The sequence below is a fragment of the Magnolia sinica genome, chromosome 13 (assembly GCF_029962835.1).
Source record: "Magnolia sinica isolate HGM2019 chromosome 13, MsV1, whole genome shotgun sequence".
NCBI lineage: Eukaryota > Viridiplantae > Streptophyta > Magnoliopsida > Magnoliales > Magnoliaceae > Magnolia > Magnolia sinica.
In genome coordinates this window covers 18,020,849-18,092,937 of record NC_080585.1, presented here as the reverse complement: position 1 = coordinate 18,092,937, position 72,089 = coordinate 18,020,849, and the positions used below count along the sequence as shown (strand labels likewise).

Below are 72,089 nucleotides of genomic sequence, written 5' to 3'. Positions count from 1 at the left end.
TCCGAAAAATGTTGCCAGCCATGCACACTTCTACAAGATTTAATCCCAAGTGGATTGGGTGTGCTGTGGGGCCCACCTTGATGCGTGTGTTTTATCCATATTGTCTTTTTTGTTTTGCTAGCTCATTTTATGTAATGAGCAAAAAAATGAAGCATATCAAAATCTCAAGTGGACCATACCACAAAAAAAGTGGTGATTGAAAGCCCACCTTTAAAAATTTGTTGGGGGCCACAAAAGTCTCTCCATCGAAGTCTTTGTGACCTTATCAATGGATTGGATGGAAAATAAACATCACGATAGGCCATAGGAAGGTTTCAACGGTTGGTGCCATTATCCCTACTATTTTCCGTGGCATGGCCCACTTAAGTTTCACATCTGCTTACTTTTGGGTTCATAACATAAAATGAGCTGGCAAAATAAATGTACAGAATGGATGCATCATGGTGTGCCCTACAATGCCCAACATCACCTAGCTCGGTGGTGTTGGGGTCACCAGCCATTCCACGTCAGATTTAACCATCCATTAGGTGGGCCCCACCATGCAAATGTGCACGTGTAAACACCATGGTTGTACTCTCATAGGTCGATCTCAAATTTTCAAAACAAACTGACAGGGTTTTTTCGAGCCCAACATGTGTCTCCAATAACTCGGTCTGTCTGATGAGTGGACCACCTGATTTTTGGGACTGAGCATCTACAAAGTATCTGTTGAATGGACAACATAAATTTTACACTCGTGTTTGCCGTTGTCACGTGTGATGGAGTTCAATGCTAAAAGCGAAACAATGTGTATACGGAGATCTTCCCATCTAGACCGCTCATAAGGTCACATACTCTTCTTCAGGACACTGCACAGAAATCATAGCAATCGGACGGCTCTAAACATCCATGAATGGACCTATCTTCTTTTAATGATCACAAACTCTATTTTTTAATGCCACTAAATGGATGGTGTAGACCATCCTATCAGTATGATTATTTCAAGGAAGCCCCTAAATAATGGTTTGAGCCAAATACACAGCCTGGATTACATGATTATTTCAAGGAAGACACTAAATAATGGTTTGAGCCAAATGGACGGTCCAGATTGATTATATGATTACCAACATGTCCAAATACAACTAAGTGCACGAAAAGCTTTTCATACGGTAGTTCAAAAACGGACATCGAGATGAAAGGAAAATTTTTAATATTCTGCAGGAGTATGATGATCCATACACTTTCACATCGGAGTTTGCACATCTATGAGCTAATCTAAACCTTTCAAATTGTGGGCCTACTTAAGGTAGGTCATTTTCCAAGTAAAATAAAAAATTAAAAAATACTGACGTTATGATCCTAATTAGGCAATTGGTGGATATCTAATGAATGGTTAAAATAAAAAGGACAAGTGTCAATTAATTATAAGTTGAGATTGGGTCATTAATCTTATTTATTTTTAGAGTCCAATTAATCGGAATGCTTAGATTTAGGTAAGTGCATGCCAACTGTACGAAGCTGTGTTTCGTACAATCAGAAACAAATTTCATATTTTTAGACGTTCAATCCCCTACTGCTTTTTTCAGTGTGGTCCATTTGATGGTTAGATTTAACATGAAAATCTTTTATTTTTCGTATCAAGCATTAAGACAAGCTCAAAAAATGGATGAACGGTTTGGATATAACACATACCTCATGATGGGACCCACAGGACTTGCTGACGTCAATACATCATCCATATAGCTGATGTGTGGTACATCAGCCAATCCGCTTCCGAGGATGGAATGCCCACCGTTGAAACCTTTCTGAACCCATGGTGATATTTATAAACCATCTAAACCGTTCATTGGGTTGGAATCACCAGGATGAAGGAAAAATACGAAGATCACCCTGATTTAATACTTCCTTAGGAAAATAACATTTGTGCATGATTCTACATCCCTACCGTTCCCTGTAGTGTGGCCCACTTAAATGTTATATCCAACTGAATTTTAGTCCACCGTCCTAAAATAATCCGAATCAAATGATGAACGGAGTGGATTTTGTAAAAACAACACAATAGTTTCCACTAAGCTCTTTCTTGCACAGGCTCCTTGTCCACTTACTTGCAGGAAATTCGCGTGCATGTAGCGCATCAAAAGACACCTCGTTTTGAAAACGAAAAAGAGACGTTGGAGAAATAAACTTCGGTCTTTGGTTGTTGTTGTAGCATTAGTTGTCGGTACTTGCAATTGCATGACACGTGGCACGCAACCCCTTGGAAAATGCTACACCAGAAACGACGAACACGTACGTCATTCTAAATCATAACACCGTTGAGAAAAAACCCAAAGACTCCTCTCTTGTTTACATGAATTACAATTCACCCACCATTAAAATGACAAAAATGCCCTCAAGCTACAGATATCTGGTGGGCCACAGAATTCAGTGATCCAGGTCATTGGCATGTGGAACCATTGCTGCCTGACAATGCCATAATCATTTTCATTCACGGGACAGTCACATCTAGGGTTGGACACGTGTCAGAATTACAGTATCTATGTCCGATGTTATTCCTAGATACGGATCCAATTAAGATTTTATTGGAAGAAGTTGGATGTGTAACTGGTAAATGGAATATAAGGTCGACCTCATGGGTCCGTGTGGGCCTGCCGTGATGTGTCAAACTTCAACACTGTGTATTTGATGGGTCTTCTTTAGATTATGGTATATCCCAAAAATCAGCTGTACACGGAACTTAGGTGGGGCATATCATCTAAAACCATGCGGAGACATGCTTAAAACAAATAAAATCACATGGTGGGATCCACCTGAGTTTTGGATGCGGCTGAAACTTGGTCTGACACCTCATCCAAGTGGGACACACACAATGGATGGGCTGGATTTGTGAAACACATCTTAGTAGGCCCAATAAATGATTATGAACGTTTTAATGGGAGGGTGATTCCTCTCACCTTTTGTATGTGGTGTGGCTCACCCAAGTAATGGATTGACTTTATTTTTATGCCCATGGCCTACCATGAAATGGTGCATCTGACTGATTGGGTAGATTTTTGACACACATCACAGTGGACCCACACAGCTGGACCCTGACCTCATACTACCATTTCCCTACGTTAGCCAGGTATATGTCTCTCAAGTAATTACTAGTCAGGTAATTGGATATTCGGCTAATATCTAATTAAAAATTATAAAAATAAGTTAAACATATGATAAAATTAAGTAGAAATATTTAAAAATAAAAAATAATAATTGCATCTTAAATGAATTACCTATGAAGTTATAAAAGTGCAACTTTCATAATAAAATTATTTAATATAGAAATTAAATTAAAGTATTTAAATAAAAAGTTACTGACTATCGTAGTCAATTATTAACAATGGTTACCATATCCACATCAATACCCATACTAATATTAGTCAAAACTGTGGAATTAAATATATTTTAGTATTTAATATTTTAATTAAAAATATTATTAGTTGAGTAAGTAATAGAAACATTCTTTGGATATTTAGGTAAGTAGGTATGGTTTTTTTTTCGAAGTTGGGTAATTGGATAATTAGCTAATTAGATATGTATTTTTTAATTAGGTAAATATCAATTATCTGAATTTGATTTTCTTAGATTGAATATGGGTAAAGGGCTATCCATTGCCAGCCCCAGTTACAACCTTTTGATCTTTAGCTTGCAAATAGATCAATGTTAATAAAAGAGATATGTTCAATGGTCTATATTTAACTTAAGAAGGCTAACACCATGGTGGGTGAGAATGTCTCTTTAGGGAGTTTTCATGGGATAGGATGTCCATGTGGCAGTGGGATACGTTAGTGGTACTCTACATCTAGGGGACCTTATTATTGATGGCCTAAGTTTAAAAAACTTTTACCTTTAGTACTTTAAATTTGTCCATTACTCACTTTTATACAATGGTATCATGGCAAGCGGCTGTTCAGATTGTTAGGTCATCTCATTATGTGAAATAGGTGCATGTAGAGAGAGAGAGAGAGAGAGAGAGCACTTGGGCGAGAGATTGGGTGGAAGAAGAGTGCATATGCAATATAGAGAGAGTGAGGTAGAGAGTAGTAGCTGCATAGAGAAAAATGTTGGGGCTACTGTGTATATTGTAGCCAACTCACACATGGAGAGAGATTAAGCAAGTAAATTTTCGACAATCAACAGCTGTTTGTAGAGAAAATCTTAGTTGTGTAGGATTCCAAATTACCAAACTATTATTGTCTTTAATTCAAATGTTGTCTCATATCTTAAAAGGGTATGTTTATTTTGCCAATTACCCTATAAGTCTAAAGAGAATGTATCATAATTATACTTTTACCATTATTAAACTAAACATGAAAATTATTGGTTAAATGCAAATGCATATGTTTGTCCACACCATCCATCCCTTTTCTCATATCACTTTAAGGTATGAGCTCAAAAATAAGGTAGATCCAATGCTCAAGTGGACCACAATAAATAGTAAGCTTGGGTTGTGCTAAATGCACAAAGCATTAAATACAAGTTGCATTAAATGCAAGAGTCATTTGTGGTGTGGTCCACTTGAGCATCAGATCTGCCTCATTTTTGGGCTCATTGCTTTAAATGATTTGAGAAAAGAGATGAACAATGTGGATAAACATATACATCACGGTGGCCCCCCCATAGATCCACCCGTTCATGGCTAGAGACCGACGACGACGGGGTAGGATGCAATCTACTAATCAAATGTCTAAGATTAGTATCACGCCCCGAACTTCGGTACCCGAGTTGGCCAGGCCTAAACCTGAATTCCAGGACTGTGAGTTATATTTAAACAAAATATACGACACAACCCACATTATTTTCATGCATTTTCAAGGCAATCAGAGCAACTAAAAGGATACTAATCATTGTCATTAGATATTGTCTACTAATCAATCATTGAATCTTTAATTACATTGACATTTAAAAATAATAATAATAACAACATACATTGAATTTTAATTAATTTCTAAATAAACAAAGATAAAAGTCTTCAATCTTGCCTAACCGGTTCCTCCTATATAAACCCTTCAAAACAGTTTATACGGGTGTGAACGCGACGGCTTGTAGGGTCAAATCATTCACAAAATTGAAAATTTTACTTTAATATCAATACAACTCAATAAAATAAATAAGATTAATTACAAGCATTTAATCGGCATTTTACGTAACAACAATAACAAATTGCTTTTCATAATAACAAATTAAGATAATATAATCATCTAAAATCCTTTCTGGATTAATCCAGGGCAGAGCACCCGTATGTGTTGATCCTTTTAGGGAATGACCCTCGGTAGAGTACCTGGTGAATAAACTTTTAGGGTAAATACCCAGGGCAGAGCACCCATGTGTGTTGATCGTTTTAGGAAATTGCCTAGGGCAGAGCACCCCTGCTGATCCTTTCGAGTATGACCCTGAGCAGAGCACTCGTACCGTGCTAATCCTTTCAGGAATTACCCTGAGTAGAACACCCATAAAAATACAACCATCCTTTAAGGCAGAACACCCATAAACAAATGACATGGTGATCCTTTTAGGACAGAGCACCCATAAATTGAAATACATTCTTCTTCATGTAATAATAAAGGAATAACTGTAATTTAAACACGCCACGATAAATAAAATGAAGTCAATTAATAACTCAAATAAATTATCTCTATAATATGCAACAAAGAAATCAAATGAAATAATATGCAACTAATGACAATGATTAAATAAATTTAATACATAATAACTCATCAAATCAATCGATATGTTAACTTAAAATTTTCAACAGGGAAGATCACCTACCTGATTTAGTGTGATAGATCCCATGTACGATGACTGGAAATTACGTGTAGACAGATTGACTCGGTTCTAGTTATACGAAGTTCAACATACTTCTACAAGAGGCGATTCAGTGTATCCGTTGATGTCTTCCAATACTAAGATGTAGGTTGTCTCTCTTTCTCGTTGTTTTCTCTTTAGAACCGATTCTCAGTGTACAAAAACATGTGTAAATCACTCCTGTAATCGATCTAGAGTTGTGTTTGTGATAGGAAACACTGGCGAGGTGCGGTGCATAGTTTCATTATGAAACAACTTTCGTTGGAGTTCCACTTTCACATGCCAGATTTAATCTTGGTTGGTGGTTGTGATTACTACTACTAGGGCAGGCCTTTCAACTATTGAATCGATCTTGGATTGACGATAGATTGAGAAGCAGTGGCTGAGCTCTTGTTGGCAAGCATGATGATGGCGTTAATGGGAAATCTTCATCTTTTAGTTTCCTTTTCATTTGATGTTGTTTGGATCTATTGTAGGAAGCTTGAGGAATCCTGGAATTGGAGGTACAACGAGGTTTTTACAATGGGTTTCAAGTTTGGAAGTTGTGGCTTCTGCACGTTCGAGGAGTTGTAAAGAGGAGAAGAACATGGGCATATACAAGCTTCTGATTGGTTGTCACAAGGAGGATTGTTGGAGGGTTGATGGCCATTGGATGAAGGATTTTGAATGGTTGAGATTGTATGGAAAGACCTCACATGTATTGGGAAGAGAATGCCTGTTATTAAAAAAACGTAAGGCTTTCTCGTGCATGCAGAACTCAGGATGATAGGTGGGGTCCATGGAGATGACTTAGAGAAAGATCTAAGCCACGCATCAATTTCAACAATTCAAGTTAGGATATGAGCTTGAAAATGGGTCTGATCAGATGATTAGGGTGGGTTGTGCAGCGAAGATTTTGGAGTGAGACTTCGATAGTTGGGGTCTTGCCAAGCTTCGGTGTTGATGGATGGATCAGATTAATGAGCAGGTCCCACCATGATAGACTGCTAATGGTTGTATCTCGGGGTCATGCGGGTAATAGCCGAAGAAGAAGGGAGAGAGGAGTGGGAGTCGGGAGTCAGTTTTTGGTGAGAGGGGTGACGTGTTGATGCACGTCATTTGTTGTTGTTGTTTTTTATTTTTTATTTTAGCGAATGGGCCCCACAGGAATGATGTATCCACACTTTTCATCAGTCTTATCAGGTCAAGTTAGGATAAGGGCCTAAAAATGAGGGCAATCCAGTGCTCAAGTGGGCCACATCATAGGGAACATTGGAACCCACCATTTAAAAAAATGACGGAGTGTTACAATTAGTGGGATAACCCACTAATGCTCGGGATTCTCCCTCCTTGACTCGCGTACTCAAGAGGTTTGCTACAATACATCTTTGTGTATTAATTTCAAATGGTTTGCAACAATACATCTCAATATATTATCGTCTCTAGCTACTTCAATATTGTAGTTGTTGGATATAGGGTTATGTTGCGATGATCCAAAATATCTATATCATTTAGTCGTTTTTTCTTTGTATATGGACCCTCTTCCCGAACAAATATTTAATGCCCATTGATAGGATCTTTTAACCATGAAGATTTTCTGGTATCGCCTAATCACGGTAGGGATCATCATATAAATAATTTGGATCATTAAAACGTAACTTCGGATCTAACATATATCTTCAACCATGTGGCTTAAATAGCGATTCAACAGATGTATTGCAGCATCCTTCATTCTTAAATTTCATACTTATCATCACCCTCGTGGCCATTATGATAAATATAGCTGGGGTTTTGAAAGTCTTGTGATGCTATTAAGAAAAATCAAATAAAGGATATCAAATTAATTTTTCGTGATTTTTCATGAAAATATGTCAATATCACTGTAAAAATTGTTTTAGAATTTAACTAATCAATTGCATATACATCTAAAATTTAAAATGATTTTAATTTTTCTGATATTTTTCATATAATATCTCAAGAAAAACCTCAAATTTAAAAATCTCCTAAAAAAATTCCCAAACCCTTAAATTACGAAGAAGGAGATTTGTCGCTATGCTTGTGACTAAGAGGCCAGTTCCTCTATAGTGCTATGGAGTATTACCCTTTACCTGTAGGGTTCTTCATAGTGTGTAGAGCATCTATTGTTGCCCTACCAGGAAAGCTAAACATCTAAATTAGACTAATCTAATCATAATGTGAGTCACCACGTGAATTTGGAAGTTTATGGATAGTTCTGCGGTGTAACCAACTTGATAATTAAATCAACTTAATTTTTGGGTCATCCCATCATCATAATGGAGCTCATTTTCTATAGAAGTTAGATGGTGCACACACAAAATGGTGCATTGCCTACAGACAGGTGAATAACTTTTTACGGATGTAAATAACTTTTACATATGCATTTATACTATATATAATGTATTTTTTGTAGTTACAATTAGTTTTATCAACTCCGATTATTAAAAGGTAAAACCATCATTAGAAAGCTATCTACTTAGTAAGGGATGAGTCAGATTTTACATCACAGAACAACCCATTCCAAACCTACTTTCATTCCGGATTTTTTTTTTCAAGTGTGCAGCTTGCATTGATCTCTTATCTTCTCTAGTTTTAACTTGCATGAGATATCTAATTAGGAAGATCATGAGAGGAAAACTATGTAGGGCCCACCCTAATAATTATGTGATATCCATTCTATATATTCGTTGCATTGGCTTATGTTATAATGTCAGTTAAAAAATTAGCTAGGGAAACAACAAGAATGGCTTGTGCACCGCTCTTCTCTCTCTCTCCGCCTCTTCCTCTCTCTATCTCAATCTTTCTCCCTTTTCTCTCTATCCCCTCTCCGCTTTACTTGCTTTGCATGACTGAGTCTCTCTCTCTCTCCTAAAACGAATTACTACTTTAGAATATTCTAAAATCAAAACCCTATATAAATGATTCAGTGCTCTCAAATTATAGTGTTTCTGGGTGTATCTTAACACTTGCATAGTTTGGAATTGATTTGTGTGGTTGATTAGGTCTTGCATGCATTTATATACTAATATACTACAATCACGTCAACAAAACAATCCTCACCATCCAATCAATAGCTTATAAAATGGGCTGATATCATTTAGGCAAATCCACAATTTGAGCCGGCTATTTGTTGGGGCCCATCATATATTGATTATAGTTCTAAAGAGTAAGGTATATAAGTAAATTCTAGTCTTCCCCACAATGACTTAGAAAATAGATGGCTATAAAAGAGAAGGCCAGGATTAGATAACCACTAGTGTGCTTGTCACATTGTAGCCCATGAAATGTATACGGAATCCAATAGACCGTCCCGATTGATCAATTGGACTGTCCAAGGCTCCTCACTATACCTTTCATTTCTAAGAATAAAATATCTTATAGAAAATCAAGCAGAGCTTTTATTAGAATACATCCTCACCTATAAGTAAAGCATATATATGTGAAGACTTTAGTCTTTAAATATGTAGTCATATTTAAACAATCCAAACCGTCTATATGATGGGCCTCACTTCATATGGGGATACCCATAAAATAAAAGTCCTTAGTTTGAATTTTTCTAACCCTTTGGTCATTTGACTCTTTTTCTTTCGACATTGTCTTATTAAACTTTAAATAATCAAAGAATTGAAAATTTTCAATTTAAGAACTTTTATAGTTGCTTTCCCATCTATTATGAGCCCTACCATGTGAATGATTTGGATCATGAAAAAGATCCCAATCCAATGGTTAAAGTCCCCGTGTAATCAATTTCAATATATGAGGATGCATTATAGCAAAATTCATCAAACTATCATGTTCTATCACGGTGAAAATGACTGAGGGGTACGTTGCATGGACGGACGAGTCGAACTAGACCATGATAAAGTGCCATATGGAATGTCACACATGCGTCCCTTTTGTGGGCCATGTATTTGCAGGCATGCACGATCTCATTTAAATAAGGACACAGCACATGTGGAAAGTGAAGCTTTCCTCGATGAGAAAAAAGCTAAGTAGTCTCAGCTGTTTTGATTATAAATTTTAATATACAGACAATGAGATGACGTTCATGTGCCTGCAAGGAGTGGACCAACTTCAGCCACAAAATTTTAAATGGTGGTGATTCATCCACATCTACACGTGGCATACATATAAGGGGATCGTCACTGTCCTAATTGTGGGCCCGTTTGCATGGAGCATAACCCAAAAGTTACACTGATTGGATGATCTTTACCATTTGATTTTGCCCTGAAATTGGAACATGGACCGTTTACTTACAACCCTTCATTTGGTGCAGACACTGATTGGATGGTTAGGATCGTTTGTTCATTGCAACTTTCACGCTAGGTTTCATCCACAATGGCCCCGCAGTTTAAGAACATAAGGCCGGGCTTTTAATGTGGACCGACCATTTGAATGAACACATCTTGCATGGAAACACGCATACACTCGGCTTCGGTGGATCGGGTTGCTCCGGGAGTTGGGCCACCACGATGTATGTGGTTTCTATAGATGCTGCATGCATCTGTTTTTCATTTTAGGGCATGATCCAAAGAATGAAGCAATCCAATCTCAAGTGGACCATAACACAAGAAATAGTGGTGATTGAATGCCTACCGTTAAAAACTTCCCAGGGAAAACCATAATGTTTATCCACTATCTAATCTGTTGATAAGGTCACACCAACCTGAATGAAGGGAATATACAAATATTAGCTTGATAAAGAAAAACTTTTGTGGCTTTTAAGAAGTTTGTAATAGTAGCGTTCAATCACCACTATTTTCCTTGGTGTGGTCTACCTGATATTTAAACCTGCTTCTTTTTTAGGACCATGTCCTAAAATGAGCTGGAAAAATAGCTCGAGGATGACATGGATATATATAACACACATCACCATTAATGGGCTCCACAGTCCCAGAAGCTGCGTCCCAGATCCATGGAAGCTGCGTCCCATATATGGGTTATGAGTCATTGAAGAGTTGGTCTAATTTTTGGGTGGCCCAGATCATAGAAGTACCACAATGGAAGGTTACTCGATTAAGTGGGTGTTAATAAAAGAATTACATTGTGAAATAAATGTCATTTATCATCTGTTTGGATGTACTTAACTCACGCCTCGGTGGTGGACTCACAAGAGTTTCAACACAAGGTCCTGAGTTTGAATACTCATTGTGATGAAATCACACTGCAATTTGATTTAGTTTTCTCCATTTAACTAAAATGAGATGAAGTCATTTTTAAGCGACACCCAAACAGTTTACATACTTTCCTCCGTCTAAATAAGAAAATTGAGTTTACTTGTGCAAACTCTTTTATTATTCTTGTTGATGCAAAAAACTGGTGAGCCTTCCTTCTGATCTACCGCCTGTACAAGGATGAGACAAAGGAGACCCTGGCTAGAGCCGAGGACCTTCCGATGCTAAAGTCAGTGACTGGACAGTGCAGGAAGGGTTTTTAGAAGGGTTTTCGGCGTACCTTTGATATTGAAAATGTCTTTCTTTTATAGGAGTGAGGGGTCCCGCCAAGCAGGGATTCTTTCTCCAATCTTAGGAGATTTGACTTGATTGCAATCTGTTTATGGATGCTTCCCGATCCCGAGATTTTCGAGGTTGGGAATCCTTTCACAAGATTTTCGGGACGGTATTCATGCTTACATCGTTTCTTCCTTGCTTGGCTCGGCCTTGACCGACTCTAGCAATAGATGAGTCTCGGTTGGCTGTAAGGACATGGCTTTTTATCTTCCATCGGATGAAACAGAGTCGGCTCGTAACCGATACTCCTTCTTATTCCGATAACCGATACTACAACTGTCTTAACATGAGTCGGTTTTATGATCGATCGGGCTATTTCTAGCCTTGGGACCTTAGTTGGTCCTTTAGACATTGTTGGCTCGTTAGCTGAGTCAACTTAACGCGTCTTATATATTTTGTCTATGGCTCTTGACTCTTTGAGTCTCGGTCGGAATTCATTTCTTACAATCCGAGCTAAGTCACTCCTTTAGGCTTTACTGTCTTGCCTCGGTTAAACCCGTTACCTTGGGTCTTCGGGCTATGTCCGTAGAGTTGGTCCATTTCATAACCGGGTCTCCGAACTTATCATATTGTTCTCAACAGTAAGCCCCCTTACTCCTTGTGTCAGCTATGTCGACACTCAGGAGTAATGAGTCTTTAAGTCGGTGTGCCCTGGAGACTGAGGTTATGATGGGGCAATTAATGCTTCTTGTGTCGTTCTTAACATGCGTCGGTTCATTGATACTTGGTTTAACTACGTACTCGATCAGAACGGACCTGGGTATGTCGTCTTCGTCGGCTGAGACAAGTTTTGTTAATAGATCAGCTTTGGCATTTTCTGTCCGAGGGACCCGAGTGACGACACATAGCTGAAAGCTGCCGATCAATTCTTTGGCTTTCTCCATGTATGCTTTTAGTTGTTCTTTTCGTGTTTGATACACACTCATAACCTGATTGACGACCAGTTGTGAATCACTGAAGACGTTAAGATGTGTAATGCCTAAACTGGCCGCGAGTTGGAGGCTGAACAATAAAACTTCATATTCTGCTGTATTGTTTGAAGCTTGAAATCCAAGTTTTAAGGCATACTGCATGTAGGTCTGATCGGGAGTTTCCAAGACTACTCTTACCCCGCTTGCCTGAGAGTTGGAGGAGCCATCGACATACAGCTTCCAGGGGATTGGGTCGGGCGATGACTTGGGAGAAGCAGTCGTCGATTCTTCAGTAGGCTCGGTATTCCAAGTCATTGAATCTGCTCGTGGTGTCACTTCAGCAATGAAGTCGGCCATGGCTTGCCCCTTGATCGTTACTCTCAACTTGAATTGAATGTCGAATTCGCTGAGTTCAATCGCCTACTTCGTAAGTCAGACTGAAGCTTCTGGTTTCTGTAGAATTTGACGCAGTGAGAGGTCGATCATAACGATAATGGTGTGAGCTTGGAAGTATGACTGAAGTTGTCGCGAGGAAACTACTGGGACTAAGGCCACTTTTTTTAGAAGTGGATATCTTGTCTCTGTCGGTAATAATACTTTGTTGACGTAATAAATCGGCAGCTGCTTTCCTTCATGTTCTCGTATCAGAGCTGAGCTAACCGCTGCTTCGGACACTGCGAGATACAACAGCAGAGCTTCCCCCGGTTCGGGTTTTGATAAGAGAGGCAGAGATCTGAGATAAGACTTTAATTACTGGAACGCTGCTTCGCACTCTTCCATCCAATCCACCGTTTGCCGTCTCTTCAATTGTTTAAAGAATGAGAGACATTTATCGGTAGCTCGGGAGAGGAAGCGATTGAGTGCGGCTACTCGTCCGGTCAGCCTTTGTATGTCTTTGATCGTCTTCGGAGACTCCATGTCGAGCAATGCCTTGATCTTTTTTGGATTTGCCTCGATCCCTCGCTGCCTAAATAGGAATCTGAGGAACTTTTCCGAGCTCACGCCGAAGGCACCCTTACTCGGATTTAGCTTTATTTGGAACTTGCGCAAGATCAGGAACATTTCTTCTAAGTCGGCTATATGATCGGCCGCATGTATACTCTTGACGAGTATGTCGTCAATGTAAACTTCCATGGTTCGGCCGATCTGCCGAGCGAATATTTTGTTCACTAATCTTTGATAAGTCGCTCCAGCATTTTTCAAACTAAACGGCAACACTCAGTAACAATAAAGACCTTTGTCAGTGACAAAGGTGGTCTCAGATTTATCAGATTGGTGCATTACAATTTGATTATAGCTTGATTATACATCCATAAAACTAAGAAGTTAGTGGTGCTGTCAACCATCTGATTGATCCTCGGAAGAGAGAAGCTGTCCTTTGGGCAGGCTTTGTTTAGGTCGGTATAATCAATGCAAATTCGCCACTTCCCATTGGCTTTCTTCACAAGCACGACATTAGCTATCCATTTTGGGTAGTATATCTCTTTTATGAATTTGGCCTTAAGGAGCTTGCTGACCTCTTCTTCAATTATAGCGTACCTTTCGGGGCCGAGCGGGTGTCACTTCTGTCGGATCGGCCGATAGGTCGGATCGATGTTGAGTCGGTGAGTCATTACCGAAGGATTGATCCCAGGCATGTCCTCCTGACTCTATGCAAATACGTCAGCGTATCGTCGGAGCAAAGCTATCAGATTGTCTTTTAAGAGTGACTGTAGAGACAAGCCAATTCGCACCATTTTGGATTCATCTGTCTCAGCCAAAGGTACCGAGATAAGGTCTTCCACCGGTTGTCCTCGTTCGTGAGTTTTGACCCGAGGGTCCAGCGATTCGATCACTGATACCTCGGGTGGAGCTTTTACGGTTGTTGTGTAACAGCGCCGTGCATCTTGCCGATCTCCTTTGACGACTCCCACTCCCGACTCAATCGAAAATTTCATGGAGAGGTGGTATGTGGATACCACAGCTTGAAGGAGACTCAGAGAGGGTTGACCGAATATAGCATTGTAGACGGATGACTGATCGACTATCAGAAAGTCGACCATCACTGTCGCCTGATGCGGAAGGTTTTCAATAGTAAGTGGTAGTGAGATGATTCGTTCTGGGAGTATCTGTCCGCCAGAGAATCCGACCAATGGGGTACGAACCGGCCGTAATGCCGATCGTTCGACACTCATTTTGTTGAACGCCTGAGTGAACAGCACGTCAGCAGATGATCCTGTGTCGACGAGTATGCAGAACACCCTTCAGTTCGCGATGGTGAGAGTAATGACTAAAGCATCATCATGGGGATGGTGAATGCCTCGAGCATATTCATTGGTGAACGAGATACAATATTTTTCTCTCTTCTTTTCTTTCGAAGGTCGGACTATGATCAGGATCTCGGACTCAGGTCAACTAATGCTCCTGGCGTGATTTTTTCGAGCATTGTTTGAGTCGCCTCTGCCTCGGGGACCGCTAACAATAGTTCGAATTTCCTCCATGGGTCCTTTGTCCCCTGGGCGTTCTTCTGCTGTCTCGGTTCTTTCGACGTGTTTTATGAGCTAACATTTTCGGATAAGCCTTTCAATCTCTTCCTTCAAGTGATAACAATCACTTGTACTGTGGCCATGATCGCAATGGTAGTGACAATATTTATCCTTTGTCGGTTCGGATTACTTCGAAGTTTATTCGGCCAACTGATAAATCCTTCACTCTTGATTTCCATCAGCACCTACTCTTGACGTTTAGTAAGCAGGGTGTATGTAGAAAACCTTCGGTCGGGTCGCTTGCCCAACTTGCATTCATCGCGTGTTCGGTCGTCCTTACGCTTCTTTCCTCCGGCCGAGTCAACTTCCTTTTTGGCTGACTCTTTTGCTGGAGTTTTTACGTTCTGGGCGGCCTCACGAAAGTTCCGTGTTTCCTCGGCGTCCGCGTATTTATCTGACCGAGTCATGAATTCAGCCAAAGTCTCAGGCGGATTCTTGTCCAGGGATGCTAGAAACGGCTTATCCCTAATGCCTTGCATGATAGAATTGAGTGCCGTCTTCTCTGAATGTTTTCGAACTTAGAGTGATTTAAAATTAAAACGTTTGATGTAGTCTTTCAGTAGCTCTCCCTCATTCTAAACTATGTTGTTCAGATGCGCAGGGGGCTTCAACTTCTTCTTCCCACCAATAAAGTTTGTGAGGAACGCATCACTGAGCTCTGTAAACGAGCTGATGGACTTTGGTTTCAACTGCTTGAACCAAAGTCTAGCTACATCGACTAAAGTGAAGGAAAAAGCTCGGCATATCACGGCATCCGAGGCATCATGTAATTCCATGTATGTTCGAAAGCATTCGATGTGTTCAGTTGGGTCGGTTTTACCGGTGAAAGGTATGATTTGTGGAAGACGAAACCATTTCGGTAGCCGAGCCTGCATTATTTCCTCCACAAACGGGGATGCTTTTGTTTCGGGCCTAATTTGATGGGCATCCTGACTCTGCTTCATGTCCGCAATCTCTTCCCGCACTTGTCTCATGAAGTCGTGCAGGTCGGCTTTCCAGGGTTCGTCACTTTCTGCCATTCCCTCAACCGGAGGCCGACTGTGCCTCCGCCGATCGATTTCGTGTCGGAGATCAGTGGGGGGCAGCACGGCAGTCTCAGAATGAGCGTGTGCTGGCTCGGACGGACCGTGGGGCTGACTTCGCTGAGGGATCGCCGATTGCAGAGCGATATGCTCAAGATCGACGACTTGTTGTGGGACGTTGTTCGTCTGGGCACCAGACTGAACTTGTTGCTGATGTATCTGTTCCAACATTTGTTTCATGACATTTATGTCGGATTTGAATTCCTAGACCTCTTTATCCAGTCACCCATTGCCTCGGTTCCGCTGGGTGTTTCTTGTAGCAGCAGAGGCTGCCGGATGAGCAGCAGAATTTTGACGGTTGTTGAATTGATTTTGAGTCCCTCGGTTTACGCTCGTACCCGATCGTTTAGCGACTGCGGCCTCATTTGACTCATCTTGGATTGTTCTTCTAGTTATCACCATTAGAGCACGTTTACAACTTCTGGATAGAGCGTGGAAAATGACTTTTTGTGCAGCTTCCCATAGACGGCGCCAAACTGTTGATGCAAAAACTGGTGAGCCTTCCTTCTGATCTACCGCCTGCACAAAGATGAGACAAAGGAGACCCTGGCTAGAGCCGGGGACCCTCTGATGCTAAAGTCAGTGACTGGACATCGTAGGAAGGGTTTTTAGAAGGGTTTTCGGTGTACCTTTGATCTTGGAAACGTCCTTCTTTTATAGGAGTGAGGGGTCCTGCTGTGCAGGGATTCTTTCCCCAATCTTAAGAGATTTGATTTAATTGCAATCTGCTTATAGGTGCTTCCCGATCCCGAGATTTTTGGGGTCGAGAATCCTTTCACAAGATTTTCGGGACGGTATTCATGCTTATACCGTTTTTTCCTTGCTCGGCTCGGCCTTGACCGACTCTAGTAATAGATGAGTCTCGGCTGGCTGCAAGGACAGAGTTTTTTTTATATCTTCCATCGGATGAAACAGAGTCGGCTCGTAAGCGATACTCCTTCTTATTCCGATAATCGATACTACAACCGTCTTAACATGAGTCGGTTTTATGATTAATCGGGCGATTTCTAGCCTTGGGACCTTAGTTGGTCCTTTAGACGTTGCTGGCTCGTTAGTTGAGTCAATTTAACACGTCTTATATATTTTGCCTATGACTCTTGACTCTTTGAATCTCGGTCGGGATTCATTTCCTGCAATTCGAGTTAAGTCTCTCCTTTAGGCTTTACTATCTTGCCTAATAGGTCTTCGGACTGTGTCTGTAGAGTTAGTCCATTCCATAACCGAGTCTCCAGACTTGTCATATTTTTTCCCATCAATTCTTTTTATAAATAAAACTATTTTGAGAATCCATCTTATTTTTTCTTTTGACATCTTCAAAAGTCATTTTGCTCTCTCTTAGAGCTCTTAGAACTTGAAAACAAATTCCACATTCATCAAAATGATTAAAAAGCACAAACTATAGTTTTTAGAGTCTCGGATCAACTCATTTGGTATCAAGTCGAGTCATGACTCATACTGAATCCGAGTTGACTCATCTTAATACCATAATGCAAACCTCAAAAGAACAATAAACAAAACACAAATAAAGACCCAATACATTTGCATTTCATAACTTCATTTCCAAACACATACATAAGACTCCAAAAAAAAAAAAAAAAAAGGAAAAAAAGTAAATGTTTTTACATCTATCTTAGGATTTCTTTTCTTGACTATACTTTTTCTCTATGATAAAAAAACAACAACTCAAAAGTACAACCCAACTCAAATAATAACAGCTAGTTCCCTAGACTTAGACAATTCTTCTACTATAATCTCATCTTCCTTATCATCCAAAACCTTAGTTCCATCAGCCTTATAAGGTCCATAAATCCACCCACAAAAAATAAAATAAAAAAAATTAATAAAACTCAAGATAGTAAGAACCCAATAGTAATAATCAAAGTGGCCCTTGTTAGGGTTATTAGAAACCCAGCTATCATGTGACCCCCCTTTAGTAACATCATTCACTATCCCTATAATAAGACTACCACACAAGTTCCCAACACCCATCCCCAGTGAAAATAGAGCTATTCCAATGCTAGACATTGTCTTTGGAAGCTCAGAGTAGTAAAATTCAATCTGCCCAATTGCATTAAAAGCTTCAGCTAACCCAGTCAGGCAATGCTGTGGAACTAGCCACATAGCTGACATGTTAACCACGGCTAGTCCTTGATCCGCGAACCCTTGCCGAATCGCGGTCCGCCTCCGGGCGGACTCCACCATGGCTGCAACTGCGGTCGCGGCGCATGAGATTAGTAGTCCAATTCCCATGCGCTGCTTGTGGCCAATGCCGCGTGGTATGCCTGTGACACGAGCTAGTAAGGGGACAACAATGCGGTCGTAGATGGCGACCCATATCGTTAGGGTGAGGATGGCGAATACGCTGTAGGATCCAGCTGGGATTTGGAACTTGGGTCCAATGTGGCGGTCCATGGTTTTAGCCAGGAGTACAGGAAATGAGTGCTGGTTGATAGTCACAGCTATCATGATGCCACTGGACCATATGGGGATTAGCTTCATCAGTGATTTCAGATCTTCAACTTGCTCAACCGTGCATAAGTTCCAGGGATTTTCAGCTGATCCATCAGCTTTTATGTCCTTCTCTGGATTTCTAATGATGCAAGCTTTGTTGAGGAACCTGAGAGGAGTTCAAATGATCATAATGCATGCATGGTCCACTCATTTTCTTTGAATTTTCTACGTAAAATAGTGATGAATGGACGGTTGGAATTTAAATGGTTATTGGTCTGAATTCAATAACCAAGTGTATACTAATTAAAGGTTAGGATTGGTCAATCAATCTGATTTGGACAGCTTGCTTTCGAACAATTATTGAATGGGAATGTATGGAGATGGACATCTTGAATGTAGACCGTTGGTTTCAAACATGTCTATTTCTTTGTGAGTGGCTGGCCCACTTGATCAACGAGTAATATTCAAATGGAAGATTGAGGTTTTATCAATTTTCGGCCGGGTCAGGTCGTATCTGGTCGGGTTCGGGCCTAATATTATTTATCGGGCTTGGGCCTTGGCTTTTAAGTGTTAGGATGGGCCCAGCCCATTGTCTCCCCCTATATTTTAAATGGCAGACGTACATCAATCCAGACACTTAAAATTTTGGGCCTATGATGGATTGAAAATGGACCAAAAATATCTAATTGATCAAACAATCGTAACCATCCAATATCGATCGTTGAGTTTGGGCCGTTTTAACCGTCCGTTTGTTGCTCACTAATTGGATGGTTAGATTGTCCAGTCTGTGCGTTTTTCTAGGATATGCTCCATCCGTAATGGGACCCATCGTATCGGATGATCAGAGGCTTGGAATTGAGACACGTGTGGCACGTGTACTGTGGACTAGCCACGGCCAGATGAGAAGTGACCAAAAACAAAAATGTACCATCAGACTAGTGATGTTGGTAGCACGTACGATACCTTAGTTTGTTGGTGGGGGCCACAAGATCTGACCCCTTGGAGTGGTGATACCATCCGTCGACTTCCATGGGGGGGAAATCCAGCCGTCTATTCTTAACAGCAACGGTGATCACTTGTGCAAATCCAGTAAACAAGCTCTTGTGGGCCTTGGCTTTGACATAGAAAGGAGAGCCCAAGAAGAAGAGAAGGGAAGAGAAGAACATGAGAATGGTAGGTACTCCAAATCCCACCGTCCATCCCTTGTTGTCTTGAATGTAGACGATCACAGTCACAGAAAGCATGATAGATACACCAACCGACGCGTAGTACCAGTTGAAGAAACTCTGCAAAACCCTGGCGTTGTTGGGGTTTTGTGGTCGGTCCAGCTGATCTGCACCAAAGGCCAAGGAACAAGGCCGGATCCCTCCAGCTCCGATAGACATGAGTGCAAAAGCAGAAAACAGGAGGGCAATTTGGGAATGTGTTGCCGATTTGCAGTCTTTGGATGGATAGTGGCATGCGGGTGGTTTTGTTCCTGGAAGCATCGCACTCAACCATAGTAGAATCATCCCCTGCAGACACCCAACGACATGTGATGTTATGTGAGTGACACGTGCTGATTTCGAATGTATATGATAGATCCAGGCCGTTCATCGGATGGACCGCAGTTTCTGGGATCAGGTCATTTTATGGGAAGGATCGTGCATTGCAAAGCTCTATGAGGCCCACCGTGATGTATGTGATCCAAATCTTAAGTGGACCGCACCATATGAGAAAATGAGGCTACTACTGCTGCTGGAACCTTCTTAGGTCCACCATGATGTTTATCTTTCATCCAAACCGTTCATAAGGTGACTGAACTTGGATGAAATTAAATACGAATATCAGCTTGATGTAAAACGTAGATGGACCTTAAAAGTTTTTACTGGTGGGCGTTCATTCCCCACTGTTTCCTGTGGTGTGGTCTACTTGAGTTTTGGACTGGCCTCATTTTTGGATTTACATAGTAAAATGAGCTTGTAAAACGGATGAACCAATTGGATATAATATATATGTCACAGTGGGCCCCAGAGAGCTTAGGGTTGCAGGCAATCCGCTCGGGTGGCGCAAATGATGGACAGGGAGATATGACGTCACACAACCAGAATTAACGCAGGAGATTTAAAGGCTTGAGGATTAGGTGAGGCAGGTGTAACAGCATGGTGGGTGAGGCTCAGAACATGGGGCCACCTCGATTTATGTGTTGTATATCATCACCGTTCATCCGTTTTTCCAGATCATTTTACTGCATTGTCAGTTAAATGAGGTAGATAAAAATCTCAGGTGGACCACGCAGTATGGATTGAATTTCCACCATTAAATTCTTATCAACGGCCACAAAAGTTTTGAATCAAGCTGCTATTTATGGTTTCCCTTCATCCAGGTCTTTGAGACCTTATCAACAGGTTGGATGACAAATAAATATTATAGTGAGCCCTGGGAAGTTTTTAAAGGTGGGCGTTCAATGACAACTGTTTTCATGTGCTATGGTCCACCTAAAGTTTTAATCTGCCAAAATTTTAGTACCATACCATAAAATGATCTGGAAAAACAGATTAACGGTGCGGATATAATAAAAATATGTCGAGGTGGGCCTCACTATCAGCGTCTCACCCACTAAAGCAGTTACTCCTGCATCACCCAATCCTCGCTCGAATTGAAGGAGCAAGAGCAGGATGTGAGTTTGCTACCATTCATAGTAGCAACCCAACCATAAATACCGGCATATATCCATATATGGGAATCCTAACTGTTCAGATAGTGGGCCTGTTTGCAGATGAACCATAGTTTGAAAATCAAACACTAGTTAAGCCATCTCACCAATCAATCCATCAATTGGATTGTACAAAGCAAAACGGTGAACTGTTCAAATTCAGTGTGTGAAATCAGAAGGTTGAGCTCATCCAATGAGTGTTGATTTTAGGCTATGATTCATCCCCAGTTACAACTTGGACGGTCTGGATTGACCAACATGCGTGCCATAGGTCATATAGACTAATATCTAATAAATGGTAGTTCACCCATAGAAAACATGTATCGTGCGGCCCTCATTGATGCCGTACAATGGGCCAATGACAATCATGGCATCATGGCAATGGTGGGTCCCTTAATTTTAGAGTGATGGTGGTGGTGGTACCAACCATGAGTTGACATCACTTATGGGATACCATGCATCCCCACCCCACACAGGCGCACTACATGCGTCCAACTGCTGGGAATGTGGGCCATCAGATAATTTCAGACTCCACATGCACATGTTAGAAGATGATCTAATAATTCATTACTTGGATCGTGGGACGTAAGATAATTTCAGGTGCTACCTGCGCATGTTAACAGAAATTCTAGGTACTACACGCGCATTTTATCATATTTTTATAAGTCCATTACTCAGAAAGCATATCATAAGGCACTGCATGCGCACGTTAGCAACAATTCCTGTTAGAAATTATATAAATTAATATAATTTTTTTATAATTTGGAAACTGAAAAATAAAAAATTAACTTGAAATATGAATAGGCTGAAGCACGTCTGAAACACTGTCCTTAAAGTGTTATTTGTCCCTACTCAAGTGAATTGAGTATGCTGATAGGTTACAGGTAAACCGCTTCTGGGATACAACGAGCCTAATGTAGGTCTGCATTCAGTAAACAAGAAGGCCCTCCAAATGGAACTCTGTTACACAATCCGGCAGAAATACAAAAGAAAAATCTCAGAAGAAAAGAGACAAGAATAATATTTAAATTAGATCATTGCATTGGTCAGTTCTTCAGACATTGGTTCAGTTGAACTATTTTAGACCACATTGTTGGTCTGTTCTTCAAGCAAATGTTCAATCCTTAGTATATTGCTGGAATAACTGGAGTATAAGAGAGGAGTAGTGGGCTATCTTAGTTTGTATGGATCTGCTAAAGTGGGTTGAGTGATGGTTTGGAAACCCATCCAGGCCCTCCTTTTATGGGCTATGGTGGCTGGGGGTTATGGTCCAGGGAATTAAATCCCATGATCGTTTTCTAGCTATTGGAGAAAACTAGCCGTTTTCTGACTGTTATGCATGAGCCATTAAGCTGCTACATGCTAACTATTGTAAGACAGTAGATAGTCGTTTTCTAGCTGTTGGGCTAGCCATGCAGCAGTTACTGCTGGACCCTACACTAATGGCACAGTTGTTATAGATCTGCTGTAACAGCTCTTTTTTCAGCTTTCTATATATACTGGAGGACTCTCATTCAATCCGCTAGTCTCCCCTTCATCTAGCCATCAACCTTAACCACTTAGTCGCACCACGACTCGCACACGTCTCGCTCCGGTTCGCTCAAGGTCGCGAAGGAGCGACCCTCTACGACATGATGCAAATGTGCGAAATGCGCTACTAGCACCTCTATAGCCACATTGCCTCACATGCCCACGCCCTTGCACCGAGCCCGTGCCCGACACTGGAACACGCAAGGTCTATAGTCCTTTGACTAGCTAAGCAAATATTATAATACTCCACTGTTTTCATTTAAACCACAAAAAATTCTTTTTTTTTTTTTCCAATGTGAGACTATTCCCAAAACCCACAAAAAGGTATTTTTTCGAATACTTTTTATATATTATATATTATTTTTTATTTTATTAAAATATATTTTTAAAAATCAATATTTTGCAACAATTCCAACTACAACATGTGCATGTTAGCGGATTGAGGCGGCTCAAAGGGGTAGGCAGGTGAGGCAATCGCCTAAGGCCCCTTAATTATGAAGGCCTTATATTATAATAAAATTAAAATTTCTTAATTATGAAGGTCTTATATTACAGTAAAATTAAAATTAAGAAGAAGAAAAAAAGCCTAAAGTTTTTGAAATAAAATTTATTGAAATGCGTACAAAATAGGAACATCTAAAAATTAGTTTACAAATTTGAAATTGAAAATAAAAAACAAATCCTAAAAACTAGCACTATCAATAATAACAGTCTAACTCCATCGTCTCTTTCCAAAATAATAGCATAATTTCCAATAAATTCTTCTCCTAAAACCCATGACCACAACAACCTACTTTATTGCTAATTAAGTTCTCAAAAATTTAAATTCTAATGTCATTTTTCTAAATTAAATTCTAACTTAATTTTTCTAACGGTTTGAATTTATTTTCAGAATTAAAAGTTTTAAAAGAAGTTGTAAAAACAGAGATAATACTCCAATTGAAATACTTAATCTAATAAAAGAACTAGATTGTTTTCCAAATTGTTTTATTGCATATAAAATACTACTTATCATACTTGTTATAGTTGCATCTGCAGAAAGAAGTTTTTCAAAATTAAATATTATAAAAAATTATTTACGAACAATTATGTCTCAAGATAAATTAAACGGTTTAGCAATTTTATCTATCGAAACTGATTTATTGGGTAAACTTGAATACAAAAATTTAATTAGTAATTTTGCATCTAAAAAGGTAAGAAACAAATTTATGGTTTAATTTTGAATTTATCATTATTATTTTTTTAAATTTTAAACTAAAAATCATCATTTTTATGACTTGCCTTGATGCCCCCAAAAATGTTGAGCCGCTCTAGTTAGCGGATTCTTGTAGGATGGTGGGACATGAGATCATTTCAGGTCCTAAATACACATGTTAGAAATGGTTTCAGGTGCTACATGCGCACGTTAGCAGACTGTTTGTTAGCTCACTAATCTGTGCAGAGAAAAACCTTGCAATCCTGGCAGAGTATGATGCTCCATTCTCATGCAGAGTGAAATCACACGTGTGGCATATATGTAGATCAATGTAAACCGTCCAAATGTTCAGGTCCATTTTAGATGGGTCATAACTCCAAAACTACACCGATAGTATGATCCCAACTGGGTAATTGTCTAACAGACGGTGTAATTGGAGTATAGTCTATAGTCATAAATTGAACAAACAAATGTTCATTAATCACTGATCAAGGTGGTCTAATAAAAAAGTATTTAGGACCATGCTCTCCCTATACTGGGTGGCAATGGGCCAGATGGCCTGGCCCACTTGCCCCTTTATACTGATGTATGGCTCCAATTGACCAGTTGGTCTGGTCTAATTAGTAAGTAGGCCACTATTATACAGGAAGAATGAATGATTTAAAAACATTTTAATGATCCAAACCATTTACATGATGGTCAATCAGAGAAGCACAATACTCAAAACAGATTCTTAAATTAGGTCTATGGCCTAAGAGATTAGGCCACCCTAGAGTATGCTACTATTACAATAGCATAATGCATGAATATGAAAGAAGTCAGTTAGCAGAGAATTAAATAAATCCTAACAATTAATTCTGTAAATCAACTTAAGAAAAGATTGAAATCATGAAATATATACTTGTGATAACATTATCTTGTCATGTGTTAAAACCCAGACTAGCCAGTTTTGAAGTAGGGTTCAGGTCTAAAACAGTCTGACCCGACTAGCCGGTCTAAGTTTTAAAACATTGCTTTTAGAGTAATAACAGAAATTTGCTTACAAGAAGGCTGATGATACATCCCAATCCAATGACCCGGAATCGACCCAAGTAAGAATCTGAGAGGAAAGCCCCTAAGATTGGGGTGAAATTCGTTGTGGCTGACCAAATGAATAAGATACTTGCTCCGGTAGCGATAGTTATATGATATTCACCAGTTAAGTATAGAATCATATTCGCCAGAAGTCCATAACTTGCAACCTTCTCAAAGCTTTCATTTGCTGAAGAAGAAGAAGATTGGATACAATTATAAATAATTCTGCATATCATAGTTTAAAAACTCAAAAAAACTTCTTGAATTGACTCACTGAGTTGGCTCAACACGAGAGAACTTAACAAATTTTGAAAAAATATGACTCTTCTAAGCATAATTTGAAATTATTTATATGTTATTTATACTTTTAAATATTGTGTGGAAGGAAACGTAGAGTATCATCATCTATGGTAATTGATGACATGTCATGATTCTCATACTACCCTATTAGGGTACACATATATACACTCACACCGTAGTGGGAGATCACCACCTATGGGTACTCGAACCCTTGACCGGGTGTTGAAACTCATCAGAGTCTACCACCGGAACAAGAGTAAGGACCCAGTAGATTTGAAGTTCAAGTTTACCACACCACACGAAATAGTGGTGATTGAACTCTCACGATTATTTTGGAGGAAGCTAATATTTGTGTTTTCCCTTCATCCTAGTCTGTGTGAGGTTATCAACATGTTGGGTGGAAAATAAATATTATAGTGGGCCCTAGGCAGGTTTCAACGGTGGGTGTCACTATCCCCACTGTTTCCTGTGGTGTGGTCCACTTGAGCTTCAGATCTGCTTATTTTTTTGGCTTGGGCCATAAAATGATCTTTAAAAATGGATGGACAGCGTGGATATAAACATTGTGGTGGGCCCCATAGAGCCCAACGCTACTTTGCACCCAATCCGCCTCCTTCTCTAGCATCCATATGGCATATGTTTGTAAGATGATCCAAAACGTTCATTCAGTTGGGACCATCATGACACATGGACCCTTTAAGCAGCAAAAGCCTGAAAATATTGTGTTTCCGGGGAAATTGGATGTGTATGTACAAAAGTAACATATGAAATGTAACAAAATCCATAGTTCTCATGCTTCTCTCTCTCAAAAATGAGGCTCTCTCTCTCTCAAAAATGAGCAAAACCCAGTTTTGATTTTCAGTTTGTTTCTTTCAGTACAACTAAATCAGCAAAACCCACAGAGGGTTTTCACCTTTTCCATTTGAAAACAAGGGTCTCTCTCTCTTCCTCTCTCTCTAAAAAATGAATAAAACCCAGTTTTGATTTTTCAGTTTGTTTCTTTCAATACAACTAATTAAATCAGCAAAGCCCAGAAAGGGTTTTCACCTTTTCCATTTGAAAACTCAGGTCTCTCTCTCTCAAAAATGAGCAAAACCCAGTTTTTATTTTCAGTTTGTTTCTTTCAATACAACTAAATCAGCAAAACCCAGAAAGGGTTTTCCCCTTTTCCATTTGAAAACACAGCTCTCTCTCTCTCTCTCTCTCTCTCTCTCTCTCTCTCTCTCTAAAATGAGCAAAACCCAGTTTTGATTTTCAGTTTGTTTCTTTCAATACAACTAAATCAGCAAAACCCGGAAAGGGTTTTCATGTTTTCCATTTGAAAACACAGGTCTCTCTCTCTCTCTCTCTCTCTCTCAAAAACGAGAAAAGCCCACTTCTGATTTTTACATAAATGCATGTATGCATGTACATATAAAGAGAAAGTGTGGTCACCTATGATGAAGGGCATGGTTCTTATGCCACTCTCTCTCTCTCAAAAACGAGAAAAGCCCACTTCTGATTTTTACATAAATGCATGTATGCATGTACATATAAAGAGAAAGTGTGGTCACCTATGATGAAGGGCATGGTTCTTATGCCACCCTTTACTATGGATGACTTTTGGGTCTTCTCCTTTCCATCCATCGACACCTCCATCTTCAACTGATCTACTACTCTCCAAAAACAGAAGAAAAAAAAAAAAGAGAGAGAGAAGAAGAAAGCGAGAAGTAGAAGAAGAGAAAGCACAAGAGCTTTGTTGATTGAGAGAAACAAAACGAATTCGAAGCTACCGCCCTTGATTCGGCATTTCTCTCGGTTTCTCTCACTCTCTCTCTGACTTATACGGTGCGCTGGCGGTAGCTTTATAATGAGGTCGTCGTCTTTCATTCTCTCTCGTAACGTAAAAAGATACTCTCTCGCCAATTTCTCTTGTCGTCGCTTTTTCGTCTCGAGTGATGAATTTGACTTTCAGTCGCTCATTTTCATGTCCCAACATCCAAGGTCAGGATCATAACATGGACGGCTCAAATTATCCAACCATCTCAGCACGTGGGCCCCAGTGTCCAGACACATCGGTGTAATCCTGAGTCGGACGCGGTTTGGCTGCTGACCCCAACACTAACCAGCTAGCTGGTGTGAAAGTTTTGTGGGCCCCACCATTATGTATGTGTTATATCCACGCAGTCCATTCATTTTTCCAGATCGTTTTATGGTATGATCCCAAAAATTAGGCAGATATAAATGTCATGTGGATCACACTGAAGGAAACAATGTTGATTGAACCCCTACCTTAAAAACTAATTCATATGGCCCCACTGTAATGTTTATTTTCCATCCAACCGTTGATTAGGTCACATAACCCTGGATGAAGGGAAAACACAAATATCAGCTTGATCCAAAACTTCTGTGGACCTCAAGAAGTTTTCAACGGTAAGAGTTCAATTCCCACCGTTTCCCGTGGTGTGATCCACTTTAGTTTTGATTCTGCCTCATTTTTAGGTCCATGCCTCAAAATGAGGTAGCAAAATGGATGGACGGCGTGGATAAAACACATACATCATCTCTGGGCCCACACCAGCCACCTGCCTCTTGTTGGGCCATCAGCCAAACCATGATCCGCCAAGAGTAGTCTCCGGCACAGTTAGAATTTCGGCAGACGGCAGCCGAAATAGGATTAGAGTACCAGTTTAAAAATCATTCAAAAGGTGTGTTGAAAAACACAGTTAAAAATTCGGTGTAAAAAATGAGATTGATAACGTTTAGGTATGAAATGGTTTTACTTGAAAAGTTGGCGACCAAAATTCAGAACAGTTTATGGTGTATTCACACATCAGTGGGCCATAAGTATTTTGAAATATGGATAGTTTTGCATGGATTCCCATCCATTCATTTATTTTTTTTATTTTTTTTTTCCACACGTCTCTTGGTTTGGTGACTTAGGGATGAACGTTATGAGGTCGATCACCGTCTTCCTCATGGATAACTACTCTGAATCCACTTAACTTATCTGGACTCCTGTAGGGACTTCTTAAATCCATGAGGAAAAAATAAGAAAAAATAGAAATAAATTCTATAAAATTCGTAATTTAATTGATGAATGAAATAAACGAGTTCACAACCCTTTAATAGGGATACTAAGTAATGAGAGAAATTTTAGAATCAAACTACAACTAAAACTCCTAGAATTCGCTACTTACTATAAACAAAACTTGCTACTCATAGACGGTCGTGATGTCAACTAGTGCGCAAGGTTTTTGGCCAAAAATAGTAAGTGTTCTATTCGACTTCACCACGCGATTCTCCTAATTATTCTAAGCCCAACGGATGAAGAGTTATAATCAAACTAAAACTTACTATTTATAAAAAAAAATGGAATTAAAATAGGTAAATGACCGTTGATCTGATGGTATCTTACAAATCTGGCTTGCGCAACCCGGCATATCTGGGTTGGGTGGCTAAAGTAGCTCATCCTATTCCAAAATCATATATTTTATGTTGGATAACTCATTCCAGATTGCGAGATACACTGGTTTTAAGGTTCGACGGTCAGGATCACTTCTGTCGTTGACCGGGCCTTTTCTAATCTATCTTGACTATAAAACTGTCTGCAACCTGCTCTAAATCATCTGGGCACATCAACTAATCATCATGAAATATTCGAGTACTATATTGCAAAATGAAGTAAACAGGAAGAAAGAAATGTAAATTTTCTTTAAAAAAATTTAATGATTTCGGACTATTGATAGATTTTTGGACAATGTTTTGGATAAATAGGTAGAAGGAAATGATGGGAAAATTGAGTGATTGTAGTTTAAGGGGCTGTTTGTTTTACCATTTACCATAGAAAATTCTGGTAAATAGGTAATAATTATTTACCGTAGTAAATTCATGCATACAACTATTTTATTTTTATAACTTCACTGATAATTTATTTATTTTTGTAATAAAGGCCTGATTAAATATTTTCTAGAAAGAGGAATACATGTACATTTGTCAAGGTCTACTATGCATGGAGGGCTAGCAACGATAAAGCATCCACGCATGGGTACCTTTCTCTTTCTTAAAGATGGGATGGCGTTTTTTTTTTTTGGAAGGATTTTTGCTATTGTCCTTTGTATCTCTATGTAGTTTGGGTTGCTGGGGTTGGTGCATGCCCAACGGCATAGAACCACCTTCCCCCCTAAAAAAAGAAAAGAAAAGGAAGAAAAGTGAATATTGAACGGTTGATATTTAACACAATTTCTGAGATTGGATATATGTGGTTGCAGCTAAGGTAGGACCACTGTAATTATATATTACATGGACCAAAAACAATTTGTCCACTCCTCAAAGTGGGCCACACATGAATGTGTGGGCAGTGGGGCAATCCATCATTAGTTATTGTTCATAAAATATGAATTACACAATATCACAAGGAATGCCCCATGGTGTGGTCATGGTCTCCTAATTGCATTGGGTTACTTAGATGGTTCAATCCATCGATCACATGCAAAATTTTATAGATAGGGTGATCCAGTCCGTTGTTACCATTTCCAGGTATTTGTTTAAATAGAAAATTTCATTTTCCTATAAAATTGAATGTAAATAAATTATTATTAGCATTTTAGATATTTATTTAAATATAAATTAAATATGAAAGTAGATAATGTAAATTATCACTATTACATTTTTACATTATAAAGCTACTATTTTGATAGTTATTCTCGAATGACATGAATGACAAAAGCAACATTATAGTCAAATGTGAATGATATCACCGTACATTTACAAAAGTAATCATTATCCATTAATGATGTAATTGAAAAACCAAATAGGCTTGAAAACCCAAACGACCCAAGCAAGCATATGGATTAAAAGGTTGGCCAAACCTATTCTATATATAAATGATCTTGGCCGTCCCTTTTATAAGCTATGGATCATATAGTTAAGATTGTCATTGATGTAATATTTGCATGTTTGTCAGTGAAATGTGTATTGGACCTGATGAACAGTCTTCAGCTGTGGAAGAGTCCTGATGTGACTAGCTAGGAGCACTATTACTTAAGGGGCGCTGTTTGATTTTTAATTTCCCGGGTAAATAAGTGAAAACTAAAGAGGGATAAAAGGTTACAGCTTTCAACCTTCCTAAAAGTCCACAACATTGCTTTCAATGTGGGGGCCATCATGTCTCTCTCTTCATGCATGTGGCCCACCCCACCTAATCAGTGGAATAATAGTTCCAAAACTCCAATTTCTGACATGATTCAATATTCACCGTGTGGGTAAGACTCAAAGACTTGGATAAATACTTACTTGACTCAAGTTCATTTTTAATAATTAAATTATTGTTATTATTATTATTATTAAGTCAAGACAATCAATAAAATAAAAATGAAAATGAAGGGGGAGGAGACCGCCGAGCAATATCGGTCAAACGCAGCTATCGCTCATAGTTCCATGGTGACCATAGATCATCAATAGCAATATCAGCTTACCATGCAAATGGGTCTAATAAAAAATGCACTCCATGGTGGCCCCACACTCATTAATGAATCGTTCAAAGCATTTGTGTTTACACTACATCCAAACTGGTATCCAAGTCAAGGGAGCACATTTTGTGCATTCATTTTCCATTCCTTCATTATCATTATAAATGAGTAGCAAATATAGATGGGATCTAAACCGTCTATTTAGCATTTTCAATATTCAGTGGGCGGCCATAGTAAAAAGATCAGTATTCGGAAGATTTTAGCCCTTGTGGCATACAAATGAACATTAAAAGGCCAAAAACAGCAAATGGGTCCCATGAAGTGAGAAAAAAGGCCCATGCTTTCCATAGTCCAACTAGAGCATTATTTGGTTTGGTTCCATCAACAGCTGGAGTTGCCGACCATCATACACATGCGCAACACGTGTGTGGTACACATTTTGGAAGCATGACTATTCCCACCTCCAAAGACAAGATATCTGCCAGATAGCTATGATTGTGAACTATTAAATGCATGTACCATACATGATGAAAGCATGACATTTCTAGCCTTTAAAGTCGACTGATCTGCTCCAAAGTTCAAAGTACTTGCATGCTAGGTGTATAATTTCAAAGTGCCTAAGTATCATCCGTTATGCGCTATTAGAGTATCTGTAAGACCCGTACTTTTGTATACTCAAGTGTTACTTCAAAAATTTAAATTAATCACATGTGCATGAGGTCACGCGTGACTCACCTTACACATCAGCATCCAGTAGTCCCCAATGTATTCATCTGGACCAATTACGACTCCTTAAATAAATTATAGATAAATCACAATGTTCATTGATTAATCCAATGTCCAATTTTTCTAAGTTGACCATTGGATTGTAAAATCGACTATAAGACTGCTTGATTAGTAGAGGTGTTTGGGATTGGACACGTGGCCCACTAGGACACGATGTAACCCATTAACGACCCTAATTAAAAGCAAGTCATACAAGATAATAATGATAATATTAATAAACGATAAATAGATGCAATATCTATGTATGCACGTATAAAAATAACATAAAAATAATGATTATAATTAAATATCTAATAATACAAAAGTTTGAGATGGATGACCCTAATAAATAACATGTCTATGATACACACATATAATAATAATAGAAATCTAAAATAAAAATTAAAATTAATATGATCAGTGGGTAATAGCGAGTATCGGTCATACCAATGACCCATTAGGACACTATGACCGTTGATGGCCAAACTGGAACTAATCTAACCATCAGATCGGCAAGAAATCCATAAATTGTAATCAAATCAAGTCGTGGGCCCCACCTTGGCATCACATCTGCCTGATATTTGAACAGAGACCCTTCTTGGGAACCCATAAATAGAATGGACGGTGTAGATTTATCACAAAAATCATGGTGGACTCCGCTTAATGGGATGCGTGTGCACGACTAGTGCACAACCGTTGTGCACCAGACGTACCAGCCCGGTCAACTCAGGTCTGACCCTTGTTTGTCCAAAAAGGAAGAGAGACGTTCTCTCCTTCGTTCCGCCAGCAAACGGACAACGCCCGTTTAAGATGTTCTATGGCCCACCATGATCGTCGCCATGGATGATCTGAACCGTCCATCGCATGCGTCCCTCAACCCTGACTAAAACCCAACCTTCATGCAGGTTTTCCTGATGTGTGGACACACGAATCTCGCCGTAAACAGGTCTCAGAAACACAAAACTTCCCAAAACGGAAACTGCTGCGCCTTCTGTTTTGCTAACTAGCACGATCCGAGTGAGGAGGATTCCTCTGATCTCAGGCGTCCATTCAATGGAAATCTCAGCCGTCTAACTGAGGGCGTCACTTCCTCAATACCAAGGGAAAAAACCAGCGGCCAAAACCAGTCCTCCTTAGTAGATTTTAGAAACCAGACGCTCGGATTAAATCCCAACTGTTCATTCGCATCCAACGGCCCTTAGGGCGTTAAAATCCCTACAAATGGGAGGGATAGCATCCCTTCCCCCTATTTCTGCGGCCGCACTCGAAAACGCCTGCCGCATTTGAGAAAAACAGAGGGAGAGAGAAAACAGGGGGTGCGGGTCATGCCACACCGAGCTGCCAAGTCCATCCCAAGACAGGGCGAGTCGGGTGTCCACTGCTGAGTGTTTCCAGCAGAGAGGGAAGGAAGAAAAGAAGGGAAGAAATAGAGAGAGAAGAATAGATAGAGAGGGAAGGAGTTGTTGTTGGGAGTCGGGTGCAAGACCCGAACTCGAGCTGCACCAAGTCGTGCGCCCAGTCGGACCGGGTCTGGTGAGTTTGGGGTGTATCTAGGACGAGTCTGGCTGCGTTTGGACTGCCATGAATCAGAGAAGAAGAAGAAAGAAGGGAATCAAAGGGAGAGTTGTTATTGATCCACGCTTACCGAGTCCATATGTGATTCTGACTCGCTGGCGAATCATGAACTCAAAGTGGGCCGAGTCCCGGTCTGAGTTGGGCTCAATGCTCGGGCTGAGTTGTTGTTTCATCAAGGAATGTAAGAAAGAAAGCAAGAAAAGAAAAGGAAGAAATGAGGAAGAAAGGAGAAGGAAGAAGTAAGGGAGTTGAGCCGAGTTTGGTTGCTGCCGAGTCGACTCGGCTGGAACCCACAGAGTCTGGCTGAGTTAAGCTGGGCTTGGGTCTAGTCCAGGTGTGGCTGGACATTCCAGTAAGAGATAGAGAAAAAGAAAAAAAAAAAGGGAAGAAGAAGGAGAGGAAGCTGAGAAGAGAGGAGAAGGAGAAGATTATTTGACTCGCCGAGTCAACTCAGCTGGAACCGAGTCAACTCGGTTGGGACCGAGTCCAGCTGGGCCAGGTCATGCTTGGGCCACGCTCAGGCTTTGCTGGGGTCGAGTTTGAGTCCCATCCTAAGTGAGTCCCCATTCTTCCCAGATTTAATTTTTCATTGTAATTGTTATTATCATTTTTAGGATTATTAAATTTAGATATGATTAATCATTAGTAAATTTTTCCATATGGATATTAGTTAATACATTATTAAAATATTAATATTTTGCCTTGTCATTTTTAAAATATTATTATTAACGTGAGAACATACAATTTATTTTCATCAAAATGACTATTAGTATCACATTGGCTAAATGTTAAGTATATTATTAATATTAATAATTGTTTTGGAATTATTAATATTATTATTCATCGTGGGTTGTATTAGATAATTTAATATAATAGTAGCCATTGTTAATATTCCTAAAATTAATGACCAATTCACTTAATTAATTTTATTCATTTAATTTCTTCCATTGGCAGTATCATAAATGGCCACACAAAATAGGGTTCAAATCCCATAACTAAAACCTAAAAATCTAGCCTAAGCCTGAACTCTAGGGTGAAACCCTAAACCTAAGTGATCCAAACCTTAGGTTAAAACCCTAACCCTAAATAGCGTGTAAGCTTGGACCTAACTGTATAACTTTACAATTTATGATAGGGTTTGATTTTAAGGAAACACGCACTCTGTAATAACACTGGTAGGCGATTCAAAGTATAAGGCGATGATTTCTTCCCCTTAAGCTTTCCATCTCCAAATTTGTTTAAGTTGTAGTCTTTATTAAGAATTAAAATTGTTAATTCATAGCATGCGATCTCTTACATGATTCATATCTGATTTACGGTTGATAATTGTGAAACATAATTGCATGTGATAGTTACTTACATGATAGCTCTTATTTTAATTTATAGTTCACATCATGACTTGTTGTGATTATTATGCTTAACATAGCCTGCTATGCTATAATAGTATATTTTCACATGAATTGTTGTAAGTCACTATGGACCTATATTTACTACACTTATTAGTGGGTAAGCCCTCTTGTGTATGTGAACCCATACTTAGGATGTAATATGATGGAGTGTGGAATGGAATGGACCCTCGATTGGAGGTTATATGGGACATGGAATATTAATGTGGAATTTACCATCCATAGGTCATACGACTTGGGTGACCTTGAAACGATATCTTTAACCATCCTGGTTTAATCTTACATGACCCTTGCTGTCTCAATTAGTATTTTGAGCATTCTTTTACCGCCGCGATTTAACACCTCTCCCATGTTTTGATGATTTCCTTGTATGCCTTTGATGACCTATACCATGTGATGGAAATCCCCACTTATTGAATTTGATTGGCCACTGATGGATGAGTTTCATTAAGCATCCTAAGGTGGGGGAATCTCATGAGCCGGAGTGATGGTCATGGGACACTATGCTTGAGCAGTCGGCCTACGCTGGGTGACAAGCCCCCTGTAGTGACAATTGAGTTAATTAAATTGGCTGATTGTAGCTGGATTAATAACGGTTGGATAATCATGCATTCATAACATATTGGCAATGACAGATGGCTAATTCTGGATGCTGTAGCACGTGCCCTATAATTATTGGGGTATCGTTTCGCTAGCTCCTAGACCATCGAAAATCGACCCATTGTTCCAACTGGATGAGTTTTCCCAGGTCGATGATTACATGGGTGATGAGCCCAAGTCCGACTGGATGTGCATCCCCAGGTCGATGTACATTCACGCATATAAAAAAACTGTATCATGTATTGTTTTGATTGCCTTGTCGTTTTAACTATGCTTAACTAAGGCGGCGATGTGAAATCTTGAGGGGAATTCATACTGAGTTGGCTACTCATCCATCAAATATATAACCGTACAGGTAGCACAGGTGGCTTAAGTGATTTTCAAGTTCAGATTCATGGGGAGCAGATTACAAGTGCCAAGGATGCATGACCGTATTGCTAACAGGAGCCGCGCGGTCTTGCAGCTTATGTTTACATTCTTCTATTATTTTTCATGCATTAAGATTATGTGAATTCTTGTATTTGTTATATTGACATTGGTTTGTATAAGTTAATATGGGCAACCTCTTGTATATTCTAAATGTAATTGCAATTTTTCATTTATGCTTACTTGTCCATTTTACGCTCATCTGCTTACTCTGAATGAAGGGAAAAAATATATATATACTCGAATTTAATCATCCTTTAAGGTTAACACTCGGGTTTTTGGGAAACGAGTCGTATACTCGTGTCTTGAAAACACGGGACGTTACAGTATCATCGCTCCTCTAGTATTATCCACACATATAAAAGCTTTAAATATTTATTATAATTATAGTATAATATATTAGTGGGATGTGGTGCAATTTTATTTGGTTTAATGATAATGCATTTGTGTAGGGGTGTATACCGAGTCTAGTTGGCCTCAGCTCGACTCGGCTCGGCCACTAGTTGACCCCAGCTCGATCTTGGCTCAGCTCAGTCTTCAAGCATGACCGGCCGGCTCGGCTCGGCTCGGCTCGGCTTGGTTTGGTCAGCGGCTCGGGCCAGTTCGAGCCGAGTTCGAGCTAAAATCGAGCCTCTGTGGCATTTTCACAAACACATGTTGTGCACTTTCAATTTCTCACTATATGTAAAATAGCAATTGCTGTTTAAGTATTTCATCAAACACCTTCTCGGCAACTTCAAAATCAAGAAAAAAATGATATTTGTTTCATATACATACCTTCTTTGCCACTAGCCGACACTTCGTTGAGTTATTTCATCAAACACTTGTTGAGCAACATAAATATCAAAGTAACCGAATCACTGAACTAGTTCGATCCGAGTTTGATTCGAGTTGGGGTTCGATTCAAGTTGAGTTAAGCTCGGGCAAGCTCGAACTTGGTTCGAAATTTTTTCGAGCTCAAAAAAACCGACTTGACTCGGCTCAAACTCAGCTTCGAACTGAGTCGAATCGAACTTTTTCGAGTCGAGTCGAGCAAGCTAACCTAGCTAACTCGATTCGTGTACACCCTTATACACACACACACACGCGCGCGCGCGCGGGGAAACACTCACCTGTGAACCAGTTCGTACGTACAACATACGAACTTTTTTGAGAACTTATCATATCTGATGAGTCTTGCAAATCTGAACGGTCCACACGAAGCAGAACCTCATGAAACCCCTTGGTACAAATTTTTTACTTTGATCCAAAACTTCGGTGGGCCATGAAAAATGCAAATAGTTTGTTCCCTTGATTTGAATTTCTCTTTGCTATGGCCCACCAGAATCTTAGATCAGGGTGAAAATTCACCCCCTAAGGTTTCATGGGATTCCACATCTTATGGACCGTTCGGATTCAACACCCATGACACGTGTGCAAAGGTGCACACATGTATCTCATTGTCCACACATTGTAATGTTTTTACCCTTTCATGGCGGGCCTTATATCAGCCATGCACATGGTCCATTTTCATTGGGCCACCCATCATCGTTGGTTGTTGATAACTAACATCCCAATTATTGCATGTTATCTCCTAAGGGTCATTAGGACCGAATTGTCTATTTATGCAGCCCATACAACATCACAATTCTCTGGGACTCATCATACTGTATATTCAAAATCTATTCTGTTCATAAGTGATGACTTTTATCTTCACCGTAGATCAGCCCATTAAAAACCCAAATGGGCCATTTCAATGGGAACAATGTAAAATTATACCTAAAACCCAAGTTCAAGCATTGGAGTGGTGTGGCTCACATGAGCTATGAACCTGGATGATTTTTAACCCCAGGATCTAGAATTAGCAAACGGACCTGATTGGTGGAGTAGATTTAATATCTACAAAATGGTGGGCCCAAAAGAGCTTGACTGTCTATGTGCTCAGTAAAATAGGTGTCCTGGAGGATGCCAGTCATGATAATTTGATGCTTTCCAGATCACTGCAATTAAGTCGCAATCTCAAAATTGGATTGTTTTGTTTGTTTGAGTGGACCCAATTAATCTCTAATCAGTAGACCTTATTGGCCAAAATAAGACAGTCGGACATATTTCATTAACCGTCCAACAAATGTCCATCAATATGATACTTGCATATGAGTAAAAAGGTTCATGAATTATTAGTTTGGCCACTTCTTGTGATTGCTTGCATGCCACGTGTACAGTTTCTCATTGCCTGCGTATCATACATCACATCTAGAGTATCAAAGTTTTCCCCGTAGAAGCTCTATCTTTCGGCTTTAAGACATCTTTCGTCCATAAATGGTAGCTGAAATAAATATGGGAATCCTTATCAACCCTAAACCCTAAACCATTGATGAACGCCACTCAAATGTTGACGCAGGGATGAATGTACTGTCTTTCTCAAGGATAACTACTTCAAAGTTTCTCTGAATTCCTTATGGAGACTTCTCAAATTCAGAAGGAAAAAGCAAAGAAAATAAAAAATAAATTCTTTAAAATTCATAATTTAATTGATGAATGAAATAAATAAGTTTATAACCCTTTAAATAGGAATACTAAGCCATGGGAGAAGTTTCAGAATCAAACTACAACTAAAACTCTTAAAAATTGCAACTTGCTATAAATAGTAAACTTAATATTTATAGATGGTCATAATGTCTATTAGTGGGCATGGTTTTCGGCCTAAAATATTATCCTATTTAGCTTCACCATGATGTTCTCTTAATTATTCTAAGCACTTTTCATGTTGGGCGCAATTCCTAAAGCCCAGCAGATAAAGAGTTATACTCAAACTAACACTTACTATAAATAGTAAAAACAAAAATAAAATGGGCATTTGACTGTTGATCTGATGGTATTTAGTAAATTCGGCGTAGCTAGGTTGGGTGGCTAAAGTAGCTCGTCCTACCCCAAAATTAATACGTAAAATAATTCATTCTAGATTGCGAGATATGCTCGATTTAAGGTTTGACGGTCTGGATCACTTCTATCATTGACCAGGCCTTTTCTGATTCATCTTGGCTGTGAAACTATCCGCAACCTACTCTACATCAAATGTTCTCTGATACCATAAAGAAATTTTATGAAGACTCCGGTTGAAAACGTGACTTGTAAGATAATTTTTTTTAAAAATTTAAAATAATTAAAGTTTATAATAAGAGGGAACCATTTTCTAAAATGGTGGAAATGATTCCAAAGAATAATGAGTTACACTAAAATAATGGGGAGTTATACTTGAATGTATGAATGTAGTTACACTTGAATGGGATGATTTACACAACGGAGGAGTTACACTTGAATTCTTGTATTAGTTTTTTCTCTCTTTATTGTATATAAATATGAAGCTTGTGATTGTTGATTACTCGGCAAAAGGATGGCTCTGAAGTCTTATAGCATGTGGTAAAAATGGGTCTTAAGAGATTTTTTTTTTTTTACTTTTTTTTCACTATAGACATTGTCATTAATAGTTGAATTTATTTTCTACCATTTTCATATATACGCACGTGAATTTGAATGGATTAAAAATTACATGAATAGTTTATCACAAAGGCATTATATATAGTATCATTATGTGTAAATGGACATGATTAGCTTATGACCCTCTCTACTAACTATATTGGATGTGGTTGCTAGTGTTGTAATACATTGAAAGGGAGTATGTTAATGTCGATGTGTTATTATATTAATGATTTAATCTAATAATTTCATTTGCTAAATATTTATGTTTTTTTTTTAATAATTAAAGTGATGTTGTGATCAAAATATTTTTAAAACGTGCGTGTATAAAGATTTCTTTGGGTATTGAACCTATCAGAGTTGTTTTCAAACTTACATGTTTTTTTCTTTAAAAATAAAAAATAAAACAAGCTTTTCTAAAAAGGTGGTTAGTACGTTGATCAAGTGGGCGAAAGTTAGCATCTTTTCCACCATGGTAGGTCACATGTACGCGCGCACACACACACATGTTCAAATGCATGTGCATATGACCATATGTGGCCCTTTAGTGACATGGAAAACTTGAAGTTTTAAAGCCCAGTCTTAAAAGTAACCTTTATATTGTAAGAAAGCTAACATGTGTACGTAAAAAGAGTGCATGTAGGCCTTAGTTTTTATGATAGAATAATATATCTAAGTCTGTAAATAATAGAGATTTTTGGTCCTCTCCAAAAACTAAAAAATGTGTGTAGTTGTCCATCTCTAAGTCCATACTTGAGGGAGAATTTGAGAAAAGGTGAGTGAAGGGTGCATACCATGCACGGGCGCATGGAGTGATGATCTGAGTTGTCTATAATCAAGTTGGACTACCTAAAAGAGTGTCGTGTATCATTGGATCACATTGGCTCAACGCATGTGTCTAAACATACTTCTAATTTGTAGTTTTTTAATTAATGACATTGTATATTTTCAAGATCGTTGTTTATGAAATCAAAACCTTCTATAATCAAATAGGCTTCAATTTTATAATATTTAATCCCTCCATCATTTTACTCTGAAAATGTAAAGGCATCTTTTGAGAGTGCCCTTGGTATGTCCATGCATCATCAAATTCATTTGAGCAAATAGAAGAATGACATGTATATAAAAACTGTACCCATTCTAATATCTTAGTCATAGAACAGTGGGCATATATGGTTGTTTGATATGTTAGATTTTTGAAATACAAACAATTCTTCGTAGGACCCATAAATGAGTGGACCCAATTGATAGGTCAACCTGCATTGTGCACCATATGTCACGCGGTTCGTTGCTAGTCGATATCTGGATGAATAAACATGCTGAAATAAATTTTCTCTCTTCTTTAATATTTATTTATTATTGTTTATTTTATTTTATTTTATTTTGTTTTGTTTCCTGGCTGCTTCCGACAGGAGGCATGATCCACTGGTAAACGCAGGAGTAACAGTTTTTTATGCACCGCATTATTAATACTTGACATATGTGGGGTCTACTATGTTTTTTATGACATCTGGTCTTTATATCATGTGAAACGCTCCATGGAGCCAAAATCTGACCGTTCAAAAACTTCATGGACCACAACATGGAACAATATAGAGACGGTATTGACTACAGGTTTGTGATTGGGCCTAGCTAAGTTTGGAATAGAGTTATTTTCTTTTCTCTAATATGATTATGATGCGTCTTACTTTATGGACGGAATGGATTTGACAAAAACATAAGATTGGACCTGATGGAGATAGGGTGTTGTACCCGGTGTGTTCGGCAGTCGCAGTACAGGGACAGAACCCATGCGCGTGTGCCGCGCATCCTGCTCTAATTGTTGTTGTCGGAGCGGATTCGGGTCACACCGACTTCTGTAAAGCCGTGACCGTGGGGCCCAATATAATAAATTTATTGTATATCCACTCCGTTCATCCGTTTTTTAGGATTATTCTAGTAATGAATCGAAAAATAAAAATAATTGAAATCTCAGACAGACCACACGACAGGAAAAAGTGGTGATTAACCATTAAAAACTTCTTGTGGGCCACAAAATTTTCAGATCAAGATGATATTTTTGTTTTCACTTCATACACGTATTTGTGACCTTATCAACATGTTGGATGGAAGAGAAAAATTACGGTAGTCCTAAAGAAGTTTTAAATGGTGGACGTTCAATCACCACTGCTTCCAATGGTGTGATCCATCTACGATTTGGATCTACTTCATTTTTTGGAAGAATTCTCTAAAATTAAATGTAAAACGGATGGACGGCGTGGATATAATACACCATACATCATGGTGGCCCCAAGGTCACGGCCTGACCTAAAATTTGCGAACCGTGTGTTGGTTTTGTTTTTCAGTAAAAGAAACGCTTATGTGGTGGCGTACGCATCCACGGTACATGTGGCATACATGTATTTCAATCCAACTGTCCAAATCATCCATCGAATTATAGATGGGGCACAGCTGGAATCTGCCACTGAATTTGGAGCATCCTTTAAACCGTCCACTCAATGGCCATCAACTTCAATGTGTGATTAGTATTGATTTCTGTGATATATTTCATCTACAATCAGGCCCACAGTGGATGATCTGGATCTCATGTCAAAAATACCAAGTATGTTTTGCTAACGCTGTAGCAAACTCGCACAGTAGTGCTGTAAGATACGTATCATCTCGTAAATATCACCTGGATGAGTCACGAGTCAAAGAGTCAAAAGAACGAGAAGAATACCGGATCTCGTCATTTTCTGTAACTGATTTGAAACGAGTTATGTGATCCGCGGGCAGAGGATGACCTTCTATACACATGCCAGCTACTATTACAAGTATGTTATATATTAATTATAATCCAAACCGTCCAAACAGTCTTAAACACTGTATATGGAATATATATTTTTTAAAAAAAATTTTATTAGACAATTTTTCATATCATAAATGACTATGTTTCACTTTAACCATCCATTTTTTGCCACCAGATGGATGGTCACAAGTACCACTTAAATGTAATTTTTTTAATAATGAGACAACGTAATTTTTATAATGGGTACTCTTTGGCCACGTGTACATTTTGTACATGTCTGCTTATGAGATCTCATACTCTGCCTGAGTATCAAATATTTTGTAGTTGCGTGTACAAAGCATGAAGGTGGTCATTATCCAATTGTACCGTTTTGGGCCAGAAATACTATACACACCCAAGTTTTGTGGGACTAGCATATTGTATATATAAAATCTACTCCGTCCATCAGATTCAATTATAGATTTTAGCCTTGGTAGAAACAAACAGTCAGATCGACATCTCAGGTGGGGCATAACACTGGGAAAAATGGAGATGTGATGCCAACCGTAAGTTTTCTTGTAAAGACATCATGGTATGAATTTTCCATCAAACCTATTAATGAATTGTAAAAAAAATATAATAAAGTGAATATACAAAAAACCGCCTTATCCATCCATCATGTGGGCCACACCATATGAATTTACAAGTTTTAAGAACAATTTTATTAGACCCATTTTGTGGCGAATATGAGTATCCTATCAAGTTTATATTTTTTATGTACGGTTAAAATTATTTTTCTCACTTGATAAACGGAGTAGATAAGTGTATAAAACATGGTGGACCTTAAAGAGTTGGTCAGTTTAACCGGTGTTGTAGGCATTCCTGTCCCCAAATTTCCACAGATATCCCGAGAGATGAAAGTAGGAAAAGGACATGTCAGCACACACCTTTAGCATGAGCGCGGATTAGGTGAGACCCCGGACTCATCCAAGACAGTGAGGCCCTTACTGTGGAGCCCACCTTGATGCATTTATTCTGTATCCACGCCGTCCATCCTTTTCTTTAGATCATTTTATGGAATTATACCAAAAATGAAGAAGATCCAATAATCAGATGGACCATACCATCGGAAAAAGTGGTAATTGACCATTCATGGTCCACAGAAGTTCTGGATCAATGTGATATTTGTTATTCCACTTCATCTAGGATTATTTGATCTTATCAACAGATTGGATGGCTAGTAAACACTACGGAAACATTATTACATGCCCTAATAAGTTTTTAATGGTAGAATGTTTAATCACCACTATTTCCTATGGTATTGTCCGTCTGATAATTGGGCTTGCTTCATTTTTTGGATAGCTCCCTAAAATGATCTGTAAAATCGGATGGACGGTGTGGATTCAGAATATATACATCAAGTTGGGCCCCACAGTAAGGACGGCACCATCTTGGGTGAGTCCGAGGTCTCACCTAATCCACTTCCCTTTTGCATATGATGACACATCCATGCACTTTGATAATGTCGTTTTTTTTTTATTTTTGTGTTTTAAGTCAAATGAAGGAAGGATGGATAGAGATTGCCGACTTTGAGATTCCCACACTCAAAGAAGGTATGGATTGTCTTGTGGGTGGACCAATCAATCAAAGGAGAGTTTTTTCATGTTTCAAAGTAGTAGATTTTTCTTTGGGTACAAAAATAGCTAGTGGAATGGAGAAGCAAATGTGTACATTATTGTTAGTGGAGGTTTGCAGATGATACACATGTATGTAGCCATGCCCATACACATGCAGCCATATGTTTCGATCGCGGAACATGTGTACAAGATCCGTGCCGTTGATCTGATAAGAAATAATGGTTAGATCTTCTTCCTAAAGATTCAAGCTGTTTCATTGTTTCCTCAAGGGTCACAATGAACAAATAAATCCATGAATGGAATAATTTGTTATAGATGATCTGTAGTAGCTAAGGTGTGAAATTGTCTGATTTTTAGAGTAACGGACCTAAGCAATGTGGCCCACATGATGAAAAGTTCAGATCTATTGCACGTGTTCTATGTTGGGACATGCGGCACACGCCGGATCGTAGAGTTTCCCTTCACGCATGGGATTAATAAATTGCTCATTATGGTTGGAAAAGTTTAAATGGGATAAAGTTCAGAGTCCCACTCACTCCCATGTTAGACTATAGGTGTGCTCCACACCCACAACTTGGACTTGCCGACGGGCACAAGAGCGGCATCGTACAAACATTACATAAGATCCACCCAACCTATCATGTGCATTGTCTCATTTTCACCGTCAAATTAAAAAATCATGCTCATCAAAAACTCAAGTAGACCACAACATAGGGAACCATTTTGAATGGGTCCGCCAACTATCAATGTGTGGGATCCACCATGGTGTTTATACATGAATCAAGATTTAAAATCTACATATGCTAGGTATGGTATCATTCCCCACATTATATTGTGTCGGGCGATACGGGCTGATATGATCATATCATTCATGGACAACATTAGTATACTCATTGGATGATATTTATGAATTTCGCACACAAGTTGATCCTTGACATGAATTGAGGATTGAAACTTAAAGGGTTGGGTGCAAGTTGACTCGAACTCATTCAAAGGCGCAAGTCGCTTGGATAACTCACACCTAATTCAAGCCCTATCATCACTAACTCATGTGACTTAGGACCAAACTCAAAATCAAATAATCCAATCCATTCATCTGACATGCCTTATTAACAAGCTATGCATCTATACTTATGCATGCAAAGTTGTGTACTTGATATGATGTTTGATACATGTTATCTTGCACATGCTATGCAGGTCATGCAATACATGAATACTTGTACCATACTTTATTTATCAACAAGACAACTTAAGCTGGTTGATAACATATAGCATTATGGTGCATGTACATATTAATTGCCGCACACCAGAAGCTTAAAGATTAATGATAGCACATTCAACGCATGGATGCTATAGTAGAATATTTCTCATATGTGATACATGTGCATGAAACATTATACTTTTAAATGGTCTAAATAAATATTTTTTTAAGTATATACATCAAATCAAGAATTATATTAGCCGTACATATTATTCTCATTTTCTTCATTTTTATTCAAAAAGATTGCTTGAAAATCCACGATGTATGCTATCAGTGCAACATGGCATGTGCGTCTATCCCAACAACTTCATACTATTTCAAAATATGGGTGAGCCCGCACTACATGAATTTAAAGTTTCTAGACATGATTTACATACTGTTATTTATGGTGTGGCCCACCTTACTTTAACATCGATCCCACATTAAGTTCATTCCCCCTATGGTGGGAGTCACGCTCTCATCATACACAAGTTGCCCTAATCCTATGCAAGGGGAGTGGATTAGGTGCGGCCGTGACCTCACCTAAAATGGTGTGGCCATTACTGTGGGGGCCACCTTGATGTGTTTATTCTATATCCACGCCGTTCATCGGTTTTGCCAAATCATTTTAGGGTATGGGACTAGAAATGAAGAAGATCCAGAATTCAGATGGACCACAGTATAGGAAACAGTGGTTATGAATGCCCTACAGTTAAAACCTTCATAGGACCCACCATAGTATTTGTTTGCCATCCAACCTGTTGATAATGTCACATAAACCTGGATGAAGGGAAAAAACAAATATCATCTTGATCCAAAACTTTTGTGCCCCATTAGTGGTCAATCACCACTGTTTCTTATGGTATGGTCAACCTGAGATCTTGGATCTGGTTTATTTTTGGGTTCATGCCTTAAAATGATCTGAAAAAATGGATGGACAGCGTGGATATACAATAAATACATCGAGGTAGGCCCCATAGTAAGGCCGCACCTAATTTGCCCGCCTCTGCTAGTCATTTCAGCTTTTTCGTGCCTAAAGGGAGCTGGTGGTATGTCTGCTCAAGAGGAGAAATGTTGGCAGTATTGGCACGAGTGCATGTCTCTCACATGTGGAACCAATGAACTTGCACATAAGATCAGAGCTGACATTATTTGAACATGAACGGTTTAGATGCCATATGTAAAAAATCAGGCTAATCTAACCTTAAACCGTGTATCAGATACATATGTAGTGCTTGAACTGTGTTTCAATCTCTTCTGATTGTTTTTTGGTATAACACGTGTTGTAGATGCGTTCATGGTAAGATTGGATTGTAAAAGAAATATAACTTTTGATATAGACATTGTCACGAAACACATAATTTATCTATTTTTATGCAATGATGATTCCAAGGCTTATCAACTTGTGGGAAAGTATACATTTTTAGATCAAATTGCAATTAAAAAAAAAAAAAACTATTTTTAATAATTTTTATTCTTATCATATTTCTTTCTTTTTATAGTTTAGAATTTTTATCTTTTTAAAAATTTGCTTATAATAATGTTAGGCATGTTTTAAAAAACTGGAGTGGATTGGACACTGAACGCTTCAGTAGCCAAAAGGCTATTGAAGTGACTTATCTTTAATAAAAAAATGAAATATTTATACAAATAACTTATATTTAATTATTTATAAATATACCAAATGTGTCAAACGTGTCACACATTCGACTATTTATATATGTTCAAATATCTCGTGTGCACAAGTGCTATCATCAGTCTTCAAGTACCTAACATATGACAGATATGTTGATGTGCACGCATTCTTAGAATTAAGCACATGTCACCATCCACGAGATCTACAGTGGAGATACGACACAGTCCATCCGTGGCAACTTGCATTGAACAGCACCACGTGCAGCCGACAAATCCACAAATCTATGGTTTTTGGTGTCATATCAGTGACGTTGATATGCAGATGGAGTGGATTATTAGTTGACATTTCTACGGAGAGGAGAATGGCCCACTCCATGGCATCTAGTGTGGCCCACTTCCAATTGCCCATGGCTCCAAGTCCACTTTGATATAAGAATCTGTCTAATCAAGCACCATAGACGTTGAGAAGCAGCCCATGTTCAATGGACCTAATCTGGATACTTCCAGAATATTGATTTTGAGGTATTGGTATGAAAAGGTTTGTAGTGTATCGTTTCTATACAAATGAGGCCATGTATCATTGATCCAAACCATTCATATGATAGGACCCACTGTTGATTGTCCATGTACTTAAAAGTTAGCAGATAGAAAATCTCTAACTGTTAAATAGGTGGGCCAATAAATAGACAGTTGAGAAAGAAAATATTCCCATTCACCTAGAAAAGGCCTAACATTTTGTAGCTGGGATCTTCCAGTCTGGAGGTTTTTTGTGGGTTGGACGTCCATGTTGTGGCCCATCAGATCAGTGGTTTGGATCACAGAACCATGGGCCCTTAGGGTACAAACTTTAAGGAGTGAAGGGAATGTATCTAAATATTTGTGAGGATTTTTGAGCGGTCTTTGATGCTGGTTAGTTATCCATAAGAAGCTGGTCCGCATTATCCTGTGGTGCAGACATGCCATATTAGTATGCAGAAAAAGGATAGAAGGCATGGTTCTCGCGACCCTGGAAGTGATGGTTGCTCGTTCATATTCCCTATCCCATCATTACACTATAGGTGTTCACGATGATCTTGTCACCGTGTAGGAATTCTATAAGGTGGGTTTTATTGATCAACAGTATGGATTGTCCAAAGGGTTGAATAATGTGATCGGGTGTACCAGTGGACCCCGCTAAGTTGTGAAGTATTTAAATTTGTGTAAGGGGTGAGATGCTCCTACTACACAAAAAAAATTAAAAAATAAAAATTCAAGTGGAACTGTGAATATCGTGTGGAGCCATAAGGAGATGAGTTTCGAACTCATCCTCTATAACTATAAAATAAGACTTGATCTCCAGTCGAACACATCAACAGAAGCGAGAATTTCCATCCGGGCTTCTCTAAGGGTTTAAGTAGAGGAAGACTGCGGCATTATGATCTTTATACTCAATGCACAACAAAGTCCTTTTGCAATTCGGCATAAAGTCTTACAGACCGTTGATCCGGTGGGCCACTTTGTTGGAAGTCCATAAAAAAAAATAAATCATGAGGATGGAAGAATTGTAATTACCATCAGAGCATTAAAAAAATATCCCAAGTGTAGATTGTCACTTGGGATGGTCCATTTTCATGGGTGTGGTGGCCCACTAGTCCATTATGTTTGGTTTATAGATCATGGATATGATGGCCCACCATATTAGGACATCATATGACCTTAGATTAGGGCTGGCAATATGCAGGTGACCGGCTCCCCTAAAATTGCTATCAGTGACTGAATAGGTGACTTGTTACTCTTGTTTTGTTTACTCTTAATTAGCAACTTATTTGATACTCTGGCCGAGTGTGATGGTTGATACCCAGGCACTCAGAACTTGTGCACGAGGCATGAACTAGTTCAAATTAAGCCACCCAAATTGCGGGACCCACTGTGGGTAGTCCTAATTCACAAATTAGATTGGTTGATGTCCAACCACTGACCAATGGACATGTTTTAGTTGAATTTGGACCATCGAATATTTTCATATCAACTGTCCAATAACCCTCCATCAACCAACTAGGTTAAAAAAAATCAAATCAATGCAACTTTTGATTTATGATCCATCCAGTCCATTATTTGGACTGCGTTATTTGAGTTACCTGTATGCCAGGTGTACAATGTTTTAATGCTCATGTGTCAATCATCACACCACCAGAGTATCAAAGATTTTCTCCTAAAAAAAATATCTTGTTGAATAAATATTTTTTCTTCTTAAGAAAATCCAAACTAAGTAGTGATTTTCAGTACAAAAATGAATAAATGGTACATGCAAAGGCCCGGTAGAAAGAATGATATTACAATTTTTTAGTATCATCTGTACAGACTTTTTCAAGATTTTATCCCACTTAGGGAATGCTAAAGAATTCAAAACTGAAGGAATTTCAGCTGTTTGTTTATTTCTTTCAAATAATAATAATGGAATTTACATTCTCTACATTCCTTCAAGTCAGTCCCCATGCCTGCAAAACAATCAAGAACAAGAATTTCAGATCAGTATGCTACAGACAGAATAATATTAATGAGCTATGTGCAATGCTAAGGTTCCAATTTGCAAGTGGGGCCCATCGTTCATCCATCCAAACTGTTGATATGATATGTCCAAGTATGGTGGATGCTTCATACACCAAAAATCTCCATGATGGGAAATTTGGGACCCTTCACTTGGTGGACAGCAAATAGATGTGCATGGGGCAAAGATTAGGCCGAAAAATACAGAAATTTTACACATTCAACCAGATAAGGACCAAGGTTTCAATGGCTAGGATTGTCCAGTCCGTCAGATTTTTGGTTCTTGGAGTATTTATGAGGTTGCTCGTGGTATAGATGGTTTGAATCATTGAACTATGACCCACTTGAACAAACTGAGATCCTGAGCAGATTGTATATATTCTTAGATCGAGCATTTTATAATAAATCACAGTTATGGGTGGCATATGAAGAAAGAAGACTAAATCTTTGGGAGGGGGAAGATGAACTGGGTCTCCTCTTGATTTCCATGCCCACAAGTGGTCCGACCGTGGGCATTCAAAACTTGTATTAGACCCTTGGGGCCTGTTTGGAAAGTGGGATTAAATGGAATGGAATTGCATTAGGTGGAATTAACATCATTATTGCACAATGATTATATGTCTGGAAATACCTTGGTATTTTGACAATCCAATCACACGTTTGGGATTAAATTCTTCCTTTGCGAAAAATATTGTATTAAGTGAAGCTTGTGTTTGGCTGACCATGGAATTGTAATTGAGGGACCAGATTTCACAATTGATGCCAGTCACCTGTATGCATATGCAACTTGATTGTCATGTGTAAAGGGCACACATGGATGGAGGCCGTGGATAAAGCGCATGCATCAATGTGGGGCCCACCGATGTAGTGGATTTCAAAATTGATAAGAAATACCGCCGTACCTCTTGTTGGGATTGGATGATATGATACTTGGATTAATCCAGTCATTCCCATTGTTTCCAAACACCGGATGGAATTTAGATTGGACCAAACCCAGTTCTATACCACCTAATCCCATGTAATCCCAATTCCATACCACCCTTGTGACATAGCTCGAAAACATATAGAATGTATGTACAACCTTTTCTTTAAGAAGAAGATAAACGGAAATTGTGGGCCTTCTTTCCATTTGTTCCTTTTTTTTATCTTTTTCATTTTTCTTAAAAAGAATGTAGAACTAATTACCTGAATCCGGCCATCAGAAGTTCCGCCAACCAGAATGTCTCCGTCGCCAGAAACAGCCAAGCAGAGCACCTTACTATGGTTTTTTGTTTGAAGTGTTTCTACTCTACTGAGCAGCTCCTTAGACCAGATTTCAACACCCCCTGTCTTACACCCCAAATAAATCAGCTCTGCACTTACAGTCATCGATCGCACGTCCATTGTAGATGGCAGTGATCCGACCATACTGTGAGTAGAAGCACTCCATATCTTCGAAACAGTAAAGACGATTTCTCAATCATTAAAAGAAATCAAAGGAACATAAAAGGATTAAAACCAATGTAAAACACATGAATGAGAGATCAAATCAATTTGAAATTCTATCTAGTTGATTTTTTGGAGAATTGAAAAAAAAGAAAGAAAATATGCTATAATTCTGATTTTTATGGTTTGCTCTATTAATTCAAGCAAATTGCATTTTTCAAACACTTAATTAAGTTTTTTATTTATTTATATTTATATTTATATTTATTTATTTTTACAGGCTAAAGAAAGTCAAGTTATTATCTTAACTTGATCTGAGTTGAGTCAACTCAGTGAAAATTCAAGTACTTGATTGATCGTTTCAAAAAAGATGGACTTGGGAATCAAGACAGCAATCTCAACTTGCTTAATGGGTTTTATTAAGAAAATATCTTAATAGAGACTGTAAATGCACATAAAAAATGATGCTGGTGTAACTGAGTCTTTGGTTGGTCTTTTGTTTTCTGAGAAAGGTACCTTAACAGCTGCTCCATCCAAAGAAGTGCCAGCTGAATAGAGGAGCCCATCATGAACTTGCATCGCATAGATTGAATTTGCTTTCCCTAGTAATTTTCTGCTACCTGTTTGAATTGTACTCATTGTTCCAGTAGCCAAATCAATTTCCTGAAAAAAAAATTATTATTATTATTTTTTTTTTTTTGAGAGGTGAAAAATTAAGTTCGATCAGTAGTATTAGAACTGCAGTAGGAAGAAGCAATCACCACCCACAGAAAGACACGGATCTTGCTGCAAATAAGAGTATATGAATTCTCCCCAAAAGAATACAGGTTTAAAAGACTTTGAAGGAGCAAAAAGATTCTGATTACAACAACCAAACAAATTATATTGGAAAGAACAGAAATAATCTTCTGAAAATAGCAGGATTCTAGGAAAATGTAGAAAAAAAAAATTAAAAAAAATCTTTTTTCGATTTGGGCTATCTATGGCATCCATCATACTGGAAGAAACTCAATTTGACAGGCTTCATGAGTGGTGAAATACACTCTAGTTTAAGGCATTTCTACATCAGCAGTGTATGTTTATGTGGATTCATATATTTAATTATCTCTCAATGTAGTTATGAACATAGTTTAAAAACCAGAAAACTCGACTCCACTCGATGTTCATTTGGGTTGGTTTGACTCGAAGACTCAACTTGATAGTTTTCTTGTTCTTGTTCTTCTTTTAAAGGTGACAAAATTTTATCGAAAAGGAGCACAGATGACTCAGAGAATATGATAGTAGCAGGTCGACTCCATGAGTCTTGCTGTGACTCAAGACAAGTAACAGTCAGACACAAGTTCCACATGATTAGCTTGAAATCTCGCTGAGTTGAGTTGACTCGGCCAAGTTTCGAGTCAAGCCAACAAGTTTTAGAAGTATGGTTACGAACATTTTGGCATACATACAGATGTAGGTATGTGTCATGTATAAGAGTGTCTGTGTCATGTATAAGAGTGTTGACATAGGAAAAGTCACTTTTTTCCATGTTGCCCCAAAGCCTAATGGATAGCATGAAAATCTCCCAAAGGAGAGGGTTGTGCACAACATTTTTGGTTCGTGCACATAGCCCCAATGCTAACATGAGTGACCCTGTGCACACAACCAAGAGTTAGCTTGAGACTATTGATGAGCATGGAAAAGGCATGGTCCATGGTCACCTTTCCCTACTCCTATAGGAAAATCAAAGGGTTCTAGGACAATTGATAGCCATTGCGTCCATCTAAGAGTGTCTACAAGGCTCTGTGCTGGTTCAATGCTATTCTAGGAAAATTCAGAAAGCCTTTGTGCCAAGCGCAGAGCTCTTTGAGCAATAGACTAAAGCCCAAGCATCGGGTGCTTAGCTCTGTTCAAGTAGGTGTTAGCCTCTGTCCCAGTTCTTTAGCTTCCAAGATGGCTCTTCGCGTCCAACTAAGGGGGTTTATGTAAGCGTAATTGCCTAATTACCTTTTGGGAGGAAAACCCAGACCCCAATACTATAAATACCCCTTCAAGCCTCATTTGCAAGGGGCTGGCTGGCCGGTTGTCTCGAGACTTCAGACACTGATGCTCTTCTCTAAGTTGAGATGAGCCTCATTAGTTTAGATACTCCCATTCTCTCTAGGAAGGCTCTGTGCCTACTATGGGAAGGTTCTGCACTCATGGTGTAGGCTTCCTAAGGAACGCTCTGCACTAGGGATAGACCAAATATCTATCCTCTGCGCTGGGCGTAGACCTCATCAAAGACCTACCATATCGCCTCTGTGCCAGGCGTAGAGTGCACTCTCAGCCATTGTTCACGGACAACTGATGGTAAGACTGGAACCTGTTCCTAGTCACTTCTACATTGCCTTTGTGGTAGGTGCAGACATTTCTCTGCTCCAGACAGCAGGTGTAGCCCTGCCCCATTATGAAAGACAGGCACTAGACCATGTAAGCACCACGCCTTCCACCACGTCAGACCAAGTCATGCTCACTCCTCTGCAAGTTTCAGATCTTTCCGTGTGCAATATTCAGTAGTGTCACACTCTATCCAGCTTCTAAGGGATGTGGTCTCATACCTTTCTGCTTAGGACTCCAAGGCACACTGCTCATGCCTCTGCCTATATCTACAAAGGATGGCTGATTAATCCTCTCCTCTCCTGCTATCAATATCCCCCTGTAAGAAGGGTATCTTCATCAGCTTTAGTATGCTCTGTCTTTCACTCAAACTGTATCAAGATCAAACCGACATAGGCAGCTCCATGCTACGTAGCACCAGATGACACTCTTCCTTCGGCACGTGAGACTCACGGCAGTGCTAGAACCCAGAAATCCCAACTGTGACAGCGTTGTAAGAAACTGTTCTTATAGGGTAAACAACTAAGAAGCTCCAAGCTTCTCAATTATACAGAACCTGCGTGTCTTGTGGATAATAGCTATCTACGCTTTGAGCGGCTACAAGGATATGACAAACTATTATTGTGAAGACCGACTACATTGGCTATCTAATGCCTTGCTGGCTATGTGGCTATTTGAAGCTATAACCTCTCTAGATAAATCCATGACACCCTCTGGCTATCTGAGACACCTGGTGCTCAATGGTTATATGAGGTGCCATGATGCCCAACAACTATGAAATACCTGAAACCTAGATCCTAAGTCAACAAATCTACAAGACCGAAGAGATTCTCTATGCTATTGCTACAGATGCAGACACTCAGATACGAGCATCACAACATTCTACTCATGCATTGTTTCATTTGCATTCATTATGAGAGTATTCAGTCCCTTTTAATCAAGAGTTTATCCACAAGGAACGTAATCAAGGGCCTGTGCTAGACCATAGCCTGGAATGTATTTTGTACCCAGATATTTGAAACCCCTCAAAAGGGCATATTTGGGTGCATATACTTGCAGTGGAGTTAATAATATAAAACCCTATCATAAATTAGACAATTCTTGCAAACAATGTGCATGTGCAAGCAATAATCTGAATTATAAGACTGATGAAGGGCACTTTCCAATCATAAGTTCTAAAAGAAAGGCAATGCCCATGAACTAATACTTAGAAACTAGATCCCAAATCAGCTCACATCTGAATGTACCTGAATGCTACTATCGCTGCATCCGCAATAAAGTTTTCCCTGTACAAGAGCCAAGCATCTGACATGTTTGTTGACGTTAAGCGACTTCGAATCTCCATTCCAAGAATGAACCTAATTAAAGAAGAAAAAAAAAAATGAAATCAAATATTATCCATTACAGTTTTTCTTTTCTGATTTTTTCCTCAGCACATACAAAGATGACACTCTCAGAAGCAAGATTTAAGAACTCAAAACTTGCCATGGACATCACAAGGGCATGAGTCTTAGTCAAGTTGAAATCCGGGTAAGTGATTTGAGTTTCAGTTTGGACAAGTTGTGCCATTAGTCTGTTTGGCACTATCATGGATGGACCGTGCCTTGAAAGTATACCAGATTAGAAGATCCTGGCCACTAAGCTTGAACTTTTTTTCTTTTTTTTTTCAGTTCAATATGGACCATTCCGTGTTTCTCTTCTAACCTTCTATGAAAGGCCAGTGTGCATGGTCCATTCACAGCGAACGCACCAATGGTCTTGATCACTACAACCACGCACACCCCACTTACCCACACAAAAAACCAGAGTATACTGTGGATATCCATGCCTCAAGGAACACATAATTATCCTCTTCAAGTACTAGGTAAGCTTTTATGACTGTATCAAGTCTAGCTGTGAGAACATGATTGAGTAAGAAGAATTTAACAGGTTTTGTAGAGTCAGCATTTCCAGAGTTCTGAAGAAAAACACAGTTCTCCATTAACTGCAGTCTCGATCGAGTTGAGTTCCTTGTCAAGTTTTTCTAATTATTGACCAAGCCCTCAAACATACAGAAGAAAGCATCTGAACCTCTAACTGAAAATAGAATTTCATAGAAATTATAGGGCTCAGGCCTCAGACGCTCAGTGAGCCTATGGTTTGCTGAGACGTGATGCTGTACAGTACATCAGGGCCTATGGTTTGGTGGTCTAGACTGTTAATCAGATGAGCCCCACCATAGATTGCAGATGACCTAAACATTTTCCCAGATTGGAAGAATGTAACCCTTCAAACTTCGCCCTATTTTCTCTTGAATGTTGATTGTTTCTATAAAGTTTTTCCTCAACTGACTATTTGTAGACGAGTGATCAAAGAGTTAAGATCTTCCACTCTAGGAGATTTATGGGGTGTCCCCTGTCGACAATGGGCTTATCAGATCAGGGGTTGATGTGCCTCATATTTATTGAACCCCATGCCTGCTGATGCTCTAACCCTATGTCCTTGGAACTACAAAGCTTGGCAAGAGAGAGTACCTTCACTCCAGCTCCTTGTGGAATGAAGCAAGAGATTGTATTGGCAACGGTCAGATTTTGGACATGATCCTTCACATCATGGACTTGGATGCATTGGATTCGTTCGTCTTGAATAGACCAGGTCTGAACATAACACCAACTAATTTAAAGGATGAAAAATAATATATTGAAATTTGAAACAGATTAAATGATTTTACTTTTTTTGTAAAAAAAAAATTATAAATTACCCTTATTGTTCTGTCAAGTGAACCGCTGTATAATTTCTCTGCAGACTGCAAAATGGCCAAGCTAGTGACTGCCTTCGAATGTTCTTTAGTTTCGTGGATCAGATGAAGAAGGGTCCCTCTGCCACTCCAGACCTTCAGAGTTTCAGATCAAAATCCATATCAGAATTGAAGGATTCACACAATTAGTTGTAGGGAAATGGGTGGGAATCCAAAACATATTTCAAAATTCGACTTTTAATGTCCCATTTTGATTTTTTTTCCCACCAGTTGTACTTTCGATTCCTGCACTTCTTAATAACAGGAGAAAGATATTTATGCACTAATAGTACAAATCAAGTTTTGGAAATTCATTTTCAGAGTGTGGCAGGCACTTCTCAGTCACCTTAATTGTTCCATCTGAGTGGCCAGAAAATATCTTATCCTTGAAGCAGGTTACTGAAAGCACTTCCCCATTTGTGCTGCAATCCACTTGAATCAGTTCTTTATGATTCCACAGGTCCTGCAGCCAAATCAGGTGTTAGAAAGTTATTTTTCTTCCTAAAGAACTATGCAAAAGAGCACGTGTGGAATGCTATGAAACTTACCATACTGGAATCTTGCCCTTCTGAGAAAACTTTCATCATCTTAGAAGCCAAGGCCGAGGATTTCTTGAGGTCTCTCAGGTTTTTCAATATATCCTTCACGTAGCAAGTTAGATCCCGTAATCCTTCTGAAATTTCACAATGAATACAAAGCATCAGAAGAAGCACAATTGCTTATTGAACTGTATTGCTACCTATGTCTTAGATATTGAAAATCAGATATTCTTGGACATTTGTAGGATTCCGGATCCAATACAAAGCTTTGTATGTTAACATTAGCGTACAAAGTGTTGTTTTTTGCATATCAAAATTAAGGAAGAAAGCCCTTTGCACATGTGTATGTGTGTGCCAAGTTGGACCAGGAGTCACACATGTGCTTGGGGCGGAACTTGTCCTAAAGAAAGCGATATGATCATGCTCGGCCCTTGTGGCAGCCACATTAGACAGGACAATGTTCATCCGTTCAGCTTCTACACATTTACAACTATCATCTTGCTCGTAATCAGGTTCTGTGTGAGGTAATTTTTTTATCTGTAGTAGTTCATAGCGTTGCTCTTCTTCTTTTTTTTTTTTCAACCCAAGGTTCATCTACGTTCATATATGTGTATATAAGTTTATCTAAGTGCATTTAAGCTCATTTATCTTCATATAAGTACATGAGGTTAAATGTATGTTAAATTGAAGCACTTGGATGCACTCAGATGAGCTTAGATGCACTCAGATGAACTTAGAGACTCTTGGATGCGCTAGGATGAGCTTAGATGCACTTGAATGTGAAGCTTAGCATACAAAGATTCGTGTTGAATCCAGGTTCTATTAAAGGGGTGCGCTCCGGTGGTACCAGTACAACTGTAAGCTATGGTGGTACAGGGAAAAAGTGGGGCCCATGTGATGTATTCACAACAACCAATCCATACATCAGATGAGTTATCTTACTTTACACTGAGGGTCCAAAAATTCAGACCAAACAGAATCTCAGGTGGGGGAGAAGCTGAGAGGGCATGCCACCCTTGATTTGCATGAGGCTGACCATATTCTATATACGGAATCCAGACCATCCAGACCCTCATCTGCCATGGATGAAGGGTCAGGACAAATCAGGCTGTTATACAACTCAGGTGGGCCCAATCACAATAAAGGGTGGGTGTCTCCTCCGTACTTGTTTCCTGTGTTGTGGCCCACTAGAGTTTTTGTATCGATCTGATTTTTAGGATCTGAGTGTAACCTGAAGGGACACATCTGATGGATGTGTTGGATGTCATACATACACCATGGGCCCCCAAATCTGCCTGGTACCAGTACCAGTGGAGTGCAGCTCCTATTAAAAAATATATTATTGCATAAACGTTAGTTTATAAAAGTATAAGGTATAGAAAATTGCATCTAAAGTAATAGGATGGGTTTGGGCCTGCAAATTTTCTTTCTCAACTACAAGTTTTTCATAAAACACAATTTCAGTGTTCCGCACAGACAAATCAACCATTGGCCATGTTATTTGCTGGTTTGTTCCCCGTACAATGTTGAGATTCGAAATTCTGTCTGGTCTAGTTTTTGGCAGGGAGGAACAATTACAAGCTGTAACTGATGCATTGATGTGGAGCATGCTGAAATTGTAATTTACGAAGAAATGGTATTTGAAAAAAAAAAAAAAAAAAATCGCAACTGGACCTGCCCTTATGTTCTTCCAGATGGCAGAGCAAATGGGTTGCTGTCACATGTAAGTAACCCAAGAAATTTTGAAGTATGGATCGTCCTTGTTACATATATTTTTACCTACCAGAATCATCCATGAAGCTGCTCAAAGCAAGCATGGCAAGAATTTTGTCTTCAGTATCTCTTGCAGATTTGAGAATCGAAATGAACCTTTTGAGCAAGCAAACCCGTGCTGCTCCTCGAATTCCTGTGTCAGGAAGAATGGTGAGCATGTGCGTAAGCCAGGCTGCAGACACAAAACATGCTGAGGATAGCTCGGCGCATCTGCTCTTCAGGCCTTCGGCCAATGCCTCAAACACTAAACCAAATTCATGGCTGACTAGAACAAATGCCATTTTTCTTTCCCATTCCTCGGCAGCCTTCTCTTCTTCCTATTACATTCAATACAAAAAACCAGAATAAAACAACAATCGTAGAAGATCATACAATCAGTAGACTGGATTTTCAGTGAAAGAAAGGAAGAGACAGACTCAGACAAGAGCTAACCAGATTTTCATCAGACTCGCCAGCAATGGGATTCTTCTGCTCCGATTGCATTACTGCTCTGTATCTCTTGTCAAATCCTGCACGTTTCAGGAGGGAAACCCGAGTGAGGGGCTCTCCGGAGGAAGAGAACCTCCCTTGCAGGGCCATGATGGTCTCTGCAGCTGCGATCTGAGTACCAGGGAAGTCTGACTTCCTGAGGCATGAAATAAGAGCATCCATGGCCTCCTCACGGTAGATGCTCATCTTTCTCGGCTCTGCCTGCAGACCAAGACATCCGTTAGTGACATTACTTTCCACTAGGGGAAGGAAACTGCTGAGACTGAGGTTTGGAGCGATTCAAACCAGGAGATCAAGCTGGAGGATGAGACCCGCGATGACCGGACATTGATCCTGGAGGGCTGTTTGTAGATAAACAAGGAGAGTGTGCATTGTACTGAAAGCTCCTTCATCCTTTATGATATGAAGAAGCTGCTCGTTGAATGTCCTCCTGGAGAAAATCAACACATATGTGTTGGCAAAACCAACATCTCAATTCGTACAATGAAAGAAGACTGGGTGAATGGGTATAAAAATCTAACTTGAAAATTTAAGGATACAAGGTATTAGCAACTGAGTTTTCCTGGACTTAAACAATTCAATTTTGTTAGAGTGTGTCTTTGCATTTCAGCGCAGACCAAATTCATCACGTTGGGAATACATGCTAGCTACCATAATCCATATTTCTTTGGCAGTCTTATAAACACAATCTATCACTAATGCTTGGAGCTTGACTGTGACCAAGATTTGAAATCGTTCCGTTATGTAATGTATCGCTCAGCAACGGTACCACAACATATTACCTCATATCGAGCTATTTTGGGCCGATACACCTATATTATTCACGGGCAATATGTTGTGGTACTTTAAACCTTGACTGGGACTCAATGAGGTCTGAGTCTGAGTGGAAACTCGAGCACTCGATCGAATTTTCTGAGCTTGAATATAATTACCCGGTAGTTTTCTTTTCAAAATACCGGAACTTCCCTTAGCATCATTGTTAGTATAGAAGAGCTATGGGGATTTTGGTTATCAAGGCCCCATCAAGGTCTCCTTCGATGGTTTTCCTAGCAAGGAAAATACTGAGATGCAGTTTCTAAATTTACCTCGTCAAGTCCAAGTTGACTAGTTGAGTTCTTACAATAATTCAACTCAGTTTCTAAATAGAATGCTAAGCATAATGGACTAAAATGATGTCCTTTTGTAAGAAAATAGAAGCACTTTTTTCCCATGAGAGGTTTAACTTCAAATAAAAGGCAATTTTCAAGCAAAGACAAACTAGAGAAAGCAAGCAATTCATATAACATTTCTAGTGTTTAGGCCGTGGTTGGATGCACCATTGAATTGAATAGTAACGACTAGTTCAATTAAGTCGAAATGACCGAATTGTAATACCTTCAGAATTTGCAGTGAGGAAGTAGCCCTCAAACTGCAGCTGCATTCCTTTCAAATACCACGTGACAGTGACGTAATTGCCATCTGAATACTATGAAAGCAATTGCAATTTGGTTTGTTCGACTTAACTAATTACCGCAATTTGATTCGACAGCGCAACCAAACACGGACTTAACCTATAACAACAATCACGATGAAAATCACAAGATTGTACCTGTTTAGTTTCACCAACTCAGAGAGAAAATGAACTATCTCGAACCTATCTCCATCATTGACGCCCGCAAAACTTTCCAAAACAGGAGCCAGCTCGGCCTTATCAGCGATGGTGTTTCTGCAATTCCTGTCCTCCTCGATGCATCTCAACAAGATTCCAACTGCTGCAATCCTCTCTTCCACCCAGTCAGCTTCCAAGCTCCCAACAACACTTTCAATTGCTCTTTCAGAAACTACAGCCCGGGCGACCATAGATACATTCTTGTGGTCGATCCCTCTAAGAATCTGCCCCAGCAAAAGCACTGAAGCAGTCTTTGGCTTCAAACACATCCCGTATGAGTCCTCTTCTTTCTTTTTAATGACCATCAGAAGTGATTTGACCATGTCCGTCTCGACATTATCCGCCCATGAAGATCTTAACAGATAAATCAACACGACGGCTTCCACCAGCCCCTTCTTGAACAGAGCAACCACGCAGTCGACATCTGATTCGACCCTCGTGAGTGTCTGAACCACGGCTTTGTCCCTCGAAGCCAGCTCGGAGAGGAGAAACACCGTTGCCCTCAGCACCTGGGGATCGACGGAGTTGAATAGGATCTCAACGAACCCGTTGATGACTGCTGGCTTTGAGAGTGTGCTCTGAATTTCTGACTCCATGTTTGTGTCCCGCCAGAACCGCTCGATGCTGAGGACGGCCATTTCAGATTCACTCAGTATCTCCGACATACAGAGGTGCGAGATTGCGAGGCGGAGCTCCCCAACCGTGCTGTCAATGGTGGCTTGGCTTATGACACTGGTTGGAGAAGTTGAGGGCTTGATCGGGCTAGAGACCGGACTGCTTTTTGGAGGCAGGTTTTCTTTTTGGGCTTGCACTGTGCCAGGGTTCTGTTCTTGCCAACTGGCAATGAGCCGTTTGAGAACATAGTTCGTTTTTGGCAATTGGGTGCTCTGCAGCTTCTGGCGTGTGATCGGGCACGTTGAGTTACCGCGATCAACCCATTCCTGGATCGCTTTCCGTTCATAGGTCTGGCCCGTCTCAAGGGTCACCGGATCGACGAAGAGATGGCTGGTTATGGGGCAGACAAAGTCCTTTGGTGGGGTTTGTCTTCCACTCGCAATCATGTTATCGGAATCCGCCATTAAAGGATCCAGAGCGCTGAAATCCGAAAAGAAAAGAAAAAGATAAATAAAAGAAGATAACAAAGAGGATTCCTTCTTAGGACACGTTTGGATGAACAATCAAATTGAATTCCAGTTACAAGTGCAACGAAGCGGAAACAATCAAATCGTAATTTCTTTCCTTAGCATTCACATCAAGGGTCTGGCTTGATTCGAAGGCTACATCTGATTATAAACTGAGTGTTCGAAATTCAATTTGAAGCACATCCAAACACAGCCTTGTTGCAAAGGAAGAACAGTAACAAATACCAACTTGAAAGAACGCGAAGAAACAGATGAATCCGATACAAAGAAGACAATGGAATTTATATTCTTTCTTCATCTAAAGATGGTTAATCCATACCGACTAGATTCTGCAGAAACGGGTTGTTTCTGCTTCTTGAATTGGGTTTGTTGATTGGGCTGAAACAATGCCAAATTCCTGTTCTTTTCCTATAAAACAATGCAACAGTGTTAGTACATGATTTTAAAAAAGAAAAAATTGCAGCATAGGTAAATCAGCCGAAGAGAGAAGAAACAGGTTTATTGTTAGTATCGAATTCCAACAACCTCTGTCTCCAGCTCGGATTCGGAAGAGGAATCCGTCGAATGGTTTTCAGAAGGAAAGGCGAGTTCGGAATCAGAATTCAAATACAAATTCATCACTGGCTTGGGCCTGTTGGAGTGTTGTTTTGAGAGTAGATTCGGAGAGACTCTTTGAGGATATAAAGGTGGAGATTTCGTGCTGTTGCTGTAGTTGCTGCTGCTGCTGCTGCTACTTTCGAATTCCATCGATGGAGCTCCGTCCATCCACATGGGCTGCGCGGGTATTCGAAGAAATATTTAATATTCAATCATCAGAAATTACCAGAGAGAGAGAGAGAGAGAGAGAGAGGAGAAGGATTGCGTTGACTCTCAGAAAACCCGATAAATGAATTCGGTACCGAATCATTGATTTTTTTTTGGAAAATTTACGAACAGCTACCTAATTAATAGAAATTTTTACATTCCAGTACATTTTCAGAAAGCTGCTTTCAACTGTGATCATTCCGCTGCCTTCCGTTATCTTTGTTAATGGCCAGTTGGGTATGGCTGGCGGCTCGAATGAGCCCCACCGTGATACTTTTGTGAAATCCATTCCGACCATCAAATGCATCACTCCATTTTCAGTCTAGGTCCCAGAAATCAGTCCCATCCGTTATTCAGGTGGACCACGTGATCGAAAACAGTGTAAAAAGTAACGCTTGCCCTCAAAACTGTTTTTCTTGGTGTGGCCCACATGAATATATGTGGCCCTGAATTTTTAAACTTTAGACCTAAATTATAGCGTGGCATCTAATGGGTGGAGTGGATTTCATATAATAATAATCATAATCTGCACTACAAAAATTAAGGGCTGATGTCTCTCTATAAACTGTTTTCTTTGGTGTGGCACACCTGAATCACGAGTCAGCCTAATGGTCTTAGTGGATTTCACCATTAGTGGATTTCACATGCAGTGGACAAAGAATTATAAAAAAGCTAATTTTGTGTGATGAGCAATTGATTTTTTTAATAGTCATGATTTAAGAAAAAAAAAAACCCAGAAGAAGGAATTTTTCTTGAAATTATGAAAAAGAGTACAATGACAATCAGAAATGGAAAATAAGAAAAAACAAAAAACAAAATATTCAATTCTGCACTGAATTATTGAGTTTTTTGGACTGTCATGATTTAAGAAAGAAACACCCAAACGAGAAAATTTTCGTGAAATCATGAAAAATGTATCCTGACAATTAGAAAATGGAAAATGAAGAAATTCTCAAAAATTAAAAAACGAAACTTTCTGTGCTGAATTATTGATATGTTTTAACAGTCCTGGTTTAAAAAAAAGGCAAAAGAGGAAATTTTCATGAAATCACGAAAAAGAAAAGTACACTGACAATCAGAAAAATTGGAAACTGTAAAAGAAAAATAAGACCCAAAAAATGCAATTTTTGTGCTGAGAGAATTAGAAATGATCACATATCCCTTGATATGCAAACGACATCCGAGCCGTTGAGAAGATAGGTCCCACCTTGAAGTATCATCTCGCATGAAATCCGTCCGTTCCATTCATCAGTCAGGCCACGCCATATGAAACCGACTGGCGGTTCGATCGGGCCTTTCGATGTTCTGATTCGACGTACATGTGTGGCTCACCTGGTGAGTGAACCGGCCTTATTTCTGTGCTAGGTGATGTTAATGGTGTGGCCCACCACTTTCACGGCTTGGATGTCATCCTGACGGGTATTGGTGGGGGTGTACAGAAAATGACCATTTCACTTTTAAACGTGTAAAACCTGCAAGAAAGTGATATTCTACTATACCCACCTAAATTGTCTGACATAGACATTTCTTACTAGCCAGCTCACCCCATTTATGGAATATCCGATCATCGCCGTGTAAAATGTGGGCCATTATATGATGATTTACTGGCATTAAAATCAAGCTGATCCATTTCTAGAATGGTCCACACAAGTAACTGAGTCATTCCAACGGTTATTCATACGTTTGTCACGCTGTAGCTTACCTAATCAGTTGATCCACTTGATTTTAAGAGAGGATAATTATCATGATGGGTCCCATCTCTTGATTGGATTGGATATTCTAAATCAAAGACTTGACGGAAAAGAAATGGCTGCATGTGAAAGTTCAGATACAGCCATTGTCTTTTCAACACAATGCTGAGAATAGACAAAAGAAAGAAAAAAACAAACATAAAAAAAGAAGAGAAAAAACAGTAAAATATTAGAAAAGAAAGGGTGATGGATTCAACGAATTTCCGTTGAAACTTTGATACTCTGGCAGAGCGTGATGGTTGATACGCAGGCACGGGGAAAACCTACTGGCATCATATAAACTGTCCAGATTGGGGGACTCAAGTTAGATAGATTACGAATTAAAAGTACATGAGCAATTGGTGGACGTTTAATGGCGGAAAAGAGAAGCAGTGAATGGTTAGAATTCAACAAAAAAAAAAGAAAAGAAAAAAGTCTAGTAATCAGAGTTAAGAGTCTTTCAACGAGTCTGGTTTTTGGATTGTGAACCATCCACAGTAGGTCTCGCGATTTGAACAGTTTAATTTGAGTGAATGTAGTTCCACGTGTACAGTTTCAGAGTGCCTGCGTATGAACTATCACACTCTGCCAGAGTATTCTAAAATGAATTATTTAATAAAAAAAGATGGGAATGCGTGGCGTTCCTGCACGCACTGGAAGGAGTTCATGCACCTCGAATTACAAAATTCATTAGGAAAACAATTCGATGCTCTGAAAGAGTGTGATGCTTGATCCACATACATTTAGAAATTGAACACGTGGCAGAAAATTAAATTAATCAAACCGTCAAAAAAGTGGACGCATGTTTAGATGGCATCATAAATGAAAATTTACACTGATTTGATTTTTCAATTGCTGATTAGTGGACATCTAATGGACGGTTCCAATGAAAATAGACGGTCTGTAGTGAACAATAAAATGCCAAACGGAAGGAAAACGAAAGAAACAGCACACTGAGGACGAGCTACTCAGGTGCATAAAATACAGGAATGAAATAGTATTTTTGGATTAAGGGGTCCAAAAAAATCGGATGGCTGAGATTGTCTAATCAGTGCAGTTTTTAGCTATCTTTCATCCACAATGGTGGCTACCATTTTGGGCGGTCTGGATGATGATACATGCGTATGATGGATGACGTAAACATTTTAAAATGGCCATGAGTGAATTCTTTTCCTTTAAACATTCGCCAAAAGAGATTATATGAGCCTAATAAGCAAAATAGGGTATGGTATAAAAAACTGGCACGTGAAGTGTTTGTGATTACATCGGTCAAGGACTGAAAGCGCTGAAAAGTTCGGTCGTGCAGTATATGGGTGACGCGCGCCTGTTTTTGAAATATGTCGAGGTAAACCGTACTCGCGGCCAAGAAAAACGTTAGAATGGAGCCGACCTAAAAAGGTAATATCATGCTCACAGCTTTCTGCTTGTCGCCGGCAGAAACATCATCACAGGTATTTAACGTGCCAATGCTGCAATGTCAGTGATAACATGAACCAATCAAGGTACAGGATAATATGAGTTGCTTGTTTGTGGCAAACAAAGGGTTATGAGATCATTTGCCCTGTTTGTTGAAATTTAATTAAACTACATCATCACACACTGCATTTAATGTAGCAATATTGACGGTATTAATGATGGCGTGGACCAATCACTATGCAGGAAAACAGGAGTTGTCAGTTTGTGACAAGCAGGTGATCTTAAATCTATAGCAAAACACCCCATGCCAGAAAAATGACACATTAATCATGTCTTTAATTCGGCTTTTGATTGACATGTGAGATTCTTAATCATTAATCTAAACCATTCAATCTTTGGTGCAACCTATGATATGATATGATACAAAAATCATACCTAACAAATGATCCTAAGCATTTGATTAATAGTAATGAAAAAGGATAAATAAAGGTTTAGCCATCATTTTGAAATTAGATTGATAGATTTCACTTTGTACTGCTTATGATTATGAAATAGCACTTTGATTGTATGATTCTAGCCGTACGAACTATGCTTATTAAATAATAGATGATTTTAACAAATCATCCCCTATCAAAAGTTTAGGAAAATTCAATTGACATGATTCACGTACCATAGATGAACCGTCCTGGTTGATGATTACTTGTGCCCTCATAAACTTTGCAAAACCTTGTTTTTGAATAAAAAGATGAAAAAAAAAAAAATACTTAGCCTTATTTAATTTTGGGACGTCAAACCAATTCAATGATCTGACCACCCCTTGCTGACCATTAAATGAATGGCTAAAAACAAAATGGCGAGGTCCTCGGTATCAACGATTGTATTAAACAAATGGATGAATACTAAGTGCTTTCTAGCGCATAATGACAAAAATACCCTTTTGTGTTTTTATTTTTTTAATTTTTATTTAATTTCTCTCCAAAAAATGGAGTAAAGAATCATCAGGCTCACATGGTCTTATCCAACAGATGCACTCCAACATGATGATCTTTGGAAAAACTAACACTGATTCAATCATCATGTGGGCCACTATAAAAACAAATTTACACCACCAAATAATTCCAAATTCACTTGTGGCCCACCTAGTTATTCTATTAACCTAATTTTTTGTTCATCCGATCATCACAGTGGCGTGCACCTGTTAGACGGGTTGGATACCATACACAAGCCACATGGCCCCCATAATGCTCGGCATTAGAGTCTTTTAAGAAGAAAAAATAAATGAGGGTATTTTCGTCATTTCACTTCCGCCAAGTAACTCATTGCCCGGAAACATCACAGGACATTGTTTGATATTATGAACATTGTTTGATAAAATCATAAATAGAGAGTAATTTGTTGTGAAAATTAGAAAAGTCGGAATGAAAATAAAAATAAAAACTTGCATTTGTATCATTTAATCCTTTAAAACATCCCTCTAATTTTCATAAAATTAAGATATTTTGGGGTAAAAATTGCGAAAAATGAGTTGATTTAAGTAAATTTTAAAAAAGAAAATTTAAAAAAAATCGCATTACATTATACCGTCCGTGTCTCAATCCAATCTCTTGGAATTCCAGCCTCGCATCTGCATCCGAATCAAGTGTCATCCTTCCATCCGCCGCGTCAAACCCTGCCCCTCTGTCTCCAATCCTTGCTAGAATCAACGGTGGAGGAGAAGCCGGCCCATTCCCATCACCGTTTTCCAAAACGCCCTTCAGATACCTTGCAAAAACTCTGGAATTCTCATCAACAACATCCTCGTAGTCCCTTTCCAGCTCCTTCAGCTCCGCCGCCTGCCCTCCGCTCATCCTCGAAAACAGCCCCTCGCAGCCCGTCATCGCCTCCCTCGATCTGGACCGTTCATCGCCATCCGACGCCCATTCTGGCGAGATCGACGACAGGATCCTGGATCGCTGATCCTTGAACCACTGGAGAACGGGGAGGAGGTGGAGGAGGAAAAGGTCCTCGAAGATGGACGGCGCGATCTCGGACCGGGCCGACGAGGGGTCCAGGAGGAAGATATCGAGGAGGTGGAGGGCGGCGTCGGTGGGGCGGTGGCAGAGGGAGTAAATAAGGGAGAGGAGGAGAGCAGAGAGGGAATTTTTGGCGGAGGAGGAGAGGAGGAGTTTCTTGGTGAGGCGGAGAGAGGAGGAGCGGGTGGTAGGGGTAGTTGTGGAAATTACGGATTCGAGGGTGTCGGAGGCGATGGCGAGGGTTCGGAGGGTATTTTGGTCAGAAGAGGGGATTTTGAGGCGAGCCGAGGAGAGGATGCGGTGGCGGAGGTCGGATTGGGAGAGAGCTTCGGAAAGGAAGGCGGTGGTGTGGCGGAGAATTTGACCGGAGGTGGTGGTCATGGTGGTGGTGGTGGTGGTGTGCAGGCGGCTTTGGGAGGGGTTTTTGTGGGTCTTTGGAAGAGAAGAGAGTCAAGATAGATAGGGAAATGGTACTGTTTGTGTCCGTAATTACGGAAATGCCAATTTGGATTCTATCGTTGAACTTCTTTGGGATTTTGGCGGGGAGTTTTTGTAGTTGACCAGAATACCCTCACCTTTGGTGGAGGCGACTTTTCCGTAACCCAGTAACGGACGTGGATTGTGCATTGAGGAGCTCACAACGCTATAGCGTGGCGAGGAAACCATGTGGGACCACCGTGATGTATTTGATTTTATCCACGCCGTCCATCCGTTTTTTCAGCTCATTTTGGGCAAATTTCTCAAAAATGAAGCACATCCAAAGCTCAAGACCACACCATAGAAAACAGTGGGGATAATGACATCCACCATTGAAACCTTACTAAGGCCTATGGTGATGTTCATTTGTCAATCCAAGCTGTTCATGAGTTCACGTTGAATGAAGAGAAAACATATATATCAAAAACTTATTTCACCCTCGAGAAATTTTAAACGTTAGGCATTCAGCTCTCATTATTTCCTGTAGTGTGGTCCACTTGAGCTTTGGATATATTTTAATTTCTGATTCATGCCTTAAAATGAGCCAGAAAAATGGATGGACAGAATGAATAAAACACATACATCACAGTCGGCCTCACAGTATTCAGGCTCTTAACACAATCAGCAGGTGACCTAAGCTCATTTCTCCCATACCAGCATCAACATGACATAAAAACTAGGCAGATCAAAAGCATAAAAGTGACAGCACCACATAAAACATGAGTCCGGATCCTCTGTTATCAGGTCAATGCGGTCCACCATAATATTTATATGTCATCCAACTTGTTTATATGGTTATTCCTAACAAGGATGAAGGCTTTAATGGTGTACCATCAATATCTATTAATTCTTATGATGGGCCACTTAAATTTTGAATGTCCGATTTTTTAGGTCACATCATAACATGAGCTGACGCATCACGCATGCTTACGTAGCTTATTTATTTTCAACTCCGGCAAGCAAGGCTAAAATAAGAAAAAACATATAATAACAATAAAAAAAAAGGTTTATTATCTTTATCGAGTAATCAAAACCTTTGAATTGTAAGATCAATTTTGGTAGATTACTTCTACTTTCGTTTAGGCTTCTTTTGGTTCAATTATAATAAAAATACATTGATAAAATGCTCTACATTAAAAGCTATGGTTTACTAATCCAAACCAACGGACTCTTACTATGGATTGGTGCTAGCAGTTTCCACATGGTTATCAAAGGTGGGCGTATCTTAATAGATGTTTGAATGAATAGGCCACAGTCCATCAATCATAGCCCCCTCTTCTTCGGCAACTGTGTGCTTATACCACATTTTTTAAAAAAGGTTTCACTCTTTAATCTAGGATGTTCATTAGGGCATGTTTGGCCTGTGGAATAAAATGGTATTGAACTGTATTAGATGGGATTAGGGGTGCACATTTAACCATTGGAACCGTGTAATCGGATCAGAACCGTTGGATCGGTCCGGTTTGGTCCGGTTCCAGGGTGCTAACGGTCCGGTTCCGATTCCAAAATTTTGAAAACCATTGATTACGGATTAGTTCCGGTTTATGGTCCTGTAGAACCGATCCAAACCGTTAACCGAACTGTATATCCGAACTGTAGAACCGATCCGTGACAGAAACCGTGGATCCAAACCGTCAATCCGTATTTAAAACCAGAAAAAAAAAACCCCTAACATGCATAAGTCCCTGTCCCTGCCCTCTTTCTCGCACCGCACTCCCTGGTCCACCTGATGAATGGCCTGGATCACATGTACAGCATGTGGAGAGCTGGTTTCAGAGACTCATCCATTCCTGAATCGAGATGAATCCGTTATGCTTCCTGAGATATTTCTCTAGATGTGGTGCCTGATATTTCTCTAGATTTGGTGCCTTCCTAGCTTGTTTGGTTAGAGCCTTGCATGGCGTGTTTGGATGAACTATCGAATTGCAATTTGGTTATCACCCTAGTAAGGCTAGCATCATCGAATTGTAACTTCTTAGCATTCATATTGAGTGGGTCTGGGCTCCAAATTGTAATTACTTCACTTTCAATGCAATGCACTTGTGCATCCAAACACAGCAGGTTCTGGAAATTTTCATGATTAAAGACTTGGTTTCATAACCATCTCATCCTCTTTCTTATGAAATAATGGGCAGACACCAACTCAATTCTGCAGCGCTCTACTCTTTTCCGTTTATGTCAGTTTGAGTGCATGCCAATTTGTTGTTTTCTCATGTCGCAATGTGCTCTCAGCTGGCAGGCGAATGGAAGTGTGGATAACTGCAATTCTGTTGGCAAGATTGTTTGTTGGTTGGGAAGAAATGATGATGACATTGATCGGTTCACAACTAATCTTTAATTTGGATGAAACCCACATCAACCAAAATCAATAATCCCGCGATTTTCTAAAGTACTCTCACAACCCCAATTCGACTTTCAATCCTCACTGCTCCTGACTTGAATCTTGTTTTCAGGAAATGGAGTCAATTTTTGGAATGCCTCCTTCTGTGGCTAATCATGGCTCTAATAGCCCAGAACCGTGGATCCGATTCGGGATCGAATCGTTCTTCACGGTTCGGTTCCGGTTCTGTTCTAGGATGCTAACGGTCCGGTTCCGGTTCCAACATTCAGAGAATCGTTAGGAACGGTTCGGTTCTAGTTTCACCCCAAAATCGGACCGAACCGACCCGTGTGCACCCCTAGATGGGATTAATATTGTTATTGCACGATGATTGCATGTCTGAAAATACCACGGTATTTTAGTCATCCAATCTTATGTTTGGGATAAAATTCCTGCTACGTGAAAACATTGGATTAAGCAAAATCCTGCTTAGTGGACTATAGAATTGTAATCAACGGACCAAATTCACAACATATGTCATTCACTTGTACACATATATAATTAGAATATCACGTGTAAACCGTGTATTTGGATGGACGGTATGGATAAATGCATGTATCAATGTGGATCAAATGCAACTCCATACCACCTAATCCCTACCTTTCTCATCCTCGACTAAATCAAATTCTATCCCACCTAACGCTTAATGGCTGGCTATTTATCAGGGCCATTTTAATAAGATGATCCTATCCGTCGTTCATTGCTAGAGATTTAACGAGAGGCCCCTCATGCTGGGGCAAGGAACATCCACTTTGGTTTTGGACATCCTTTTCTAAATGCTCATTTTCACATAAACATTTAACCTTCATATCATTGGACCAACGTTATATTTGATCTATGGCATGTTTACGGCGCATCCTATCAGATGAATGGCTCAGATCTCTGACACGTGTCAGATATTCAGGCAACAGCACGTATCATTCACACATCAATTGATATAAAGTGCATTTTTGCTTCCATCCAGCGACGACTAATCGTCTCATTAACACGTCAATTGATATAAAGTGCATTTTTGGTTCCATCCAGCGACGGCTAATAGAGGTTTGTTTCGTCATTTACGAATCTCATTTAAGAAAACGTCCGTGGCTACGCGAGAAGAAGAATTCCACGAGTCTGGTTAGCTGACCACCGAAAGAAAGGGTATTGTTGTAATTAAGCCATTTTAAATTTCGCGGCGAAGCTGACGTGGTAATTGGAAGGTAGTGCGTACGTTGCCGCCTGGCCGGCCTACTTGGATGGTTACACGTGTCCAAATCGAAGCGTTACAAGGGATGGTGGCTAGACTCCTGTGTTGATTTTGCACCGTTTAAATGGTGGTGACTCAACCTCCTAAAATGTGGCACTGATGTACAGCCATCCAGACCACCCAAACCGTGGGTCCCATTGTGGATCTAGCATCTCACTAACATTAAACGGTCAAGCAATTCTAACCATCCAATCAATGCCTATCAAATGGATGGATAATAGTGAGTGGTCTAAATTTGGAGGGAAAATCAGATGGTTAAGATTACATTCTCAGTGCAAATTTTTAGTTATGATCCATCTCCAGTTCTCTGCAATTTGGACGGCCTGGATTGCCTTAAAACTATTCATCCGTACGTTTAAAGAGTCACGTACAAATGATAGGAGGCGATTGAGTCATGCCCCTGCCAGGACAGGCTCAGTCCTGGAAGGAGATCTAGAGCCCTGCACGAGATCTGTCGGCCCACCGTAATGTATGTGTTTTATCCACGCCGTTCATCCATTTCGCAAGATCGTTTTAGGCTATTAACTGAAAAAGGAGGCAGATCCAAAGGTAAAGTGGGTCACACCACAGGAAACAGTGTGATAATGACGCCACCGTTGGAAACTTCTTAGAGCCGTGATGTTTATTTTCCATCCAACCTGTTCATAAGGTCACATAGATCTGGATGAAGGGTAAAAAATAAATGTCAGCTTGATTATATTAAAAAAAATCTACTGTGGCCCGAAGAAAATTTCAACGGTAGGTGTTCAATCTTCACTGTTTCCTGTGGTGTGGTCCACTTGAGCTTTAGATCTGCCTCAATTTTGGGTTGACGTGCTAAAATGATCTGGAAAAATGGTTGGATGGCGTGGAAAAACCACATGCTTTGTGGTGGGTCCACATATCTCCTACCAGGACCGAGTCTGTTAGTACTCCAAATGCGGCCAATGTCACGGAAACAGAGACCGTTGGACTGTTTTGTCCCACCGTGGATGGATGATCCCCAGAAATCATTCAGAATAAGAACCGTCGATATATTTCTCCTATCAAACTTCTAATTGTAGGCAACAAATCGAAAGGTTAAGAAGATGATGTGGTCCATCTACGATACCCACAATAAATCAACGGCCTGGATTACAGAACCATGGTCCCATTTGTCAGAGTCGAAAGCGCGTGTTCGCTGAGCAGATGCAAGTTGCGTGTATCATATAATTCCTCGTATTCAAGAAGTACAGATGTGGATCCGACTCAGTCAAGACGCGGAGAATTTCCCGTCCCTTTCAAAGAGTAGCGGCCGGTGAGGGCAGCTGATTCATCTA

The 72,089-nt window shown here is 39.5% G+C and overlaps 2 protein-coding genes and 1 long non-coding RNA gene across 4 annotated transcripts; all 3 read right to left on the bottom strand.

The window, feature by feature from the left end:
- Positions 1-17,371: 17,371 nt before the first annotated feature.
- LOC131223044 (protein NRT1/ PTR FAMILY 1.2-like) lies at positions 17,372-26,907 on the bottom strand. 2 transcript variants are annotated; one of them, XM_058218325.1, is made up of 4 exons: positions 26,647-26,906; positions 24,763-24,980; positions 19,263-19,813; positions 17,372-18,465 (listed from the first exon to the last, which is right to left on the bottom strand). In XM_058218325.1, exons 1-4 carry the CDS (start codon positions 26,729-26,731, stop codon positions 17,550-17,552), a joined length of 1,770 nt encoding a protein of 589 aa, XP_058074308.1. In that variant the 5' UTR covers positions 26,732-26,906; the 3' UTR covers positions 17,372-17,549. The 2 variants fall into 2 exon arrangements, with proteins under 2 accessions (XP_058074308.1, XP_058074309.1); XM_058218326.1 differs by lacking the exon at positions 24,763-24,980 and having other exon boundaries at positions 26,647-26,907.
- On the bottom strand, positions 25,593-26,520 carry LOC131223045 (uncharacterized). The gene is made up of 2 exons (XR_009160271.1): positions 26,158-26,520; positions 25,593-25,918 (listed from the first exon to the last, which is right to left on the bottom strand). It is a non-coding gene; the product is annotated as an uncharacterized LOC131223045 (long non-coding RNA).
- Positions 26,908-48,331: 21,424 nt separating the features above from the next.
- Positions 48,332-67,176, bottom strand: LOC131223043 (putative E3 ubiquitin-protein ligase LIN-1). Its single transcript, XM_058218324.1, has 15 exons — positions 66,251-67,176; positions 61,252-61,500; positions 61,046-61,134; positions 59,525-60,679; positions 58,222-58,366; positions 57,880-58,137; positions 57,458-57,764; positions 55,684-55,808; positions 55,482-55,598; positions 55,100-55,231; positions 54,873-54,995; positions 53,607-53,717; positions 50,518-50,664; positions 49,762-50,007; positions 48,332-48,527 (listed from the first exon to the last, which is right to left on the bottom strand). The coding sequence occupies exons 1-15, from the start codon at positions 67,067-67,069 to the stop codon at positions 48,510-48,512; spliced, it is 4,041 nt and encodes a 1,346-aa protein (XP_058074307.1). The 5' UTR covers positions 67,070-67,176; the 3' UTR covers positions 48,332-48,509.
- Between the last annotated feature and the right edge of the window lie 4,913 nt (positions 67,177-72,089).

Bases quoted from the DNA above. Each gene is read 5' to 3' on its own strand.
- LOC131223044 (XM_058218325.1), bottom strand. From the start codon at position 26,731: ATGGAGGTGTCGATGGATGGAAAGGAGAAGACCCAAAAGTCATCCATA. The intron at 19,814-24,762 runs GTAAGCAAATTT...GGGTGTCTGCAG, and splicing joins GATGTATCATCAGCCTTCTT to GGGATGATTCTACTATGGTT. The intron at 18,466-19,262 runs GTATCGTACGTG...AACTCCTCTCAG, and splicing joins GCCCCCACCAACAAACTAAG to GTTCCTCAACAAAGCTTGCA.
- LOC131223043 (XM_058218324.1), bottom strand. From the start codon at position 67,069: ATGACCACCACCTCCGGTCAAATTCTCCGCCACACCACCGCCTTCCTT. The intron at 55,809-57,457 runs GTAGGTAAAAAT...GTGAAATTTCAG, and splicing joins CAGCTTCATGGATGATTCTG to AAGGATTACGGGATCTAACT. The intron at 55,232-55,481 runs GTGACTGAGAAG...GAAACTCTGAAG, and splicing joins ACTCAGATGGAACAATTAAG to GTCTGGAGTGGCAGAGGGAC.